Source organism: Tursiops truncatus, chromosome 3, assembly GCF_011762595.2.
Source record: "Tursiops truncatus isolate mTurTru1 chromosome 3, mTurTru1.mat.Y, whole genome shotgun sequence".
In the NCBI taxonomy this organism is placed as follows: domain Eukaryota; kingdom Metazoa; phylum Chordata; class Mammalia; order Artiodactyla; family Delphinidae; genus Tursiops; species Tursiops truncatus.
This window is the reverse complement of record NC_047036.1, coordinates 23,253,766-23,325,854: the sequence shown is the minus strand read 5'-3', so window position 1 is coordinate 23,325,854 and position 72,089 is coordinate 23,253,766. Positions and strand designations below refer to the sequence as shown.

General features: G+C 34.0%; 1 pseudogene; it reads right to left on the bottom strand.

Moving 5' to 3' along the window:
* Positions 1–40,600: 40,600 nt before the first annotated feature.
* Positions 40,601–41,023, bottom strand: LOC101337812 (profilin-1 pseudogene; annotated as a pseudogene).
* Positions 41,024–72,089: the final 31,066 nt, after the last annotated feature.

Below are 72,089 nucleotides of genomic sequence, written 5' to 3'. Positions count from 1 at the left end.
ACTGCTGTGGCCTCTCCCGTTGCGGAGCACGGGCTCCGGACGCGCAGGCTCAGCGGCCATGGCTCACGGGCCCAGCCGCTCCGCGGCATGTGGGATCTTCCCGGACCAGGACACGAACCCATGTCCCCTGCATCGGCAGGCGGACTCTCAACCACTGCGCCACCAGGGAAGCCAGGAGATCCTTTGAGTTTTGACTTACTGCTCTAAATAAACATGTTCTTAGGTAATCAACTTTGCATAATGTGGAAGCATCACTTAAATAATTGATATATTCAATAAGCCGAACAGTAAGTCATCAGGATTGAAGAATATAACAACAAAACAACCAGAACATGTAACTCCACCATTGTGCAACTATCTGTGGGTTAGGACCTTAAAATTTACCTCATTCCTTACTTTCCCATATGTGAATTTATGGCAAAATATTCCTAAGTTCTAAAAAAAAAGTATTTTTTTAATTAGTTTTATAGCATATGTGTACTCCATGACTTCATTCATTAGTCATTTCTCTGTGTCATTTTTTTAATGACACTTTATTATTAGGGATAAAATTTTTGTTCCAGAAATCATTAATATATAAATAGAAACACAGTTTCTATCTTTCTTTTAGACATGATTCATAACTACCAAATATTTGTCCTTCTAATTTTGTATTTATGTCATTATAAATATCAAGGAAATACTTAATAAGGTTAAAAACTATACATATGTATATATATATGAAATATACGTATTTGCAAATTTGAGAGATAATTTGCATAATTCTATGTGGAAATTATATTTAAGACACCTGTTTGTTCAATATGACTGTAACATAAATATCTTCATTAACACAGAAATATAAATGTAAGCAATTATGTAATAGTAAGTTAGAACTCTAAAACATTAAAAGGAACACTGTTCCTATTCATATATATGATTTTATATATAAATATATATGAATATATATCATATATATGTGTGTGTGTATATATATATATATATATATATATATATATATATATATAAATTTTTAATTCAGACACTTCTTTAGAAGAAGATCCTGACCATAACTGATATTTGGTAAGGTTTATCACTTAACTTCCACAGTGTTGGTTAAAACTCCATTTCAGTGTCCAGCTTGAGAGTTCCATCTGGAATTCAGCTTGCTTTTCAGAACTCCTCCAGAATGTAGAGCTGCTATTTATTTGAGATTTGCTAATGTCCTCACAGAGCCAATTAAAAAAAAAATGCTGTGTTTGTGATTTTTGAATCAGAAAACTGCTAACACTGAAAAATGAAGAACAAATCCTTACATTCTGGCCAGCTCCTAACAACACTGAACTATTAACACTAAATCATTTTGAACCAAGCTTACTTTCCTAAGATTTGATCTCTTTCCTGAAATGATGAGGTTTGTCAAAAAAAAGGCAGGTGCATTTTTAAAGGAGGAAAGTAGATGTGAATTTTTTAAATGACCACAAGAATTTTAAGATGACTCAATACATAAAAGTAGTAAATGGTTTTGCTTGCTAGAGTTAGCTTCACTGTTGTAATCTTTTGATTTCTACATTGAAATTCTGATACAGCTGAAATTAGTCTCTATTATGATGTTTTTTGCATCTGGGATGTTCTATTTTGTGCATTAAATAGAAAGAAAGCAATGTGAAGTTTTGTACTTAGTATAAGCAGACACATCCCAATTCCTCAATTAAAAAAAATTGACTAAAATAATCTGAAGAAACTTCTTTATTACGTATGTATGTATATATGTGTGTAAAGGTAACTTTAAACACCATTTTATCAATGCTGTGATACCATTTTCAGTGCCTTATGTTCTGACTAGTCACAGAACAGCAGCCGCGGACCTCAATCAGTTGAATTACAAATCCATTAAATAACTTAATTTTGTGTATCCAACTGTAAGATGTATTTACCACTACACCGACAAGAACTATAGCTAATAAATGCATCCTGTAATACAATTCATCTACTGGTAAGTGTGTTTCCTCTGTTGAATGATCTGTCTAACAATCTGACACTGTTTATGGGCAAAAACTGATAACATATCATAGAGCTTAAAAGAAAACCAAGGCTAACTAAGGTAAATGACTAATATCACTCGTTTAAAAAAAAAGGCAAAATTCAAATTAAGAAAAAAGTTAATCACTACATTAAAATGCAGGTATACCTTGTTTTATTGGACTTTGTTTTATTGCACTTCACATATATTACATTTTTTACAAATTGAGTGTTTGTGGAAACCCTGCATTGAGCAAGACTATTGGCACCGATTTTCCCAAAGCTCTTGCTCTTTTGTGTCTCTGTGTCACATTTTGGTAATTCTCACAATATTTCAAACTTTTTCATTATTATGTTATCTGTTATGGTGATCTGTGATCAGAGATCTTTGATGGAACTATTGCAAAAAGATTACAGGTCACTGAAGGCTCAGATGATGGTTAACATTTTTAAACAATATTTTTTAATTAAGGTATGTACATTGTGATTTTAGACATAGTGCTATTGCACACTTAATAGACTACAGCAGAGTGTAAACATGACTTTTTTTTGGCCATGCTGTGTGGTGTGGCATGTGGGATCTTAGTTCCCCCACCGGGGATCGATCCCACGCCCCCTGCATTGGAAGCACAGAATCTTAACCACTGGATCACCAGAGAAATACCCTGAACATAACTTTTATATGCACTGGGAAACTAAAAAAATTGTGTGACTCACTTTATTGCGATATTTGTTTTATTGTGGTGCTCTGGAAAAAAGCCCTGCAATATCTCCGAGGTGTGCATTTATTCTGATCAATCTAGTACTAAAAACCTATGTTGAATCATTTAAAATCTATGTCTGTTTTAAAATTGGCTAGGTCACAAAAGAGGAGGAGGTGGCCGACCATTAACTTTAAATCAGGCTTACTCAAATTCCTTATGTCTTGGAGATTGGGACATATTAGAAATGTTGTATTTGCCAAAGGATACTTTCCTAAATATACTATACTATAACATATTCTATAACATATAGTATATGTTTCTGTAACATACACTATAATTTGTACTAAAAGCTTCCAGTTGATTATCTTATTTTCTTTTTTAAAACATTACATAGAAAATGAGTTTTTCAATGATAGAACAAATCTGAATGTTCAATAGTTCATAACAGAAAGAAAATCATTCATTCACTCATCCATTTATTCACTGAAAAATATTCATTGAGACATCAGCGTGTGCCAGGGATTTGTAAGAGAGTCATTGTTGAAAGAATCTATGTGAATACCTCAGATGATTTTAAGAAAGTGTTTTAAAAATGACAATGAAAGCTCATTCATTCAACAGAATAAAAAAGTTATGCAAAGGAAATTTAAACTTTAAGAGTGTATTTTTCACAGATATACACAACTCAAGTGGAAATAATATATATAGATGAAAACCCTGCTTAATTTTCATCAGTAATTTTCATCAATAATTTTATATGATGAATGAGTCTTATGCATGAGTTAATTTACTTGTCTGCTTTTCCAATATGCCTGTACTAGAATTTCAGCAATTATCATCAATTTTTACCTCAAAACCTGTAAAAATATAATTTAGTTTAATTTACTTTGGCATTGTAATTGCTGACTGGGAAGCAAAATAAACAGACTGCAGCTAATGCACACATCTTTTACACTAGAAAGCAGCATATGATGATTAATTATTAGAAAAACCTTACAATAAAATGAGCTGTAACCAAAGAGATGATGGAAAATTGATCAGCATAAAGTTTAGGAACAAATCCAAAACAAGTATACAATGCCAGAAGACAAATGGGAAGATATGAATGCTATAGTATAAATATCTAGTTAATGACACTAAATGATTAAGTTGGAACTGCTAAAGAAAAAATAAAACATGACCACTGAAATATTTAGTGGTCTTTCAAATAATTTGTTTAAATAATCAACTTGCATTTTCTATATATTTATAAAAATATGTTTATATATGTATATACACATACATGTATATACATTAAAACTGTATGTGTGTATGTGTTTGATAATGACAACTGATGTTATGTTATGAAAATTTTATCTGTTGATCTTTTTAAAATATGCTTTTCCTTCTGTATGATACGTCTTCCTAGAATGTGATTGAGAATAGTAAATGAATGTTTACATAATATTTATATATTATATTATATATTCATATTTATATAACATTCTCTGAGCATTGTGTTAGGGAGATATCACATGTAGAGTTTTGTACATTTACAAATGACACTAGGAATAGAAGACTAAAAGTATTAAGTTGTCTATATAAAATAGTGTTTGGCCTGGACTTAAATTTGAAATCAAAATATGAATGCAACTATTGCTTTAGCAATAAAAACATAAGTGGAATTCTAAGAAAGAAGAAGCTAAGTTTATTAAGCACCCACGAAGGTTTGAAAGTATTACATAGTTTTACTTTCAAAAACACTTCTTTAGGGAGCTTAATACTATATTTTTATTATCTAATAAAAGAAAGCTGAGCCTTAAAAAAGTTAAATGACTTCCTGAATATGAGGTAGTAACTAACACAACCATAAAAAAAAAAAGATATTATTGAATTCCAGTTCAACAAATCAGTATTCTTTTTTTTTTTTTTTCCTGGCTGTGTTGGGTCTTCGTCTCTGTGCGAGGGCTTTCTCCAGTTTCGGTGAGTGGGGGGCCACTCTTCATCACGGTGCACAGGCCTCTCACTGTCACGGCCTCTTCCGTTCTGGAGCACAGGCTTCAGACGCGCAGGCTCAGTAGCTGTGGCTCATGGGCTTAGTTGCTCCGCGGCATGTGGGATCTTCCCAGACCAGGGCTCGAACCCGTGTTCCCTGCATTGACAGGCAGATTCCCAACCACTGCACCACCAGGGAAGCCCCTCTTTTTTAAAATTATGTGTAGTTGACATATACTCTTATATTAGTTTCAGGTACAAACATAATTTTGCAATATTTGTATATATTTCAAAATTATTACCATAATAAGTCTAGTTAACATCCATTACCATTTATAGCTACAATTTTTTTTCTTGTCATGAGAACTTTTAAGATCTACTCTCTTAGCCTCTTTTATATATGCAATACAGTATTATTAATTATAGTCAGCATGTTGTACATTATATCCTCATGACATTTACTTTATAACTGGAAGTTTGTACCTTTTGATTCCCTTCACCTATGCTTTCTGTGTTTAGCAGGATTGTTGTTCTGACTTCATGCTCTCTATCAAAGTTCTGTCTGTTTTCTGCACTTCATTTCTACTATCTATTGAAGTGCATTGGGAAGCAGAACAATTGAGAAATAAAAATGCAAAAACGGTTGGAGTTTTGAACCCTGTCAGCACCCATGTTCTATTACTCCTTGAAAGATTGCGCTTATTTATATAGCAACACCTCTCTGAGTTCTTTTCCTATGTCCTCCAATGGAAACATGATGTAGAAAATATCCTATGAATAATCCTGTTTACAAAAAGTCTGCATCTACTCTTTCTTTATCTAAATTATGCATTGCCAGTGATTTTTACTCCATTGCCAATGATCTGTTTAGTGCAACCTAATCAGAGAAGACCAAGATAACTCATATGACAATACATGTATATCTTTAAACTTTGATCCTAGTTGGAAAATAGATTTTCTCCCTGATGCTCTAATAATCATTTTTAAAGATTTTGATTTTAATCTTTATATAAGGTATTATCTTTATAATTAAGTTTTGTATGTATTTTTAGCATGTACACTTACATTTTATATATACAATTTAGGAATTTATGGAACTGTACCTAATTCTATTATTTAGTGCATTCTGTAAGTAATAAATAAACTAGTGTACTTTATTGATCACTTAATTAATATTCACAGACATGACTTTTGTAGTGAATTTGTTCCACATATGTTTATATGTAAACAATTGACAGTGTTAAACCATATAAAATGTTATAATTAAAAATACAAATAACACAATTTTATTTAAAATAGTACTGAATTCATAGTTATCTTTAGTTATTATGTACTTTCCCAATACTTGCATACAAACAGGACTATACAGTAGAAGATTTTATATTAAAATAGAATCCTTATTTTAGGTGACATTAAGCACCTCTAACATAGCATAGTTATTTCTCAATATTAAATTAACAGGGAAGACAAAGGATTAACTAAAATATAGCCTTAGGAAAGGATGTCAGGAAGTTACTTCATCTCAGAATTGTACATCCTAAGGAATGATTCCATTTGCTCTTTTACACTTTGACATTCATATCCACTACCACATAACTCATCTAATTAGATAATGCTAGATAAATACTGAGAGATTAGCACTTTCAACCAGTGTCATATATCTTCTAAACCATGAAGAACTACTTATTATATTATTAAATGACATAGCTTTCCTTTATTTCAGTAGGCTTTTATATTTTGCTGTCATTCCAGATAGTTTTGCTGGATTATATTTTAGGTTTACTGCTTCTCCATAATCCATAATGATACAGGTAAATCTCATCAAATATCAAAGCCACATAGACAGCCATCTGTGAAGACACACTATAAATAAATAACCCTATTCAAGTCACTTTCACCTTTTTGTGTCAAAGCAGACTAACACTTTCTTGCCCATGTTTCTAGGGTTTATGTTAGGTTAGGGACTGTTTTCATGTATTTAAACTCTGCAATAATTTATGCATTGCCAATTTGTCTCAAAGATTGGAATTTTCACATATAAGATTTTTAAGTTTTATTTATAATTTTTTCACTATGTGCAGTAATGACAGGAAAGCAAGTTATCTTGTGAATAGAATATTTTAAAGCAGGGATCCCCAAACCCCAGGCTGCAGACTAGTACTTGTCTGCTGACTAGTACTGGTCTGCGGCCTGTTAGGAATGGGGCTGCACTCACGAGGTGAGTGGCGGGTAAGTGAGTGAAACTTCATCTGCCACTCCCCATCGCTCACATTACTGCCTGAACCATCTGCCCCCAACTCCATCCTGACCGTGGAAAATTGTCTTCCACGAGACTGGTCCCTGGTGCCAAAAAGGTCGGGGACCACTGTTTTAAAGAGTTTGTTCAGAGTTTTTGTCTAAGAAAGGGAGACATAAGAGTAATGCAGGACAAAAAAATCACTACGTATAATTTGAGTTCAATATGGAGAAGAGAAAAAAATGCAGTAGAAGCAGTATTTCAACAGACAAGAGCGGATGAAAAAAATCAACCCAAGGATTCAAGAAATTCTGCAAGGACCAGACTAGGAAAATATATAGCACACCACACCTGGATACATTATAATAGAATAAATGAAAACCTAAAGCAGAAAGAAACATATAAAAAGTGGTCAGAAGAGCAAAAACTAGACACCTTATATTATCTTCAAAGCAACAGTACTAAGTGTGAAAGCTGGCTTCTGAACAGACATGATGAAAAGCAGAAGACAAAGAAAGGGCATTTTTAAATGGCTAAAAATAATGTCAACAAGAAATTCTACTCCCAAACTTCCCCCTCAAATTCCTTTGAAAATGAAGTAAAAATAAAAGATCCATTCAGATGAATAAAAAATGAACAGTGTTTATTACTGCATTCAGAGAAATTTTAATCATCTTTCTAGTAGGAAAAACATCTGAGACAGAAGTAGAGAAATACTGTATAAAATAAAAAGTAACACAAAATATGAAAATATAGATAAGTGAAAAATGAAAGTGGACTCCATTGAAAAAATAAAATAATGCAGAGTTAAAATTTGGGAAAACCATAATACCAAAGACAATAATGAGGTAAATAAAATCCAAGTGAACTAAGGCTCTAGCATTATGAATAATAAGATATAATTATTCTGCCAAAATGTAATAAGTTAAATTATTCATGTTGTAATATCTAGGCATCCCCCCTAAAATTATTTTACAAATAAGAAATTACAGGTTAATAGAAAATAAAATAATAGGGAAGGGTTGATGAATCCAAAGGAAAAAAAAGAACAGAATATTCAATACAAAATGACTGATGATTCATAAAACAAATACTAGTGCCATAGTAGATATAAACTAAAGTATGTAAGTAATTATACAAAGTATGATAGAATAAATATTCAAGTAAAGAACTAAAATGATCAGCTAAAATACGAAAACCCTTGTATTTGCTTCACACAAGAGACACATGAAAGAGAAGTTGATATGAAATGATGAAAAAGAACTACACTGTCTAAAACTATAACCAAAGAGAGCTGGTGTAAATATGTTGATATTTGACATAGTAGATTTTAGTGTTAAAAATATCATACCATATTAACTGAGACAGTATGTAATTCAATTCAGCAGAAGTACTTCACAATTTTAAATATGGATACATACAACAACTTATCTTCAAATATTTTAAACTGACAGAGTTAAAGTATATATAGAGAAATCCACTGTCTTTAAGAAATACTCTTTAAAATAACACATGGGCCAAATAATATATCAAAATGGAAACTAGAAAATATTGTTATGTGAATGAAAATAAAAGTATATCATATCAAATGTACTTAAAGCAATGCTTAAAAGTAGGTTTACTGATTTAAGGGTATATATTTGTATTAGTTTGGACTGCCATTACAAATCACCATAGACTGGTGAATTAAACAACAGTAATTTACTTTACACAGTCTGGAAGCTGGGAAGCCCAATATCAAGATGTTGATTCCCCGTGAGAACTCCCTTCATGACTTGTGCAAGGCTGCCTTTTTGCTGGTTCTTCACATGATGTAAAGAAAGAGGAAGCATGCTCTCTGGTTTCTCTTATAAGGGCACCAATCTCATCATGAGGTATGTATATTCATGATCTTATCTAAACCTAATCACCTCCAAAGGTGCCATTCCAAATACCATAACTTGGGCCTAGGGCTTCAACATATGAATTGTGATGGTAGACAACCAGCCATAGCAATATTAAAACAGAGGAAATTCTAAAAATTAGTGAAATAGGTTTCTATTGCATGAGGCTAGAAAAAGCACAGCAAGTCAAGGTCAAATTTTAGAAGGAAATGAATAAAGAGCAAAAATCAGTAAAGAGCAAATATCAATAAAATAGGAAAATAGTACAATAAAGAATAATTTTAAAATAGAAATTTAGTTTATCTTAAAAGCTGATGAAATAATGCAAGACAGACTGGTCAGAAAAAAAGGACAGAAATTAGAGTTACTTATATAAGCATGTAAAAGCTATCACAAGTAATAGTTACAATGGTAACAAAGATAAGTTGTTAAATTATGCAAAATTTTACAGTGATAAATTTGGCACTTTAGATAAAATGGTCAGACAGATTCCTAGAAAAATAGAATTTAACAGTGATATAAAAAAGAAAAAATCCCTGTGTATTCCAATACCTATTAATTAAGAGTTTTTTGAGGAAAATTCCTGGCTCAAAAGAATTTACTCATTTAAACTTGCAGATGTTCTAAGCATTCTTCCAGGAATTTTTCTGAGGACAAATGTTGATTTGGCATCCAGACTCAGAGAGAAATTGAAAAGAGACAAAGGAGACTGAAAAAAGAAGCAGATCACTCCAGATTAGTAGGTGGCAGTTTTAATTGGCAAGGGGACTTACACAGGAGGTTTTTCTTGGGCAGCCACAAGATGAGTTGATCTCTGCACCCACCCACCAGCATCTTAAATGCTTATATAGAGGACTTAACTAGTTTCAGTCACAATTACAGTCTAGATGGTCTCAACAACACATTATTCTCTAAAGGCTACATCCTTGAAATGTCTCTGGCTATGGCAATGGTGGGTGAACCATTCATTCCAAGGACAGTGGTAGGGGTGGGGAGCCTCTGATTGCCTGGATCTAGTTCACAAGTCAACCAGTGGTCACATCCTATCCACAACATCCTCCAATAGCAAAATATACTTCTATTTTCTGTATTCAAGGAAACAGGAAAATGAAACACATCTTACTTCACTCTATGAAGTGATCAAAACTTTCATACCAAAACCTAAGAAGTACATTTAAGAATGGAACATACAAAAATATATCTAATAAAGACATGTGAAAAATGTTAAACAAAATATTAATAAATAATCATATATGAAAAATCTGTGTGTCTCCATCACCCTGCCATGAAGACTGTACTACAGGGACCTGTTATAGCCTCAGGGGCCACGCCTGACACCCTGGACACTCACTGGATGTAGCTGTGTGGCTGTCAGGGTCTTGGTGCTCTGGCCAGGTGTCAGGCCTGACTTTCTGAGTTGGGAGACTGAGTCCAGGACATTGGACCAACAGAGACCTCCCAGTGCCACGTAATATCAACTGGTGAGAGCTCTCCTAGAAATCTCTGTCTCAACACTAAGACTCAGCTCCACCCAACGGCAAGCAAGCTCCAGTGCTGGACACCCCATGCCAAACAACTAGCAAAACAAGAACACAACCCCACGTATTAGCAGACAGGCTGCCTAAAAATCATATTAAGTTCACAGATACCCCAAAACAACAACTGGATGCAACCCTGCACACCAGAAAGACAAGATCCAGCCCAATTCACAAGAACACAGGCACCAGTCCCCTCCACCAGAAGCCTACACAACCCACTGAACCAACCTAACTCACTGGGGGCAGACACCAGAAACAACAGGAAATATGAACCTGCAGCCGGCAAAAAAGAGATGCCAAACACAGTAAGTTAAACAAAATCAGAAGACAGAGAAATATGCAGCAGATGAAGGAGCAAGGTAAAAATCCACCACCAAAGAAATGAAGAGGAAATAGGCAGTATACCTGAAAAATAATTCAGAATAATGATAGCAAAAATGATCCAAAATCTTCGAAATAGAATGGAGAAAATACAAGAAATGTTTAACAAGGACATAGGAGAACTAAAGAATAAACAAACAAGGATAAACACACAATAAATGAAATTAAAAATTTTCTGGAAGGAATCAATAGCAGAATAACTCATGCAAAAGAATGGATAAGTGACCTGGAATATAAAATAGTGGAAATAACTACTGCAGAGTAGAATAAAGAAAAAAGAATGAAAAGAATGAAAACAATTGAGGACAGCTTCAGACACCTCTGTGACAACATTAAACACACCAACATTCAAATTATAAGGGGTCCCAGAAGAAGAAGACAAAAAGAGAGGATCTGAGAAAATATTTGAAGAGATTATAGTTGAAAACTTCCCTAACATGGGAAAGGAAATAGTCAATCAAGCACAGGAAGCGCAGAGTCCCATACAGGATAAATCCAAGGAGAAACACACCAAGACACAGATTACTCAAACTATCAAAAATTAAATACAAAGAAAAACTATTAAAAGAAGCAACTGAAAAGCAACAAATAACATACAAGGGAATCCCCATGAGGTTAACAGCTGATCTTTCAGCAGAAACTCTGCAGGCCAGAAGGAAGTAGCAGGACATATTTAAAGTGATGAAAGGGAAAAACCTACAACAAAGATTATTCTAGCCAGCAAAAATCTCATTCAGACTTGATGGAGAAATTAAAACCTTTACAGACAAGCAAGAGTTGAGAGAATTCAGCACCACCAAACCAGCTTTACAACAAATGTTAAAGGATCTTCTCTAAGCAGGAAACACAAGAGAAGGAAAAGACCTACAAAAACAAGCCCAAAACAAATAAGGAAATGATTAAGAACATACAAATTGATAACTATCTTAAATGGAAATGGATTAAATGCTCCAACCAAAAGACATAAATTGGCTGAATGGATACAAAAACAAGACCCATATATATGCTGTCTACAGAGACTCACTTCAGACCTAGGGAAAAATACAGACTGAAAGTGAGGGGATGGAAAAAGATATTCCATGCAAATGGAAATCAAAAGAAAGCTGGAGTAGCAATTCTCATATCAGACAAAATAGACTTTAAAATAAAGACTATTACAAGAGACAAAGAAAGTTACTACATAATGATCAAGGTATCAATCCAAGAAGAAGATAACAACAATTGTAAATATTTATGACCCAACATAAGAGTACCTCAATACATAAGGCAAATGCTAACAGCCATAAAAGGGAAAATTGACAGTAACACAATAATAGTAGGGGACTTTAACAACTCACTTTAACCAAAGCACAGATCATCCAAAATGAAAATAAATAAGGAAACATAAGCTTTAAATGACACATTAAACCAGACAGACTTAATGCCAAAACAACAGAATACACTTTCTTCTCAAGTTCACATGGAATATTCTCCAGGATAAATCACATCTTGGGTCACAAATCAAGCCTTGGTAAATTTAAGAAAATTGAAATTGAATCAAGTAGCTTTTCCACAATGCTATGAGGCTAGATATCAATTAGAGGAAAAAACTGTAAAAAATACAAACACATGGAGTCTAAACAATATGCTACTAACTAACCAAGAGATCACTGAAGAAATCAAAAAAGAAGTAAAAAAATTCTTATAAATAAATGACAATGAAACACGACAACACAAAACCTATGGGATGCAGCAAAAGCAGTTCTAGGAGAGAAGTTTAAAATACAATCCTAACTTAAGAAGCAAGAAAAATCTCAAATAAACACCGTAACATTACAACTAAAGCAATTAGAGAAAGAAGAACAAAAAAATCCCAAAGTTAACAGAAGGAAAGAAATCATAACACTCAGATCAGAAATAAATGAAAAAAGAAATGAAGGAAACAATAACATAGTTCACTAAAGTCAAAAACTTGTTCTTTGAGAAGATAAACAAAATTGATAAACCATTAGCCAGACTCTTCAAGAAAAAAAGGGAGAAGACTCAAATCATCAGAATTAGAAATTAAAAGGGAGAAGTAACAACTGACACTGCAGAAATACAAAGGATCATGAGAGATCACTACAAACAACTATAGCCAATAAAATGGACAACCTAGAAGAAATGAACAAATTCTTAGAAAAGCACAACCTTCCAAGACTGAACCAGGAAGAAATAGAAAATATGAGCAGGCCAAACACAAGCACTGAAATTGAAACTGTGATTAAAAATCTTCCAACAAACAAAAAGTCCAGGACCAGATGGCTTCACAGGTGAATTCTATCAAACATTTAGAGAAGAGCTAACACCTATCCTTCTCAAACTCTTCCAAAATATAGCAGAGAGAGGAACACTCCCAAACTCATTCTAAGAGGCCACCATCACACCGATACTAAAACCAGACAAAGATGTTACAAAAAAAGAAAACTACAGGCCAATATCACGGATGAACATACACGCGAAAATGCTCCACAAAATTCTAGCAAACAGAATCCAGCAGTACATTAAAAGAATCACACACCATGATCAAGTGGGGTTTTACCCAGGAATACAAGGATTCTTCAATATATGCAAATCAATCAATGTGATACACCATGTTAACAAACTGAAGGATAAAAACCATACGAGAATCTCAATAGATGAAGAAAAAATTTCAAAAAATTCAACACCCATTTATGATAAAAACCTCCAGAAAGTGGGCATAGAGGGAACCTGCCTCAACATAATAAAGGCCATATATGACACACCCACAGCCAACATCGTTCTCATTGGTGAAAAACTGAAATGATTTCCACTAAGATCAGAAACAAGACAAAGTTGCTCACTCTCACCACTATTATTCTACACAGTTTTGGAAGTTTTAGCCACAGCAATCAGAGAAGAAAAAGAAATAAAAGGAATTCAAATTGGAAAAGAAGAAGTAAAGCTGTCACTGTTTGTAGAGACATGATACTATACATAGAGAATCCTAAAAATGCTACCAGAAAACTACTAGAGCTAATCAATGAATTTGGTAAAGTGGCAGCATACAAAATTAATGCACAGAAATCTCTTGCATTCCTATAGACTAATGATGAAAAATATGAAAGAGAAATTAAGGAAATATTCCCATTTACCATTGTAACAAAAAGAATAAAATATCTAGGAATAAACCTACCTAAGGAGACAAAATATCTGTATGCAGAAAACTCTGAGACACTGATGAAAGAAATTAAAGATGATACAAACAGATGGAGAGATATATCATGTTCTTGGATTGGACGAATCAACATTGTGAAAGTGACTCTACTACCCAAAGCAATCTACAGATTCAATGCGATCCCTGTCAAGCTACTAATGGCATTTTTCACAGAACTAGAACAAAATTTTTCACAATTTGTATGGAAACACCAAAGACCCTGAATAGCCAAAGCAATCTTGAGAAAGAAAAACGGAGCTGAAGGAATCATGTTCCCTGACTTCAGACTATACTACAAAGCTACAATAATCAAGACAGTATGGTACTGGCACAAACACAGAAATATAGATCAATGGTAAAGGATAGAAAACCGAGAGATAAACCCACACACATATGGTCACCTTATCTTTGATAAAAGAGACAAGAATATACAATGGAGAAAAGACAACCTTTTCAATATGTGGTACTGGGAAAACTTGACAGCTACATGTAAAAGAATGAAATTAGAACACTCCTTAGTACCATACACAAAAATAAACATGAAATGGATTAAAGACCTAAATGTAAGGCCAGACACTATAAAACTCTTAGAGAAAAACATAGGAAAAACACACTTTGACATAAACCACAGCAAAATCTTTTTTGACCCACCTCCTGGAGTAATTAAAATAAAATAAAAAATAAACAAATGGGACCTTATAAACTTAAAAGCTTTTGCACAGCAAAAGAAACCATAAACAAGCTGAAAAGACAACCCTCAGAATGGGAGAAAATATTTGCAAATAAAGCAACTGACAAAGGATTAATCTCTAAAATATACAGGCAGCTCATGCAGCTCAATATCAAAAAAACAAAAAACCCAATCAAAACATGGTGGAAAACCTAAATATACGTTTCTCCAAATAAGACATACACATCTCAAGGGGCACATGAAAAGGTTCACAAAATCCCTAATTATTAGAGAAATGCAGATCAAAACTGCATGAGGTATCACCTCACACCAGTCAGAATGGCTATCATGAAAACGTCTACAAACAATAAATGCTGGAAAGGGTGTGGAGAAAAGGGAACCCTCTTGCACCATTCATGGGGATGTAAACTGATACAGCCACTATAGAGAACAGTATGGAGGTTCCTTAAAAAACTAAAAATAGAACTACTATATGACCCAGCAATACTACTACTGGGCACATACTCTGCAAAAACCATAATTTAAAAAGACAGGTGCACCCCAATGTTCACTGCAGCACTATTTACAATAGCCAGGACATGGAAGCAACTTAAATGTCCATCAACAGATGAATGGATAAAGAAGATGTGGCACATATATACAATGGAATATTACACAGCCATTAAAACGATTGAAATTGGGTCATTTGTAGAGACTTGGATGGGCCTAAAGAGTATCATACAGAGTGAAGTATGTCAGAAAGAGAAAAACAAATATCGTATATTAACACATATATGTGGAATCTAGAAAAATGTTACAGATGAACCCATTTGCAGGGCAGGAATAGAGACGTATACCTAGAATATGAATGTGTGGACATTGAGGGTGTGAAGAGGGATGGGATGAATTGGGAGACTGGGATTGATATATATACACTACCATGTGTAAAACAGATAGCTAGTGGGAACCTGCTGTATAGCGCAGGGAGATCAGCTTGGTGCTGTATGGTAACCTAGATGGGTGGGATGGGGGTCGAGGGTGAGAGGGAGGTCCAAGAGGGAGGGAATATGTGTATACATATAGCCGATTCACTTCATTATACAGCAGAAACTAACACAACATTGTAAAGCAACTATACCCCAATTAAAAATAATATGTAAAAAAACCCCAAACATCACAAGTCTACAACTGTACCACCCAGAACAAGCCCCATCTTGTCTAATCTTAGAAGCTAGGTAGGGTTGGGCCTGGTTAGTACTTGGATAGAAGACTGTCTGGGAATACCATGTGCTGTAGGCTTTAAAAATAAAATCATAACTATTGTTTGATAGAGCAGACATACTTGATAGAAACAGTGACTTCCTCCATTTTCTACATTATAAATCTCCATTCATTCTTTAAAATTCAGTACTAAAGTCTCTGTCCTTAAAGTGACCACATTTTCTTACTTCACTGGCTCCAAAAACACTTTATAAGTAAATATAAATAATTTTTTTACCTCCTGTTGTAATTAACTGCTTATGAATTTTCATTATATATCTTTTTCCCCAGTATAGTACAAAGAAGATGGGATATAATAAATCCAGATGAATATAACTTTTTATAGGCTTACATTTCTTTATAAAAATAACTTTGAGAGAATACGTGAAATAAAAATAATTCAACTGTGGTGAATTTATAAAAATATATGTGTGCATGTGTTTACTGAGCAATATAATTAAGAATGTTGTTAAATAGTGGATATTTTTGAAAATAACTATAACTAAACTAACCCAATTGAATATCTTCTTCCAGAAATTAAAAAAAAAACTATAAAATAGAATTAGAGACAACTAAACCAAAATCAAGTATATATAATCTATATTTACCTTTGTATACATTCCCACTTAATTATTTATTAACTGCCTGTGTACAAATAATATATTTTAGATATATATAGGTATATATATATATAAACAGATACACACACCCTTATATACATATATAAATAGCATGTGTATGTGTGTGTGTGTAATAAAGACACAAATATTGTGTTCCTGTGTAGTTGGACTCTCCCGCCTCTGATCAAAATTCTTTCCTTATTTCTCAGATGGATAATATCTACAATTGATTAATGCTGACTGTATAATGCTTATCAAATTCTCCCAGTAAGACACGTGTCTTCACTCATTAATAGTTATATTGGGAAGTATAAGTATTCCCTTTTTCTTCTGAGAATTCCAATGGTTATTAAGCTGAGTGGGCCATTACATGAGTCTTGGCCATTTTTGTCCTTTATGATTTTTCACTTTATTACTCTTTCAAAGTTTGATTTTGTGTAAATGGATATTAAAAAAATAACCTTATGTATACACATTTAAAATAGGAGAATGGGAAATTTTGACAGCTGACATAAACCACTGAGACTGTATTTAAATAACCACAAAAATCCTGACTCTTTAATAGGTGGTTAGTCATTCCTGCAAATATGATTTCTTATTTTGATTCAGTACAGCAGTCCTTCCCACAAAAGCCTACATTTCAGAATTTCTGATGGATTTGGCAGATCATAGAGAATTGTATTATATGAATGGAGGAATGTAGTAAATATAGATTATATTTCATTTATTATTTTGTATAAGTAATTTTAAATAGGTGTGTATCTTTTATAGAACATGATTACATTATCAATATATGTAGTTAAATCATAATGCCTTATGAATTATTCAATAATAGAAATTGTATAATAGTTTTCAACAGCCAAAAAGAATTTCCCTGTGGTTACTTAAATCAAAACCGATGGAATACATTTCCTTCAAACTTCCTGAATTATTTCATTCTAGGTTAAGAACCAGCATGATGAAGTTTATCCCCAAAGGTACTCAGTGGAAAAGCTATAAGCCATGGAAAATGGGGCTTAAATTCAAAGTGCCATCTCAGAAAGCATAATAAAAATAGATTTTCAGTCTGCCCCAAACACAAATAGTAATGCCATAAAACATGAAATATTGGGAGTATGGTATTGCCATCTTTAATTTTTATAGTGGAGTTTTTCTCAGATTTTCCTCTATGCTAGAAAATAACCTTATATCCTGTGGAAGTCATCCACTTCTTTTAGCAGACCTAGAAACTTACATGAAATTTCAAAATGTGTGAACGAAAATATGTGGTGATGTTGAAGATTGGAAAACCTTGCTACAAATTATATTACCAAAGCATTTTTAATGGCAAATAATTAGAAATCATCCTTTCCATGTAACATTCATCTGTAGGCCACACTCCCTTATGTAACCAAATTAAATTGTCTGTTAATTCCTTATGAAAGGCATCTCCCTTGTCTCACTGTTTCACTGACACCTATTTTTATAACATATGTCATGGTGCTGTATAATTTTTCTATTAACAAATATCAATAAATATCCATACTGAAAAACTCCCAAAAAGCAATAGTGGAGAGTTTCCAAGGTTTCATTCTATGATAATCACACATGTCAATAGTAACAGCAGCTCTGACACTATTTACTACAACTAAGTTTGTAATAGAACTTATACTTAAGTTTTATTATATAAAATAGGCAAGGGTAAAATGTGGGGGACCCTAAATCACGGGGACAACCATTTTCAATATTTCCAACATGAAGGCTAGTTACTATATGTCAGATATGAGCCCTTGTAAAACAGCTCAGGAATTTAAATCTAGCAGGGATTATAAATGATATAAATGGGAAATACGTGTTAATATAACATAAAGACCTACCCTAGTTTTGGATGGGAAATCTGACAGTCCAAACTGAGGAATTGGTTCTTAAGAATGAGTAAGAATTAGACCAGAAAAAAAATTAAAAAGCAGTGGAACTTAATAGAGATACCGAGAAGAATGTGAGAAAAGTCACATAGGAAATAGAAGTAGGAAGTTGCAGAGACAAAAATGTTTATGTGACTGGTCTGTGAGAAATGTATAGAATAGTATTATATGAATGGCCCACAGAGGTAAGCAAGGCATGATTGGCAAAGTTAAGAATTTTTATCTTAACCCTGATAGTAATTTGGAGTCAATTATAAGTATTTAAAACAGAGAGTGTGACTAGATAACGTACTCATTTTGTTAAGATTACTTTGATTTTAACAGGAAGCAAACAGGTTTGAATAGAACAAGAGTTAACTTGGAAAAACTACTGCTGTATAGATGGGAGGTGATTATAGGTTGAATGACCAAGGCAACAGGGCAAATGTAGATGTGGATTACATACATGAATTACATTAATTAAGACTTAGTCATGATTTACATATGAATGTTGAAGAAAGTAGGTTTTTAGGAAGACAGGTTTCTGAGAAAGGGCTGTCTTGAGATAAAATTTGGGAATGATTTGTATTTCATTGAAGTTGAAAGTGGTATAGTGATTATAATAGCGTAAGGAGAAAGTAGAGTGAGAGGACTGGAAGGACAGGGTGGCAGTTAGGAACCTGCAAAGATGACAGAGGCAGAGGAGAAAGGGCATGAGGAAGAAGAATTAGGTCTAAATTTCAGCTTCTCTGTATGTACCTGATTCATGAAAGGAAATGAGACCCTATGAAAGATGTATGTTCTCAAACTGCAATATAAAACAAAATCCAGCTATACCATATTCAAGTGATATAGATAAGTGTGTGATAGGGAACATAAATAAACATAAAAGGAATGATACATTACACATGAGGAAAAAAGAGTAAAGAAGTGTCAATACTGATGTAAGTTCAATAATACAAAAGGGGGCAAATAGGTATGTTAGAACAGATGAGGATATACAAATATAAAAACTGGGATATAAAAACCATAACTTCTTATTGGGAATTAAAAAAATCAATGGCTACTAAGAGAATAGAACATAAATGTTTTCATTCACATGTTTTATATATATATATAGTGTGATGGATGTGTTAATTAACTAGATGGAAAGAATCCAATAACAATGTATATGTATCAAGTCATTGACATGCGCACTTAAAACATCTTACAATATTATTTGCCTACTATATATCATTAAAGCTGAAAAAGAACTTGAAGAATCTTTATTAACAGAAGTAAACTTGCTAAAGACCTCTGTCTTCAAATTTTAACAAATATGTTACTATAAAGTCTTGTATTATTTAGTAGCTTCTATAAGAAAAAATGAAATCTAGTTCCACATATTAATTACTGAGAAAGTTTCCTATTTCTCCCAAAATGTTTCTTGTATAGGCTCTCCATTCACTGTAATTTTGATTTTTAACCTGGTAATAAATCAGTAGAAATTAAAAAACAAAACAAACAAATAAAATATATCAAATATATAAAACACAAAAGAAAAACATAAGTCAAAAGACTAAAGACAGGAGTTAATTAGATGGAGGGCCTTCAAGATGTCAGAGGAGTAAGATGTGGAGGTCACCTCCCTCCTCACAAATACATCAAAAATACATCTACATGTGGAACATCTCCTACAGAACATCTACTGAACGCTGGCAGAAGACCTCAGACCTCCCAAAAGGCAAGAAACTCCCCACGTACCTGGGTAGGGCAAAAAAAAAAAGAAAAAACAGAGACAAAAGGATAGGGACGGGACCTGCACCAGTGGGAGGGAGCTGTGAAGGAGGAAAGGTTTCCACACACTAGGAAGACCCTTCACTGGCAGAGACGGGGGTGGGCGGGGTGCGGGGGAAGGTTCGGATCCTTGGAGGAGAGCACAGTAACAGGGGTGCAGACGGCAAAGCGGAGAGATTCCCACACAGAGGAAAATGCTGACCAGCACTCACCAGCCCGAGAGGCTTGTCTGCTCACCCGCTGGGCCAGGTAGGGGCTGGGAGCTGAGGCTTGGGCTTCGGAGGTCAGATCCCAGGGAGAGGACTGGAGTTGGCTGCATGAACACAGCCTGAAGGGAGCTAGTGTGCCACAGCTAGCCGAGAGGGAGTCCGGGAAAAAGTCTGGACCTGCCAGAGAGGCAAGACACCATTGTTTCAGGATGCTTGAGGAGGGGAGATTCAGAACACCACCTAAATGAGCTTCAGAGATGGGTGCAAGCCACGGCTATCAGTGCAGACACCAGAGATGGGCATGAAATGCTAACGCTGCTGCTGCAGCCACCAAGAATCCTGTGTGCAAGCACAGGTCACAATCCACACCACCCCTCCCGTGAGACTGTGCAGCCCATCAGTGCAGTCCAACTTCCTTGGGAGAACACACAGCACTCCTCAGGCTGTTGCAACGTCATGCTGACCTCTGCCACTGCAGGCTCACCCCACATTACGTACCCTCCCTCCTTGCAGCCCAAGAGAGCCAGAGCAAACTAATATGCCACTCCTTTAGCCCCCTCCTTTCTGGGCAAAGGACAGATGCTAGAGGGTGACCTACATGCAGAGGCAGGGCCAGATCCAAACCTGAACCCCAGGAGCTGTGTGAACAAAGAAGAGAAAGGGAAATTTCTCCATGCAGCCTCAGGACCAGCAGAAAAATCTCCACAATCAACTTGATGTACCCTACATCTGTGGAATACCTGAATAGACAACGAATCATCCCAAAATTGAGGCGGTGGACTTTGGGAGCAACTATAGACTTGGGGATTGCTGTGTGCGACTGACCAGTTTCTGATTTAAATGTTTATCTTACTACAGTTTTTAGTGCTTGTTATCACTGGTGGATTTGTCTATTGGTTTTGTTGCTCTCTTCTTTTTCTATTATTATTAGTATTTATTTTAACATTAAAATTTTTATTTCAATGACATTATTTTGTTTTATTATATTTCTTTTTTTTCCTCCTTTTTCTTCTGAGCCATGTGTTTGACAGGGTCTTGATGCTCTGGCCAGGTGTCAGGCCGGAGCCTCAGATGTGGGAGAGCCAAGTTTAGGACACTGGGTCACCAGAGACCTCCTGATCCCACGTAATATCAATCGGTGAGAGTTCTCCCAGACATCTCAGCCTCAATGCTAAGACCCAGCTCTACTCAATGACCAGAAAACCCCAGTGCTAGACACCCCAAGGCAAATGACTAGCAAGACAGGAACACAACTCCACCCATTAGCAGAGAGGCTACCTAAAATCATAATAAGGTCACAGACAGCCCAGAACATACCACCAGATGTGGTACTGCCCACCAGGAAGACAAGATCTGGCCTCATCCATCAGAACACAGGCACCAGTCCCCTCCACCAGGAATCCTACACAGCCCACTGAACCAACCTTACCCACTAGGGACAGACACCAAAAACAACAGGAACTACAAACCTGCAGCCTGCAAAAAGGAGACCCCAAACACAGTAAGTTAAGCAAAATGAGAAGACAGAGAAATATGCAGCAGATGAAGGAGCAAGGTAAAAACCCACCAGGTTAAACAAATGAAGAGGAAATAGGCAGTTTACCTGAAAAAGAATTCAAAATAATGGTAGTAAAGATGATCCAAAATCTTGGAAATAGAATGGAGAAAATATAAGAATTGTTTAACAAGGACCTAGAAGAACTAAAGAGCAAACAAACAATGATGAACAACACAATATATGAAATTAAAATTCTCTAGGAGGAATCAATAGCAGAATAACTGAGGCAGAAGAATGGATAAGTGACCTGGAAGATAAAATAGTGGAAATAACTAGCAAAGAGAAGAAAAAAGAAAAAAAGAATGAAAAGAATTGAGGACAGTCTCAGAGAACTCTGGGACAACATTAAACACACCAACATTCGAATTATAGGGGTCCCAGAAGAAGAAGAGAAAAAGATAGAGACTGAGAAATAATTGAAGAGATTATAGTTGAAAACTTCCCTAACATGGGAAAGAAAATATTCAATTAAGTCCAGGAAGCATAGAGAATCCCATAAAGGATAAATCCAAGGAGGAACACGCCAAGAAACGGATTAATCAAACTATCACAAATTAAATACAAAGAAAAAATATTCAAAGCAGCAAAGGAAAAACAACATATAACATACAAGGGAATCCCCATAAGGTTAACAGCTGACTTTTCAGCAGAAACTCTGCACTCCAGAAGGGAGTGACAGGACATATTTAAAGTGATGAAAGGGAAAAACCTACAACCAAGATTACTCTACCCAGCAAGGATCTCATTCAGATTTGACAGAGAAATTAAAACCTTTACAGACAAGCAACAGCTAAGAGGATTCAGCACCACCAAACCAGCTTTACAACAAATGCTAAAGGAACTTTTCTAGGCAGGAAACACAAGAGAGGGAAAATACCTACAAAAACAATCCCAAAACAATTAAGAAAATGGTAGTAGGAACATACATATCAACAATTACCTTAAATGTAAATGGATTAATTGCTCCAACCAAAAGACATAGACTGGCTGAATGGATACAAAAACAAGAACCATATATATGCAGTCTACAAGAGACTCACTTCAGACCTAGGGACACATACAAACTGAAAGTGAAGGGATGGAAAAAGATATTCTATGGAAATGGAAATCAAAAGAAAGCTGAAGTAGCAATTCTCATATCAGACAAAATATATTTTAAATGGAAGACTATCAGAAGAGGCAAAGAGGGACACAAAATAATCAAGGGATCAATCCAAGAAGAAGATGTAACAATTGTAAATATTGATGTACCCAACATAGGAGCACTTCAATACATAAGGCAAATGCTAACAACCATAACAGGGAAAATCAACAGTAGCACAATCATAGTAAAGGACTTTAACACCCCACTTCCATCAATGGACAGATCAACCAAAATAAAAATAAATAAGGAAACACAAGCTTTAAATGATACATTAACACTTAGTTGATATTTATAGGACTTAATTGATATTTATAGGACATTCCATCCAAAAAACAACAGAATACACTTTCTTCCCAAGTGCTCATGGAAAATTCTCCAGGATAGATCATATCTTGGATCACAAATCAAGCCTTGGTAAATTTAAGAATATTGAAATCCTATCAGGTATCTTTTCCAACCACAGCACTATGGAATTAGATAACAATTACAGGAAAAAAAACTGTAAAAATTACAAACACATGAAGGCTAAACAGCACGCTGCTAAATAACTAAGAGATCACTGAAAAATTCAAAGGGGAAATCCAAAAATACCTAGAAACAAATGGCAATGAAAACATGATGACCCAAAACCTATGGGAGACAGCAAAAGCAGTTCTAAGAGGGAAGTTTATAGCAATACAGTCCTACCTTAAGAAACAAGAAAATCTCAAATAAAAAACCCAACCTTACATATAAAGCAATTAGAGAAAGAAGAACAAAAAATCCCCAAAGTTAGCAGAAGGAAAGAAATCATAAAGATCAGAAATAAATGGAAATAAATGATGGAAATGATAGCAAATATCAATAAAACTAAAAGCTGGTTCTTTAAGAAGATAAACAAAATTGGTAAACCATTAGCCAGATTCATTAAGAAAAAAAGGGAGAAGACTTAAATCAACAGAATTAGAAATGAAAACTGAGAAATAACAACTGACACTGCAGAAATACAAAGGATCATGAGATTACTATAAGCAACTATAGCCAATAAAATGGACAAACTGGAAGAAATGGACAAATTCTTAAAAAAGCAAAAACTTCTGAGACTGAACCAGGAAGAAATAGCAAATATGAACAGGCCAAACACAAGCACTGAAATTGAAACTGTGATTAAAAATCTTCCAACAGACAAAACTCAGGACCAGATGGCTTCACAGGTGAATTCTATCAAACATTTAGAGAAGAGCTAACACCTATCTTTCTCAAACTCTTCCAAAATATAGCAGGAGGAACACTCCCAAACTCATTCCACGAGGCCACCATCACCCTGACACCAAAACCAGAAGAATGTGTCACAAAAAAAGAAAACTACAGGCCAATATCACAGATGAACATACATGCAAAATTCCTCCACAAAATACTAGGAAACAGAATCCAGCAGTACATTAAAAGTATCATACACCATAATCAAGTGCAGTTTTTCGCAGGAATGCAAGGATTCTTCAATACATGCAAATCAATCAATGTGATACACATATTAAAAAACTGAAGGAAAAAAACCATACAAGAATCTCAATAGATGCAGGAAAAGCTTTCCACAAATTTCAACTCCCATTTTTGAAGAAAAACCCTCTAGAAATTAGGCATAGAGGGAACTTACCTCAACATAATGAAGGCCATACATGACACACCCACAGCCAACATCGTTCTCTATCATGGAAAAATTGTAACCATTTCCACTAAGATCAGAAACAAGACAAGGTTGCCCACTCTCGCCACTATTATTCAACATAGTTTTGGAAGGTTTAGCCACAGAAATCAGAGAAAAAAAGGGAATAAAAGGGGGCTTCCCTGGTGGCACATTGGTTGAGAGTCTGCCTGCCGATGCAGGGGACAGAGGTTCGTGCCCCGGTCTGGGAAGATCCCACATGCCACAGAGCGGCTGGGCCTGTGAGCCATGGCTGCTGAGCCTGCGTGTCCGGAGCCTGTGCTCCGCAACGGGAGAGGCCACAGCAGTGAGAGGCCCACGTACCGCAAAAAAAAAAAAAAAAAAAAAAATGGAATAAAAGGAATACAAATTGGAAAAGAAGAAGTAAAGCTGTCACTGTTTGCAGATGACATGATACTATACATAGAGAATCCTAAAGATGCTACCAGAAAACTACTAGAGCTAATCAATGAATTTGGTAAAGTAGCAGGATACAAAATTAATGCACAGAAATCTCTGGCATTCTTATACACTAATGATGAAAAATCTGAAAGTGAAATGAAGGAGACACCCTCATTTACCATTGCAACAAAAAGAATAAAATATCTAGGAATAAACCTACCTAAGGAGACAAAAGATCTGTATGCATAAAACTATAAGACACTGATCAAAGAAATGAAAGATGTTACAAACAGATGGAGAGATATACCGTGTTCTTGGACTGGAAGAATCAACATTGTGAAAATGACTATACTACCCAAAGCAATCTACAGATTCAGTGCAATCCTTATTAAACTACCAATGGCATTTTTTCACAGAACTAGAACAAAAATTTCACAATTTGTATGGAAACAAAAAAGACCCTGAATAGCCAAAGCAATCTTGAGAAAGAAAATTGGAGCTGGAGGAATTAGGCTCTCTGACTTCAGACAATACTCCAAGCTACAGTAATCAGGACAGTATGGTACTGGCACAAACACAGAAACATAGATTAATGGGACAGGATAGAAAGCCCAGAGATAAACCCACGCACATATCGTCACCTTATCTTTGATAAAGGAGGCAAGAATATACAATGGAGAAAAGACAGCCTCTTCAATAAGTGGTGCTGGGAAAACTGGCCAGCTATATGTAAAAGAATGGAATTAGAACACTCCTTAACACCATACACAAAAATAGACTCAAAATGGATTAAAGACCTAAATGTAAGGCCAGACACTCTAAAATTCTTAGAGGAAAACGTAGGCAGCACACTCTATCACATAAATCACAGCAAGATCCTTTTTGACCCACCTCCTAGAGAAATGGAAATAAAAACAAAAATAAACAAATGGGACCTAATGAAACTTAAAAGCTTTTGCACAGGAAAGGAAACCATAAATAAGATGAAAATACAGCCCTTAGAACGGGAGAATATATTTGCAAACAGACAACTGACAAAGGATTAATCTCCAAAATATACCAACAGCTCATGCAGCTCAATATCAAAAAACAAGCAGCCCAATGCAAAAATGGGCAGAAGACCTAAACAGACATTTCTCCAAAGAAGATATACAGATTGCCAACAAACACATGAAAGGTTACTCAACATCACTAATCATTAGAGAAATGCAAATCAAAACTACAGTGAGGTATCACCTCACACAGTCAGAATGGCCATTATCAAAAAATCTACAAACAATAAATGCTGGAGATGGAGTGGAGAAAAGGGAACCCTCTTGCACTGTTGATGGGAATGTAAATTGATACAGCCACTGTGGAGAACAGTATGGAGGCTCCTTAAAATCTAAAAACAGAACTACCATATGACCCAGCAATCCCAGTACTGGGCCTATACCCTGAGAAAGCCATCATTCAAAAAGAGTCATGTACCACAATATTTATTGCAGCACTATTTACAATAGCCAGAACATGGAAGCATCCTAATTGTCCATCAACAGATGAATGGATAAAGAAGATGTGGCACATACATACAATGGAATATTACTCAGCCTTAAAAAGAAACAAAATTGAATTATTTGTAGTGTGGTGAATGGACCTAGGGTCTGTCATACGGAGTGAAGTAAGTCAGAAGGAGGAAAATAAATACTGTATGCTAACACACACATATGGAATCTAAAAAAAAAAAAAAGGTTCTGAAGAACCTAGGGGCAGGACAGGAATTAAGGCGCAGATGTAGAGAATGCACCTGAGGCCATGGGGAGTGGGAAGGGTAAGATGAGAGGAAGTGAAAGTGTGGCGCTGACATATATACACTACCAACTGTAAAATAGATAGCTAGTGGGAAGCAGCCGCATAGCACAGGGAGATCAGCTCGGTGCTTTGTGACCACCTTGAGGGTCAGGATAATGAGGGTGGGAGGAAGATGCAAGAGGGATGGGATATGGGGATATATGTATACATATAGCTGATTCACTCTGTTATACAGCAGCAGCTAACACAACAATGTAAAGCAATTATACTCAAATAAAGTTGTTAAAAAAAGACAGTAAAATAATAAAATAAGGTATATATAATTTCTAGAATAAAGAATAAATAATAACAAGTAACAACCAGGGTATAACTAATAGCTTATTTTACAATATTGGTTCATCTAATAAGGTCTACTCATCAGTTTAAAGTGGATATATAAAGCATTAGTTTCATGGATTCAGCAATGTGTGCAATTAAAATTTTACTGATTTTTCATGAGTGTTGGTTAGTATTCTTTCATCTTTGTCAACATGATAGAAATATATTCATTGTTTTAATTTTTATTTCTATGATTATTTACAAAGGAAATAAGTTTCATGTGTTAATAAATTATTTCTTATTACATGAATTATATGTTTTATATTTTGTTCACTTTAATCTTCATAATTAATCTGAAAGGGAATTTTTATAGTAATGTTATTAAACTTCTATTCATAACTGGTTTAGAATTATTTTCCCATGTTGATATTTTGATGGTGTTTGTAATACAAAAGCTATGAAATGTATTCATTTATAAATCTTCAATTAAATACACAGGCATTTTTAAAACATTCTCTTATTAACATATGTTCACCCATATTTTCTAATATTTTCCTTTTTGCTCTCTAAATTTAATATTTCAAATTTAATATGGATATATAACAACTCACTGAAAAGTCCATCATTTCTTCATTCAACACAATATGTTTCTTTTCTTTTGCTCAAATTACTAGTCAATCTGCCTATTTTAAGGGAAGAAGATATCCTTTAGAATTGTAAATGTAAAGAACATTTAATGTCATTAATTTTTGCCTTTGCTATTTTCATATATTTATCTTACACTGGGATTTTAGAAAATCTCTGCTTATAGAGATTATGCAGGAAGACAAAATAATTTAAAATTTCATTGTAAATATAGGAAAAATTGATAACAGTTGTTTTTCATGATCAATTAATTGTAAACATCTGTAGTATAGTCTGTATAGAAATTAAAATCATAATGCTGATATTTACCAGTTCCAATGAGAGCTTAATATTTGTGTTATGATTTTCCTTTAAAAAACTTTTAATTTCTCTTAAGAGGTTCCATTTTGTTCTTTTTTCTTTACATTTCAAATTTTTATGGAAAATATTGATAAAATAAAGCAAAATACAATTGCTTTCCAAAGTTTCTCCCTCCATTTATTTTGAGTTATTATGTACCTTATTTTTATATCATCCATTTCAAATTCCTTCTGGGATACATTATACCTCATTTCTTCTGAGAAATGGGCTTGGCTTACAGCATTTGTTTTATTATGTGATACTCACTGCCCTGACCATAATTTCATTGGTTTGTTTTAGTTTCTGGTTTGTTCTGTTTTTAACAATGTTTTATAATCGAACAATAGGTATTGAACCAAAAGGGAATCCACTTTCCTAGAGCAGGAAACACCTTCAAGATAATTTAGAAGAAATAAAATGAATTTTTAGTAAATCTGTGGGGCAAGTTTACATGTCATTGAAAACTTATGGCCAAGCAGACGAATTTAAAGAACCAAATGTTCTTTAAACCAAACAGAATGTTTGAATTTTTACCAACAGTTGGTGAGTCTAAAACATGTTTGAGAACTTGGAGCAGGTTATCTAAAACAGAACTGGATATACCACACGTCCAGTTTCCTCAGCTATTGAACTGCTTCCTTTTAATGATAATGGTATAATTTTAAAGCTTTATGCAAATTTAGTTTGTAACCATCTATTTTCTAAGTACTTCCTCCTAAGGGCAAATCTGAGTAGGAGATTTAATTGGAATTTCACAGCAAATGCTGAGATCTGCAGGAAATAATTTGGGTTAGGTACAAAGAAGTTAACTTGTATCTGTCTGCTCTGGAAGTTCCAGGGATTGTAGCCTAGTTGCATTATGAAGAACTGTAATTATAGTCATTGTATACAATAAGTTAAATTTTTGGATTTACACTGCCACAACCACTAGGTCTTTTGCTCTGGCTGGGTGGAAAGGAAAGTCAGTAGGGACAGATTGATATCAACTTATACATGGGCTCATTTATCATGCACCTCAGTGTGCAAAACGGGACGTTTAGGAAATAGCATCAAGAGTTTCAGAGCCTCACATGGATTTTCTGGGTGTTTTTGTCCCTATTTCTATATATGGTCATTTACTGAGATATAGTAAAAAAAAAAAAAAAAAAAAAAAAAAGACTTGTTTGCTTGCTTAAATAGATGTCATTTTAGGGCAGTTTTAGGTTCACAGCAAAGTTCAGCAGTAAGTATAGAGACTTCCCATAAGCCCCCTGCCACCACACACATGCAAAGTCTCCCCACTTTCAACATCCCACACAAGAGTGGTAAATTTATTACAATTGATGAACCTACATTGACAAATAAATATCACTCAATGTCCTTAGTTTACATTACAGTTTATTTTGAGTTTGTAAATGCTATGGGTTTTGACAAATGTATAATGATATGTATTCATCATTGTGGCATCATACAGAATAGTTTCACTGCCCTAAAAAATCTTTGTGCCCAAATTATTTATCTTTTCTTTCCCCGCAGCCCCTGGCAATCACTAAACTTTTTCTGTCTCCATAGTTTTGCCTTTTCCAGAATGTTACATAGTTGAAATAATACAGAAAATATTATTTCCAGATTAACTTCTCTGACTTAGAATTATGCATTCAAGGTCTCCCATGTCTTTTAATGGCATGATAGTATATATTTTTTAGTGCCAAATAATATTCCATTGTCTGGATGTACCACAGTTAATTCATCCATTCACCTACTGAAAGACATATTTGCTTCCAAGTTTTGGCAATTATGGATAAAACCACTATAAACATCCTTGTACAGGTTTTTGTGTGGACATAAGTTTTCAGCTCATTTGAGTAAATACCAAAAAGTGTGATGGCTGGATTGTATGGTAAGAGTGTGTTTAGTTTTGTAAGAAACTGCCAACCTGTCTTCAAATTAACTGTATCATCTTGCATTCCCACCAGCAGCAAATGAGAGTTCTGTTGCTACCCATCCTTATCAACATTATTCTGGAATATCCAGGTTTGTTCAAGGTAATCACAAGCGTTCTTATAAGAAAGAGGCAAAGGTCAGAAGTGTAGAAAAATATGTCATGATGGAGGCAGAGGTCGGAATGATGAAGACACAATCTGAGGAATGCAGGCAGCTGCTAGAGCCAGGCAAGGCACAGAACAGATTCTCCTCTGGAGCCTCCAAAAGGAACACAGCTCTGCTGACAGCTTGGTTTTATCCCTGTTAAACCTCTTTCAGACTTCTGACTACTAGACTATAAGACAGTCCATTTGTTTTGTCTTAAGACCCAGTATTTGTGGTAATTTTTTGCAGCAGCAGTAGGAAAGCAATACACTAGCATATTCCACAGTCCAGTGAGATCTGTGATTTGTGTGAGTCCATTTCACAGTACAGTCCTCATTTATCAGTCATTGTATTTCCACAAAATGCCATAGAGATTAGTTACAAAAAGGAATTATTTGGTATCTTATGAAGTCTTGAAATTATATCACTTTTTAATATATTTCTTAATATGCAGAATCAAGTATATTCTGCTAGTGAGAACATGTGCCTTTTTTTTGTATGTGTTTACCTTCATTTTGAAAAATAACCAGTGTCTCACTATGGTGGGGACACAATTTAAGTAATTTTATCACCATTTATTCCAGTGTGACTTTATTTTCACAGATATTTTTCTCTTTATGGCTAACTTAAATTTCTTAGGTTACTATTTGACAAGCAGGTACGGTTCTCTGTTCTGAACCTAATATATGCTGGTCAAAGATTGAAAAGTAAGAAGACACAAAAATTCCATGTTTATAAAACAGATTAAGTTAACTACATATACAGAGTGTTCTGTATAAAGAGTAAATTAATTTTCTCTGTTTATTATATTTTCACATAAATATTGGTTTAAAACTACCTTTTGGAGACAGACTTTGTATTTTGACATGTGGCTCTTCAAATTATTTTTATATCCAAATCCTCTATAATGTGTAAGTTGGTACTTATAGAATTATATTTATTGAAGAGAAAATTGTTGCTGGACATTTTAAATCTAAATAAATGTTTTTGAATGCTATTATATAATATGAGAGACTGTAGGAAATTTTGTAGCCTATGTAATTTAGAATTTTTCCTGTAGTGGACTTTATTGGACAACAATGTAGCAAGCTCATGTTTATATACAAAATGTAGTTCGTGGTTGATTATAGACACTAAGTACACAGTCATACCATTCTTACTTTATTTGAAGCAAATGAAATTGCTTTAAAATTTTAAATTTCTGAAATACTTGCATTTTGTAAAGAGATGTGCACCCTTCTCAGGCCTTGAGAAAAAGAGTAAATCCTATTTTTACTTTATTCCATATCTGGACATCTGAGGTAATTTTGCTTCAATGCTGCTTTGAAAGTAAGAGGTCTTTTCATTTCCTTCCATCAGCTGAAAGCAATGAAGCATTACAATTCTCTGCCCATCCTATTAATAGATTTGCAACAGAAGCAAAAGAAATTCAAGGCCTTTTTTAGATCTTGGAGAATTTTACAACAGTATCACCAGCAAAAGTCCATAGAAAATAACACACAAAGCAAAGCACACAAAGCAAAACATACTTTTTGATGTGATAGGAGATTTAGTGTGCTTATCAAACTGTTTATACAGATGTAGCATTTTTTCTCAAGCTAACAACATAATGCATAAATTCTCTTTTACTCATATTTTTAAATTAAGAGAAAAAAATTTTAATGTCAATATTAAGGGAACAAATGAACACTTTAATAATTCAAAAACATATAATTTTAAATGAATATAAATTTCCATTGGATTTCTATCCCATTGAAAATGAGCAGGACCCTATGTACCTTCCCCCTAATATCCTCTGCTGCCTTTTGTCTGTGAAAAAACTTCAGCCAAAGAATAAGTTTAATCAGAGAAGTGAGGAAATGCAGAAACAAAGGAAAACAGTCCAACAGGACTAAATAATAATAGTCTAGTCATTAAGCAAAGTCAAGGATGTTTAATTACTCCACAAGGGCTATAGATAATATTCTGAGCCATATCCTGTGAGCTGTCTTGTAGATACTGAGACCCCCACCAGGTGGAAGAAGTTAACTATATGATGAGCAGACTGTAGCCATGACATAAGCTGCTACAGTTATGAGAATTGGCCTCAAGGAAATGCGAAAAAACTGACCCTGGAACTGAAGATTAACTGTACTTAAAACAATCAAGGTGATGCTGGTCAGACCACCACATGACCAATTTCAAGATGACTTTTAGAGCTGACTGTGTGGGTTTTACATGTAGCCCCCTCCCTCCATGTATAAAAGCTCTTGCCCACTGACTGTCAGTGGCAAGGAGTCAGCCTTTGGACAGTCACCCTCACCCTGCTCCCCAGGTTGCTGGCATCCAAAATAAAGCAAACTTTCCTTTCCACCAACCTTGCCTCTTTATTGGCTTTTGAGGTGCAAGCAGCCAGATCCCACTTTCGGTTACACCATAAATGCAGCATAATTTATTATTGTCAAAATAAAATCTTATTGGGGGGAAAATTGATTGTAAACAATTAGTTATTTTTACTGTAATTTCCCAAATTTACATTCAAACAAATCAACCAATTCTGTGATGCTTTAACTTAATGTAATTATGGAAAGTATCTCAATATTGCATCTTGGATTGGCTCTGCAAAGATTCCAAAACTAAATCAACTATACACTATACACTACTGAAGATGGAATAGTGACAAAAAAGAATAAATTATGTTGCCCTACTTGAACTAAGGTATTTACAAGTTGATTTTTCCCTCCTCAGTAATTTTCTCTCCTACTACTGAGAAAAGTAGAGAAAGCTCTACTTTCTCACTAGCCAAACTTTAGTGTCCAGTGGGATGGGATTAAATCTGATCCAAAGTTATAAGTGTGATCTCTAAAGGACTAAATCTAAACCTAAGGGGCTATCAGTCTATGCTATACAACAGAGTATTTGAAAAGATTTTTTGAAAATATTCAGGTTTGGAGATTGATTGAATAGATCTAAGACATGATTCCTAGCATCAATATATTTTGTTCACACATGTTTCTAATATAAAAACCAGTATTGAAAACCACTGAACTATTCAACATAATCATATCTTGTCTAGGTGATTTGTTCAGTATACACCCTCATAAACCAGTCAATGGGATGAGATGTATTATTCAGTCTGCAAATTTTGATACAAGAGTAAAAATCAGCGTGGATATCAGAACACTATGTGGTAAGTCTGGGCCACAAATAGTCTTCCCCTTAAAAGTTTGGTGTATAAATACGGTACATGAAATTGCTTCAGTCACTCAGATGAAGCCAGCACAATGAGTGATGAAATTCCAAGAGGATCACAGAAATGCTAATTTAGTCTTGATTCTGCATCACTTGCAATATGTCCAACCTTAATTATTTGCAGTTAAGCCAATAACTACAAAAACCTTTTTTACTTTTTAATTGAATTTAAGTTAATATTCTCTTACATAAAACTTAAATTACCTGACTGATATAAAAATCAAGGACTTTTAGGCCTTACTGTGTCATTTAATATTGCTTTAAAATATTTTTTGGTCTTAAGCATTATGCTCATTCTTAATTCTAAACTGCATCATATTCCTTCAAAAGGACTGCTATATTTAATCTAGTCAGGACAGGAAACTATGGGAACATAGTGAAAAATAACACTCTGTGATAGTCTCATAATATCTAAACAGTAACACAGAAAAATCCCCTCCATAGTCAGAAGAGAAAAACATAGATGAAGTACTGGATTGCAAATTATTGCTACTATTACTCACCAGAATATTTGATATTTGATCTGCATCATCAAGAAAAAACATAGATGTAAATATTGGAAATTAAATTACATAGAATCTAGAAAGATATTGATAAATGTCAGAGTCAAAGGAAAGGAAGAATTTATTTTTATAGCTTATTTGGAATACAAGTTAAAGATATGGCACTGTAGATAATTTCAAAAATAGGGATCAGTCATAAAAAAATCGATCATGTATAATCTAAGGCCAAGGAGAAATCTCGTGTGTCTGGGTGCATGCATGACTGTGTAGCAATTAAAAGTGGTTTCATTGAAAAACATGAGTAATAGAGATATGCTTTTAATGAATGTCATCAAGGAAAGGGAAAGAGAAGGTGCAACTTCGAATACAAAAATAAGACATATACAAGAGCAGTGTGAGTAGCTGTGCTGTAGAGAGCAGGACGGTTCCTCTGTGTGTGTATGACTGGGGAGCAGGGATAGGAGGTACAACAGCATAAAGTTTGCAGTGAAAACTTAGCAGTCTCAGCTCTACTGGAATAGAAACTATCATCTGAGATTGGCCTCATGAGACTTACAGACACCAGCTATCAGACCTGATCTGGGAAGATGACAAAGATGACTTCACTGCCTCTGCCCAGAAGCCCTATAAGGGAGGTACTTCAACCCTAATTGTAGCCGTGTGGCTGAGAGGGTCTCGGTGCTCCAGCTGGGTGTCTGGCCTTGCCTCTGAGGTGGGAGAGCCAAGTTCAGGACATTGGACCATCGAGACATCCCAGCTCCACGTAATATCAAATGGTGAAAACTCTCCCAGAGATCTCCATCTCAACGCGAAGACGCAGCTCCACGCAACAAGCAGCAAGCTGCAATGCTGGACACCCTATGCCAAACAACTAGAAAGACAGGAACACAACCCCACCCATTAACAGAGAGGCTGCCGAAAATCATAATGAAGTCACAGACACAGCAAAACACACAACTGGATGTGGTCCTGCCAACCAGAAAAACAAGATCCAGCCTCATCCACCAGAATACACAGGCACCAGTTCCCTCCACCAGAAGGCCTACACAACACATTGAACCAACCTCAGCCACTGGGGGAAGACACCAAAAACAACAGGAACTACAAACTTGCAGCCTGCAAAAAGATCCCAAACACAGTCAGTTAAGCAAAATGAGAAGACAGAGAAACACACAGCAGATGAAGGAGCAAGGCAAAAACCCACCAGATCAAACAAATGAAGAGGAAATAGGCAGTCTACCTGAAAAAGAATTCAGAGTAATGATAGTAAAGATGATCCAAAATCGTGGAAATAGAATGGAGAAAAAACAAGAAATGTTTAACAAGGACCTAGAAGAGCTAAAGAGCAACAAACAATGATGAACAACAAAATAAATGAAATTAAAAATTCTCTAGAAGGAATCAATAGCAGAATACCAGGCAGAAGAACGGATAAGTGACCTGGAAGATAAAATAGTGGAAATAACTACTTCAGAGCAGAATAAAGAAAAAAGAATGAAAAGAACTGAGGACAGTCTCAGAAACCTCTGGGACAACATTACATGCACCAACATTCTAATTATAGGGATCCCAGAAGAAGAAGAGAAAAAGATAGGGACTGAGAAAATAATTGAAGAGATTATAGTTGAAAACTTCCCTAATATGGGAAAGGAAATACTCAGTCAAGTCCAGGAAGCACAGAGAGCCCCATACAGGATAAATCCAAGGAGAAACACACCAAGACATATATTAATCAAACTATCAAAAATTAAATACAAAGAAGAAATATTAAAAGCAGCAAGGGAAAAACAACAAATAATATACAAGGGAATCCCCATTAGGTTAACAGCTGATCTTTCAGCAGAAACTCTGCAAGCCAGAAGGGTGTGGCAGGACATATTTAAAGTGATGAGAGAGAAAAACCTACAAGCAAGATTATTCTAGCCAGCAAGGATCCCATTCAGATTCGACAGAGGAATTAAAAAATTTACAGGCAAGCACAAGCTAAGAGAATTCAGCATGACCAAACCAGCTTTACAAAAAATGCTAAAAGAACTTCTCTAGGCAGAAAACACAAGAGAAGGAAAAGACCTACAATAACAAACCCAAAACTATTAAGAAAATGGTAATAGGAACATACATATCTATAACTACCTTAAATGTAAATGGAGTAAAGGCTGCAACCAAAAGACATAAACTGGCTGAATGGATACAAAAACAAGACCCATATATATGCCTTCCACAAGAGACTCCTGACTGAGGGACACATACACACTGAAAGTGAGAGGATGGAAAAAGTTATTCCATGCAAATGGAAATCAAAAGAAAGCTGGAGTAGCAATTCTCATATCAGACAAAATAGACTTTAAAATAAAGACTATTGCAAGAGACAAAGAAGGACACTACATAATGATCAAGGGATCAATCAAAGAAGATATAACAATGGTAAATATTTATGTACCCAACATAGGAACACCTCAATACATAAATCAAATGCTAACAGTCATAAAAGGGGAAATCAACAGTAACACAATCATAGTAGGGAACTTTAACACCCCACTTTCACCAATGGACAGATCATCCAAAATGAAAATAAATAAGGAAACACAAGCTTTAAATGATACATTAAACAAGATGAACTTAATTGATATTTATAGGACATTCCATCCAAAAATATCAGAATACACAATCTTCTCAAGTGCTAATGGAACATTCTCCAGGATAGATCATATCTTGGGTCAAAAATCAAGTCTTGGCAAATTTAAGAGAATTGAAATTGTATCAGGTATTTTTTCCAACCACAACGCTATGAGACTAAATATCAATTACAGGAAAAAATTTGTAAAAAATACAAACACATGGAGTCTAAAAATTACGCTACTAAATAACCAAGAGATTACTGAAGAAATCAAAGAGGAAATCAAAAAATACCTAGAAACAAATGGCAATGAAAACATGATAACCAAAATCCTATGGGATGCAGCAAAATCACTTCAAAGAAGGAAGTTTATGGCAATACAATCCTACCTCAGGAAACAAGAAAAATCTCAAATAAACTACCTAACTGTACAGCTAGAGCAATTAGAAAAAGAAGAAGAAAGAAAAAAAAAAAAGCCCAAAGCTAGCAGAAGGAAAGAAATCATAAAGATCAGATCAGAAATAAAGTAAAAAGAAATGATGGCAAAGATTAATAAAACTAAAAGCTGGTTCCTTGAGAAGATAAACAAAATTGATAAACCATTAACCAGGCTCATCAAGAAAAAACGGGAGAAGAGTCAATTAATCAGAATTAGAAACGAAAAAGGAGAAGTAACAACTGACACTGCAGAAATACAAAGGACCATGAGAGATTACTACAGACAACTATACGCCAATAAAATGGACAACCTGGAAGAAATGGACACATTCTTAGAAAAGCAGAAACTTCTGAGATTGAACCCAGAAGAAATATAAAATATAAACAGACAAATCACAAGCACTGAAATTGAAACTGTGATTAAAAATCTTCCAACAAACAAAAGCCCAGGACCAGATGGCTTCACAGGTGAATTCTATCAAACATTTAGAGAAGAGCTAACATCTATCCTTCTCAAACTCTTCTACAATACAGCAGAAGGAGGAACTCTCCCAATCTCACTGTAAGAGGCCACTATCACCCTGATACCAAAACCAGACAAAGATGTCACAAAGAAAGAAAACTACAGGCCAAATTCACTGATGAACATAGATGCAAAAATCCTCAACAAAATACTAGCAAACAGAATCCAACAGCACATTAAAAGGATCATACACCAAGATCAAGTGGGGTTTATCCCAGGAATGCAAGGATTCTTCAATATATGCAAATCAATCAATGTGATGCACCATATTAACAAACTGAAGGATAAAAACCTTATGATCATCTCAGTAGATGCAGAGAAAGCTTTCGACAAAATTCAACATCCATTTATGATAAAAACCCTCCAGAAAGTAGGGACAGAGGGAACTTACATCAACATATTAAAGACCATATACGACAAACCCAGAGCCAACATCATTCTCAATGGTAAAAAACTGAAACCATTTCCACTAAGATCAAGAACAAGACAAGTTTGTCCACTCTCACCACTATTATTCAACATAGTTTTGGAAGTTTTAGCCACAGCAATCAGAGAAGAAAAAGAAATAAAAGGAATCCAAATCAGAAAAGAAGAAGTACAACTGTCACTGTTTGCAGATAACATGATACTATACATAGAGAATCCTAAAGATGCTACCAGAAAACGACTAGAGCTAATCAATGAATTTGGTAAAGTAGCAGGATAGAAAATTAATGCACAGAAATCTCTTGCATTCCTATACACTAATGATGCAAAAACTGAAAGAGGAATTAAGGAAACACTCCCATTTACCATTGGAACAAAAGGAATACAGTACCTAAGAATAAACCTATGTAAAGAGACAAAAGACCTGTATGCAGAAAAGTATAAGACACTGATGAAAAAATCAAAGATGATACAAACAGATGGAGAGATATATACCATGTTCTTGGATTGGAAGAATCAATAATGTGAAAATGACTCTACTACTACCCAAAGCAATCTACAGATTCAATACAATCTCTATCAAACTATTAGTGGCATTTTTCACAGAACTAGAACAAAGAATTTCACAATTTGTATGGAAACAAAAAAGACCCTGAATAGCCAAAGCAATCTTGAGAAAGAAAAATGGAGCTGGAGGAATCAGGCTCTCTGACTTCAGACTATACTGCAAAATTACAGTAATAAAGACAGCATGGTACCAGCACCAAAACAGAAATATAGATCAATGGAACAGGATAGAAAGCCCAGAGATAAACCCACGCACATATCGTCACCTAATTTACAACAAAGGAGGCAAGAACATAAAATGGAGAAAAGACAGCCTCTTCAATAAGTGGCGCTGGGAAAACTGGACAGCTACGTGTAAAAGAATGAAATTTGAACACTCCCTAACACCATACACAAAAACAAACTCAAAATCGATTAAAGACCTAAATGTAAGGCCAGACACTATAGAACTCTTAGATGAAAACATAGGCAGAACACTCTATGACGTAAATCACAGCAAGATCCTTTTTGACCCACCTCCTAAAGAAATGGAAATAAAAACAAAAATAAACAAATGGGACCTAATGAAATTTAAAAGCTTTTGCATAGCAAAGGAAAACATAAACAAGACAAAAAGACAACCCTCAGAATGGGAGAAAATATTTGCAAATGAAGCAACTGACAAAGGATTAATCTTCAAAATTTACAAGCAGCTCATGCAGCTCAATATCAAATAAACAAGTAACCCAATCCAAAAATGGGCAGAAGACCTAAACAGACATTTCTCCAAAGAAGATATACAGATTGCCATCAAACACATGCAAGGATGCTCAACATCACTAATCATTAGAGAAATGCAAATCAAAACTACAGTGAGGTATCACCTCACACCAGTCAGAATGGCCATCATCAAAAAATCTACAAACAATAAATGCTGGAGAGGGTGTGGAGAAAAGGGAACCCTCATACACTGTTGGTGGGAATGTATTTGATACAGCCACTGTGGAGAACAGTATGGAGGTTCCTTAAAAACCTAAAAATAAAACTACCATATGATCCAGCAATCCCACTACTGGGCATATACCCAGAGAAAACCATAATTCAAAAAGAGTCATGTACCACAATGTTCATTGCAGCTGTATTTACAATAGCCAGGACATGGAAGCAACCGAAGTGTCCATCGACAGATGAATGGATAAAGAAGATGTGGCACATAGATACAATGGAATATTACTCAGCCATAAAAAAGAAACAAAATTGAGTTATTTGTATTGAGGTGGGTGGACAAAGAGTCTGTCATACAGAGTGAAGTAAGTCAGGAAGAGAAAAACAAATACCGTATGCTAACACATATATATGGAATCTAAAAAAAAAAACAAAAAAACAAAAAAACAGTGGTTCTGAAGAACCTTGGGGTAGGACAGGAATAAAGATGCAGCCTTAGAGAGTGGACTTGCGCACACGGGGAGGGGGAAGGGTAAGCTGGGACGAAGTGAGAGAGTGGCATGGACATATATACACTACCAAATGTAAAATAGATAGCTAGTGGGAAGAAGCCACATAACACAGGGACATCAGCTCCATGCTTTGTGACCACCTAGAGAGGTGGGATAAGGAGGGTGGGAGTGAGATGCAAGACAGTGTTGATATGGTGATATATGTGTATGTATAGGTGATTCACTTTGTTATAAAGCAGAAACTAACACACCATTGTAAGGCAATTATACTCCAATAAAGATGTTAAAATAAAAGAGACATATACAGGTACAGTTGGTTTTTTATTTTTATTTTTTTAGTATAACCTTTTTTATTGGGAAAAAAAACCCCAAAACAGAAAAATTTTCAAACCACACACAGGAGGGGCATGGGTTGGGGAAGCGTGTCTGTCCTTCCTGCCCAGGTCCCCAGCCCATGTGGTTTTGGCAGCATAAGGGGTGTGGGGTAATGGCCTCCAAAATAAAAATGGCGTACGTGTGTGTGGGATGTAGAGGTGTGCAAAAGCAGTGGGGAGTGGGGGACGGGGAGGGACAGACGAGGTCAGTATTGAGAACGCCGCAGGTGGGAGGCCATTTCATAACATTTCTTGTTGATCATACCATCCTGTACACCTTCTTTGCCCATCAGCAGGGCTAGCGTCTTGGCATTCAGGGTAACAATGATATCGAAGGTGGCGGCTCTGCAGGTGCTCTTGGTACGAAGATCCATGGTAAATTCCCCGTCCTGCAGCAGTGAGTCCTGGATCACAGACCATTTCTGGCCCCCAAGCGTTAGCCCATTCACGTAAAAACTTGACCCGTCTTTGCCAACCAGGGTACCAACCTCAGCTGGCATGATGTTGATGAAGTTTTTTCCAGGGACGGCTGCCCAGACGGAGGGCAAGTTCTTATAGCCCACGATGGCCGCGTCCTGACAGGTCCCTTCCGCCATGAGCTTGTCTTTGTAGACGTTCCACCCGGCCATGGCGCTGCTACTGGGGTGCTCTCGGGGCTGCTGCTGGGGCCAGGGGCTGGGCTCGGGCTGCCTCGGGCTGGCGGGTGGGGGAAGGCGGAGAGCTTCAGGCACACGCTGTGGTCCGGACCACGGCTCTGCTAGCTGTGCCGCAGCCCTCGCACAGCCACTTCCTCTGCATTACTTTTGAATTGAAGGATAGTAACATCTTCGTACCAATAAATTTAAAAACAACATTTTGCATGAATACTGTGTAAAATTATGGGTGTCGGCGCAGTATAAAAGTAATTATATTTTTCTTCTTCCTTAACGTGTTCAAAATTGAAGGGCATTTAAAAATTTTCTTAAGCATCCATTAAATATAAGACAAATATCTGAAATAAAATACAATACTCTATACTTGGCTATTTACTCAAATCATTGGTTTTTAAGGAAAATTTTCAACTTTTTATTGACAACTTGGAGTTGCATGCACTCTGGTAGGTTGGTTTTATAAGAGAATAATTTGAATAAATGTAATTTTAATAAAGCAATAAAAATGTGGTTATATAAATTGTATATTAGTTTATTGCTTCATTATTGTTTTAAAAATTATTTAGTTGTTTGATTTTTTCAAGATATTTTGAACTCAGTCATTTAGTGTATCTTCTTCCTGATATTTTGATAAAATACCCCACAGACATGTAATATGAAAAAAAATTCAAATCTAAGACCTAGAATTGAAACAAAAACAAATCATAATATTAGGAGGTATTTTAAAGTGAAGAATGTGTAAAGAATTGAGAGAAATGTCAACTAGTGTAAACTGGCCTTGGTCTTAACACAAACTATAGAAACCTGTACAGAGTACATGGATATTTGCTTTGATGTGGGAAAATGTAGACATTACTGTCAAAGAAAAATACAATAGGAAAAAAAATAAACTATCAGCTTTTAGAAACCATCAAATAATATGTGAAATAGTAATCATTAACTCACCTCTGTAGGCCAGTTGTCGTGAAAGTTAAAACTCTTGGTTTAAAGCACCTGACCATTTAGATTATCTAAATGTATAATTATCAATAGTCATAGAGGTATAAACAGTGATGTATCCATCCAGTGATGTATAGTATACTACACACTGTTAAAATCAGTAAAATCTACATTAATGTTTGTATTCATTTGCTAGGACTGCCATAGCAAAGTACCCCAGACTGGGTGGCTTAACAGAAATTTACTTTCTCAGAGTTCTGGAGGCTAAAAGTCTTAGATCAAGGTATTAGCAGATTAATTTTCTTCTGAGACCTCTCTCCTTGGCTTGTAGATGGCCATCTTCTTTCTTTATCTTTTCATGGTCTTCTGTATGTGTCTGGATCCAAATTTCCTCTTTTTATAAGAGCCCAACTCAATGACAACATTTTAACTTAATTACCCCTTTTTAAGATTCTAAATACAGTCACATTCTGAGGTACATGGGGTTAGGACTTCAACGTACAAAGTTTGGTGAAATACAACTCAGACAATGACAATATTTTAACATGGAATAATCACTATCAAATACTGTGTGTGGGAAAATCAAGTTAGTAAAACTGCACAGAATTATTCTGCATATATTAAATACACTCATTTTGAGTGATAATCAAAGGGATTTAGTGATTATTTTAACATTTTAATTTTATGACAGGTATGTATTTTATGTATAATTAAAAATTATAAGACTATAAATCATAGCTTCTGAAATTATTAAAAAGGAAAATACACTAAATAAAAAATTGATAATAGAAATAAAAGCAGAAATAAACTCCAAACTCTAGTGAAAGTACTGTTACCATCAAGTATAGGTTATTCAAAGGCAAATTATTAATAATTAAACTTGGTAGCACTTTTAAATATAAACAGAAATATAGACTGGCCTGTAACTATAAATGATATGAAGGCGAATTTAGTTTATAAACAAATGGGTGTCAGGAAAGTTCACTTTTAAGAAATAATTTATTCAAATTAAATACCCTTCTCGATTTTTCTCCTGTGAAAATAGTAATAAGTTTAATATCCTTGGTGTGATAGACTGAATAAAATCCCCAAAGACATCAATGACCTAATCCTTGGAACCTGTGACTATGTTAATTTACATGGCATAAGAGTTTGCAGATGTGCATAGATTAAGGATTATGAAATAGGAAGATTATTTTGGATTTTCTGGATGGGCCCCAAATAATACAAAGGGTCTTTTAAGACGGAGACACAGGGGCAATGTGATTAAGAAGCAAAGAGAAAACGGTGATGTGATGACAGAAGCAGAGAGAGATTTGAAGATGCTACATTGCTGCTGGCTTTCAATATGTGGGAAGGAGTCACAAGTCATGAAATAAGGGCAGCCTCTGGAAGCTGGGAAAAGTAAAGAAACAGGCTTTCCCCTGCACCCTTCAGAATGAACTAGCTCTTCTAACAGCTTAGTTTTGGACAGTGAGACTGATTTTGTACTTCTGATTTCCAGCACTATACTTTAATAAATTTGTGCTGTATTAAGACGCTAGGTTTGTGGTAATTTGTTACAGCTGCAATAGTAAATTAATGCACCTGGGAATTGGAACATACGCTTTTCTCAAGGCCACATGGAAATGTGGGAGTCCTGACCCCGGGCTTAGAGACAACAGGGAGTCTCATTTCTAGTCTATCATGAAATCTTCTGAGTCCCTTTGCCAAATCTGAAAACCAGTGGTTCTTTACCCTGTCATTCCTTGATTGAACAAAAAAATCTTCAAAATGGTTGTATTTCAATACCTAGGATCTAACTATCCTAGGTAAACTGTGGGCTATTCTTTCAGAGGTTATGCTGCTGACCTTGAGTGTGGGTACAAAACCTGGCTCTGTTCTTGGCCCTGGATCCTGACAAATACTCAGTCTCTGGGTATTTTTTGCATTACCTTTTTTTTCCCTCATCATCAGTACATTTCTCCAGTCTTTCTCCTCTAGGATACATAGTCTACTCCCTTGAATTAGTGAATAGGAACCATCCCAGTGCAATCTCTTATTGGCTTGGGCAAGAACATTAAAGCAAAAAATAATAATAATTTGGGCTAGCCTAATAGGAACAACTAAGACATATTCTTAATCCCAGAGATATTGAATTTGTTACCATCCTTATAGCACTAGGGAAGTTTTCTTCCTTCCTCTTTTGCCAAGGAACATGCTGTAATTATACAACATGGTTGAAGTTTATGTGCATCAGTAATTATGAGTCTGAGAATTGATGTAAACATTCTCTTACCTCCTTTATTATCAAGCAAAGGGGGATGGCTTTGCCTGAATAGGCTTTGTCTATTTTCTTCCTAATTGACTTAAGTAAAATGTATATTAACCTGTTTCCAGACTTTAGTTTTACTTAGAGCATTCCATGGAAACAAATCTATAGGAAGAATATAGGAGCTAGATATCACCTCATCCTGAATTCTTCACTCTTCATATTTGTATGTTAGAGTCATGGCCTGGACAATGCCTGAGACCCAAAGCTTTGGAGTGCTTTAAATAAAATAAATTGTCTTAAGTTTCAAACTGCTAAAGCTCCCTGCTCTTGTGATCTCATATACTTATTGCCCCAGTACTCATAACATAATACATATGTAGAGTGGATTGGGGGGGACAGCGAGTCAGTGAAGATTAATCTTATTGGTATCCAGGATTTATAGGTTTGGGATTCTTCAATTTTAAATTATGTAACCAAGCACGGTATAGGCATGACATTCCAATGATATTTAAGAAATGAATTTATTGCATTATAGTCGTTGCTTATTTGGTAAAACATTTCAGCAACTTCTTTAAATAATAATTTGAAAATTTCTATCTAATAAATCAATCTAAAATATATCACCATTTTGTGAAATTTTATATATTTTTCATCAAAGTGGCATTTTTAATGAGATGAATGATGGACTGAACAACTAATTATATTGTTAATCTTTGACCCTGGCATCCCATTCTATTTATTTCAATTACAATACTTCGTGGGTATTATGAATTCTTTATATGATATATTAGCTTATGCATTTTTTTTAATTTTTTAATTTTTTTTTTTTTTTTGCGGTATGCGGGCCTCTCACTGTTGTGGCCTCTCCCGTTGCAAAGCACAGGCTCCGGACGCGCAGGCTCAGCGGCCATGGCTCATGGGCCCAGCCACTCCGCGGCATGTGGGACCTTCCCGGACTGGGGCATGAACCCGTGTCCCCTGCACTGGCAGGCGGACTCTCAACCACTGCGCCACCAGGGAAGCCCAGCTTATGCATTTTTAACAAGACAAATTGTGCTGTAAAGAGGACACTATTATAATGAAACTTCCTTAAGCTAAGAGCAGAAATTCTGACACAAACATATATTTTTCAAAGAATATTAAGAAATACTTTATTTTTATTGGTCATTCTTAACACAATATATTTACTAGCTTTTAAGAGAGTAAAAAATAATTTAAGGATTGCCCAATGTAATTAAATAAAACAGTTCAATATTTATGGAATGCATATATCTTTCACAGTGACATGTTATTTAGCAACAACTGAGAAAAAAATGAAACATAAGCTATTTATTAAAATTATAAGCATTTAAATGAGACAGTACAAAAAGTAAAGTGATTGCATTTGCCCATATGAGTGTCTTTTCTGGCTTGTAGAAATTTCCTTTTCACTCAATGATTTCATCTTTTTGTGCATGGAAAATATGAATACAAAATGAATCAATTCTGATGAAATGAAAATATTTCCAGTAAAATAGCTTGATTATTCCAAATATGATATATATGTGTGTGTGTAGTTAATGAAGTCATTCATTTCTGCCATCACTGCTATTACTTAACACTGTCTTATTAAGATAAATGGATTAAGAGAATAAAAATAAGTATGAGGTCATACCAGTAGAGAGAAGAATATATAAGCATTAGTTTTTATATAGGCAGTTACTACTTATACAAGAACAAAAAAAGGACAGAAGAAATTATCACAAATTATTTTAATTTGTATTAAAATCACAAAGCAAGGAATCTACTACATATCTATCAAACGACAAAGCAAGCTTGCAATTGTGGTAAATGGAGAAAATGACCACAATTCTTCACATCTCTGTCTGTGTGCCCTTTACAATGTGACTTTGCAGCTCCTCCTATGAATAGGTTGGGCATATTTTTTTGCCTCTTGAGTGATGACTCTGTCAGATAACCAGATTTGACCAATGACTCAAGAGCAAATATGATACATGCAGAGACTTGAAAAGCATTTGCACATTCGAGTAGTTCTCTCTTCCTGTTCTTGGGCTAGCCTGCTGGATGACACATATCGCCCCAACACATATCAAGCCAACAAATGGAAATATAAGTAAGGTCATCCTAAAAAAATTCAGCCCCATCAGCTGAGCTTGGAGACCAGAGAAGTTGGACTATACCAGCATTTTTTGTTGTCAGTATTCTGGATTTTGGCCATTCTAAGTAGGCTAGTTGTGATATCTCATTATTTTAATTTGCATTTCGTTAATGACATGTGATGTGGAACATCTTTTCGTATGCTTTTTTGTCACCTGTATATCTTTTTTGATGAAATGTCTGGTCTGTTCATTTCTTTTGACCATCCCACAAATTTGATAAGTTTTCATTTTCATTTAGTTCAAAATATATTTAGTCTCCCTTGAAAAGTTTTATTTGACTCGTGTTATTTAGAAGTGTGTTGTTTAATATCCAAGTATTTAGGGATTTTCCAGTTTTCTTTCTGTTAACGATTTTTAGCTTAATTTCATTGTGATCAGAAAGCTTACGTTGTCTAATTTCCATATTTTAAAATTCATTAAGGTGTATTTTGTGGACCATAATGTGATCTACCTTGGTGTTTATTCTACGTGAGCCTGAGAAAATGTGCATTCTGCTGTTGTTGGAAAACATAGTCCTAGATGACGATTATACCCAGTTGCTTGATGATACTCATGAGTTCCTCTGTATCCTTACTGATTTTCTGCCTTCTGGATCTGTCCATTTCTGATAAAGTGGTGTTGAGTCTTTAACTATAAGAATGGATTAATTTATTTCTTCTTGTAATTCTATCAACTTTTACATACTATATTTTGATGCTCTATTTTTAGGTACATACAGATTAAGGATTCTTGTGGCTTCTTGGAGAATCAACCCCTTTATCATTATATAATACCCCTCTTTGTCACTGGTAAATTTCCTTGCTCTTATGTCTTCTCTGTCTCTAATATACCTACTTCCAGCTTACTTTTGATTAGTGTTAGCATGGTATATCTTTCTCCATCCCTGTATTTTTAAAATATGTGTCTTTAAATTTAAGGCTAATTTTCATAGACATCATATAATGGGGTATTGTTTTTTTATTCACTCAGAATATCTGCCTTTCAGTTGCTATGTTTAGACCATTGACATATAAAATGATTATTGATATGGTTGGATTAATATCTACTATATTTGTTATTTTCTATTTTTTCCCTTGTTCTTTGCTTCTATTTTTATCTTCCACTACGTTTTTTCTATTTATACTTTTAATTGAGGGTTTTATGTGTTTTGATTTTCTCTTGTTTTTTAGCATATCAGTTACACTTTTTTAAACTTTATTTGTTGCCAGAGATTTTGTGAAATATGTTTAAATTAATTCAAGACCTCTTTCAAATAACAATATACCATTTTGTGCGTAGTGTGAGTACTGTATAATAACAAAATATTTCTAATCCCTTCCTTCTATCTCTTGTATCATGGGGTATTATATATACCCATAAAGATATATAATTATATAGATTGTTACTATTATTATTTTGAACTGTTATCTGATCAATTATAATTGATCAATTAAAAATAAGAAAAATGAAAGTTTTTATTTATCCTCACTTTTCCTTCTCCAATGCTTTTCCTTTTTTGAAAGTAGATCCAAATTTTTGATCTATATCAATGCCCTTCTCTCCAAAGCACTTCTTTTAACATTTCTTCCAAGGCAGGTCTACTGGCAACAAATCTGTGCAATTATTTTTTTTTGTCTGAGAAAGTCTTATTTGTCCTGTACTTTTGAAGGATAATTTCTCAAGATACAGAATACCATACAATGGTTTTATTATTCTCTCAATAATTTAAATATTTTATTCCACTCTCTTATTGCTTGAATGGTTTCTGATGAGAAGTCCAATGTAATTCTTATCTTTGCTCCTCCATAGATAAGGTGTTTATTTCTTCTGTCTTCTTACAAGATTTTTTGTTTATCTTTGATTTTCTGCAGTTTAATTATGATATGTCTAGGAGTAAATATTTTTGCCATTTTTCTTCCTGGTGTTCTTTGAGATTCCTGGATCTATGGTTTGGTGCTTGACATTAATTTGGGAAATTTTCAGTCATTTTTTTCAAATAAATCTTTTCTTAGAATGTCCTTCTCTATGCTTACATTGCCCATATACTCTTGCATGCTGCCTACTTTATCCATTAGACCCCTTAGCATAATAATTATAGTTGTTTTAAATTCACTCTGATAATTCCAACAACCTTTCCATATCTGAGTCTGGTTCTGGTGCTTTTTCTGTATCTTCAAAATGCTCTTTTGCCTTTTAGTGTATTTGAATCAGTAGACTGAGTAAAGAAGCTCATCCTCATCAACGCATGGACATCATCCAACCTACTAAAGGCCTGAATAGAACAAAAAGGGGAAAGAGGGGTGAATCTGTCCTTCTACTTGAGCTAAGACATCCATTTTCTCCTGCAGTTAGATATTGGCACACCTGGTTCTTGGGCTTTGGACACAGACTGGGATATACACCATCCACCCTCATTTTCAAATTGATATAGACATGTTTAGGCAAGACAGTCATGCTTACCTTGCCAAACCTCTTTCATAAATTCATCTAACTCTAACAGAGAAGTTTCACAAAGAAATTGCTCTTTGTATTATTTTATTAATGATAGTTTCTGATAAAATATAAATGAGTAATTTTGATTTGCTTAGATGGCTCCTAGTAGGGACACATAAAATATATTTGATAAATTGCTCTCCATGTACCATTATTATCTGTTTATTAATTTTTATGGAACTAATTAGCTTACATAAAATAACATTTTGAGTTCACAATTCTCTTTTAAGTTTTACATGTGATTAATTAATGATACAATGGTTTTATTAGTAGTCCCTGTGTTTAGCCTGAATGAGGAGGGCTAAGTCAGTGAGAGTTAAATCAGCTCTCATCTTTACTGTCTCCCTTGGAAACTGATCAACATCTGGCTAGAAATTTGGAGATTATCAGTCACTGAAGAATCAAAGTAGGCTTTGGATCACTCTCCATTCCATTCAGCATCCTGAATGATTCTCTCATAGGTAGCAGGATCATACTTTCATTTTGTTTATTTTAACATTATAAGATCTATTCCAGTTGTCTTCCCATTGGAAAGCCTTAGGCATTGCTGCTGCTTTTAAGCATGCCAGAATTAAACACTGGATGATACCTAGAAGTGACCACGGAGTGACCAATTTGGACCCACTGGAGTTTACCCTCTTAATTAAGCAGAAAAAGAAGCACAGTAAGTATACTCCACTGAAATAATTTGCTACTATTCTCAGAGGCAAATTTTTCCTGTTCACATGAAAGGATAGTTCAGTCAAATTTATAGGTCTCAACTTTCTTGATTCCCAGAAATCTTACTCCAAGCTTGATTTGAAGACATACATAGAATCCTGCCATCAATATTTAGAGAATGCACATGTGGTAAAATACTGCTGCCACCAAAGATTTTCATATCCCAACTTCAGAACTTATAATAAAATGGATTACCTTACATGGAAAGGACTTTGCAGATATGATTAAATTAAGGTCTTGAAATGTGAAGATTATTTTGGATTATCAGGTGAACTCAATAAAATAAGAGAAAGAATCAGGAGAGTCTCCATTTGAGAAGAAGATAGCATGACAGCAGCAGAGGTCAAAGAGTCTGAGAGAGATTTAAAGATGCTAGGCTGCTAGACTTGAAGATGGAAAAAGGGACAATGAGCCAAGGAATTCAGGTGATATCTAGAAGGTGGAGAGGGGAAAGAAATGGATTCTTACCTAAAGCCTCCAGAAAGGACCATCCTCTCCAACACCTTTATATTAGCCCAGAGAGACTGATTTCATACTTTTGACTTCCAAAACTGTAAGATATTATGACCCACATAATAAGTCATAGAACAAGTATTACATTTCAAGGAAATTGCATGTAAAGATAGATAATTAACTTGAAATCAATGGTGAAAAGGATAAATAAATATAATGCTTTAGGAAATTTGAAAGCAGTCTACTGAATAATTCATAGATCAAAGGAGAACTCAACATTAATATGTAAAATAATTAAAACAGAATGTAGTGAAAAAAAGAAGGAAATACATAGCCTTAAATCATATATTAACAAAATAAGAAAACTTGAAAAATATTGATCTGTCTTCAAATTAAGGACTTATAGAAATATAAAAAACTTTAAAAAAATTAAGTGGAGGAAATGCTGAAGATAGGTGAAAAAATTAATGAAATAAGAAAGAAAAATACAGTAGCGAAGGATTTGTTTCCTGGTCAGCAAGAAGCCCTGTGGAAACAGTTGACAGGTAGTCAGAAGGCAAGTGAGAAAGAAAGAATAAAAATGTATATAAAACTTTATTTTTTCTACTTAAATATTACTTTTCCTTGGCCATTGTCCCTTCTGTTTTCCCTTTACCCAGTTCATGTTCTTTGCATGGTCCTCAATTTATGAAGATGAATTTAGCTAAACATGTTCTAGAGTCATGATGGATCATGCTTAAGTGTAACTATATTTTGGGGAGACACACCTTCCTCTTTTTCCTCTTTAGATTCTTCCTTTTTTCCTCTCTGGGCTACTTCCTATAAGGAAAATCTTGGTCCTGGGACATTCAACACAGTGTTAAAAAGGTTATCAACTGACCAACTTTCTTCCTTAGCTTAGATTGTCCTGCTCCTATTTTAGGGTGCTTATTTGGCTCAGTCTGGTCTCCTGATATCAATGAAGATGGCTTTGGCTTTTTGTAGTTTGTGCACAGGTCACTGACACTGAACTCTTTCCAAATTTTTTTTTAAAAATGAAGAAGAAAGGAAAGGGTGGAAGGAAAGAAAGCAAAGCGACAAAACAATGTCCAAAGTGTTCATTAATAGAGAAAATAGGGAGAAAGTACACATAAACAATGTTGTAGATGAAAAATATGTCAAATAACCAGATATTTATTTAATGTAATAGATTTTGTATTAAGAGAAAGATCAAGGTGTTGGGGTGTGTGTTTAGTTTGAAAAACATTCTAAAGTATTATATGATTTAGTAAAGTACTTAATATACTGTGAAACGTTACAGGGCTCTTAGAAAAAAATGTAAGCTCTTGTTTATGATTTCTTTAGGATTCTTCTTCTAAGATGGTATGCACGCAAATGTTGGGTAATAGACTTTTGATATTGCAGACAAATATTTGCCATATATATGTATACATATATAATAACACATGAATTCATAATAACATATCATTTTTCATGTAACATATAGATATAGCTGAATGGTACTCAAAAAGCAAATAATTATTTTAAAAAACCTTTAATGAATCGGTTCTACATATAAATATAATATCAAATTTGATACATAAACCTATGCTATAAGCCTACATGGATTGTGCAATCCCTCCCTTTTCTTTCTAAGTTAAAATAAAATTAGATATTATATAACTTATGATAAAATAATAAACAAATATCTGCTTTAAATATTTACTTTCTCTAAAACTCACCACTCATTTTATTTGTTTTCTATATGGCATAGGATTAAAAGAAGAGTTCTAAATAAAGAATTTAATATTAATTCTATGAAATTTCACTACCACTACTGGTGTGATTATTTATACATTTCTTATACTTTTTCCATTTTTTTCTAATTTTGAGATATATTTGCTCACCAGAATAATTTATCTCCTTGTATTGGAAAAATTAATCATACACTATTTATTTCTCTAAGAAAAATGCAAAATGCATTTATTCATCTGAAATCTATTTACTTCTTATTGGTTGTATAAAATCCTATTGATGCAGAACTGTGGTTTAGAACAACATTATTTCATGAATTTTATTTCAGATAGCTCTTAAGTTTGAAGAAAGTGCACATGTATGTTTGTCCTTTGCAGTCACACTCAAATCCCCAGAAATGCGGTGAAACAAACAGCATGATTCATGTCTTATTTATCTTGAAATAAATGTTTGTTGATAATATAAATTTCCACTTACATCATATTCAAAAATGTTGAAAATCACAAACTACTCTTTAAGAAACTTTTTAACCACAAAGCCAGTAATTTTTAAATTAATTTATTTACTCAAAAATAAATTATTACATAATTCTTAAAGAATTACACATTATTTCTGAATGTACCAACACCAAAATGACCTCTGCAATTTGTTCATATCATTATATGAGGGGAATAAAGACGGACTTTTACCTAAAAGAACAGAGAAAGGGAGAAAGAAGGAGAAAGAGGGAGGGAGAGAATGAGGTATCTTTCCTCATCTCAGTTGCCTCCTCTTCAGCTTTTCCCAAACATGTTTTGAGCCCACATACCTAAACTTTCTCCTTTGCACATTTAGAAAATGGAAAGATTTCTATTTCTCTGTTACTTCACTTACAAAAAAATAATAAAGTTTTCTGGCTTCTATTATTCACTTTTAGTAGTTTAACTTATTCCAGGAGAAATTGCTCATGGTGCAACTATACAATCTCTATATATTTTTTCAGCTATGTCTATCCTTCAACAGACAATTGACTAGCAGTTTTAAATGGACTGTGGATTTATCATCCACCAATAGCCACCATCTATTCATTTTAAATAAGAGAAGCATTTCTTTGGTCTGAACTGTGTTTCTTCTTCTACAGAGATGGAATTTTTCAAAATACTAGATAGATTGCTCAAGTTGTTTCAAAGAGAAGCAATTCATCTGTGACAACCCAAGATCCATAACAGAGTTAAGACTCACACTACCTGCCCCTAATCCAATAAGATAGTTTGGGCTTATCCTTCATGGATAGGAACAAAGAAAGTAACTGACCCATGAAATGAGAAACGTAACTGAATAACTTCTGGTTGTGAAAGGAGAAAATTTGTTGACCAAGTATTGCACAACTTTGAAGCACATAATAATAAGGTTCAGTAAGGGTGGTAGGACATCCAGAATGCCTGAATTGGTCAGGAAAGTGTGGTATAATTTTATATAAAGTGAATATAATTAAAATATCACTAAGCTTCTGAAATAAATAACATCTTTCACTGATATATTTTAATTTTTCTTACACACATGCATGTACCTACTATCTTTCTTTATCTCTATATATATACCTGAACAAATGTATATGTCTGTGTAGCATTATGAATATGAAAAAATCATCCTTCAGTGTTTTAAATATCTAAATTTGTACTTTTATACTTATCTGAATTAAAATAACATTAAAAAATAACACTTACAGTGTAAAGACATCTGATGCTTTCCAAGTAGCCAGGCATACATACTTTATAAAATTTGCTTAATCTTCAGAAAAGTTTTATGCAGTGGAAACCATTTTATCCACACTTTACTGCCGAGGAAACTGAGGAATAAAAGGTTGAAATAAATTTACATACATCACTGAGCCAGGAAACTGTGGAAAGAGTCTTCAAACCCTGGAAGTCTGAATTCACAGCACAGGATTTAACCAGTGTGATATACCACACTTTAGTTTGACTACCATCGATTCTTGAGTTAAAATGAAAAATGAAAGTATTATTTAATCTACATCTTTGCTAAAGAAAAAGATCCAGTCTACAGGATACTCCTAGAAAAATATATTGTACCAACAAATTCTCAGTGAGTAATTGTTAAGGTAAAACAAAACAAAACAAAAGACTGGATAAATAACCCTTAAAAATGAAAATTGATCCTATTTCAATAAATTTGATGATTGTGGGACTCATGAATCCAAGTAACATTCCAGTCAGTTTCTAGACAGCTCTGATAGAATGCCATTGCTTATTTGGAATAGATCTGGCTTCTACAATAACTCAGTGGTCATAATTCTATCCTCTATTTTTTATGCAAAGTTTTCTAAAATTTGAAGAAGTACCTTAAATCTTCATTTCCAATCTGAATTTATGTAGATGCCTCATTCTACTCTATAAGTATTATAAAATATTTCTAGGATATTCATTTACTTTCACAGTATCTTTTATCAAAAGATACTAATCTTCTGATGTATAGTCATGCATCTATGTGGCTATCAAATTTGATTACATCTTATATGTAATGTTTAATTATATGATATATCGAAATTTTCCACATTAAGAAATAGATATTTCTAGCACACAAGAAACCGCAAGTAACATTGTAGTTATTAACCTATCCCCCAAATAACCACTATTTCAATTCTAACACCATAGATTTGTTTTGCTTTTTGTCTATTTGTAAACTCTATATATGTGTGTGTTTGTGTCTCTGTGTCTATACATATAGTGATATATATTGCTAGGTTGTGTATGATTTCATTAGCTAAATATTATTTTATGATTCATCTATGTTGTGTGTTTGACAGCAATAATTTTTTCATTGCTACAGTATTCTATTTTATAAATTCTCCAACGTTTTTAACAATTTTGGTGTTTGTGGGCATTTGAGTTATTTCTAAATTGGGAGTAATAAAATGGTTCTGTGAATATTTCAGTCATTTCTTTTGCTGAATATATGAACATATTGTTTTAAATATTTCTCTTGAAGTATATATACTAGTTAAATTTCTAGTATACACTGACTTGCAGTGTTGTATATGTTCAGCTAATGTTAATTACTGACAAAAAGATTTCTGCACTGGTTATAAAAATGTATACTCTGAACAGCAGAGTATTAGATTTATAGCTGTTACTCATTCTCACCAGCACTTAGTATTATTGTCTTATTTTTTATTAACAGAGCAGGTACCACATTGAAGGTTTAGCTTACTTTTCTCAGGTAACTAATGAAGTTAGTTTTCATGTGTCTACTGATCATTCTGAAATACTCTTCTCCAAAATGTCATTCTGAGTCTTTTGCCAACTTTTTAAAGGTTTTCTGCATTTTGCTATTTGATTTGTAAAGTTCTTTGTATATATTATCTATGGGATGCTTTATCAAAGGTATGTGCAATCACCTTTTTATGGTGTCATTTAATAAAAAGCAATTCTGTTTTTTTATTGTATATATTTAAGCTGTATAACTTGGTGATTTGATATACATACACATCGTGAAATTATCAGCACAATCAAGCTAATTAACATCAAATTACCTTACATAGTTAGCTTTTGCTTATTTTTTAATTTTGTGCTAAGAGCACTTAGGATCTGCCCTCTTAGCAAATTCCAAGTATACAACATGGTATTGTTACCTAGAGTCACCATTATATACATTATATAATGTGAAATTTTTCATCTTGCATAACTGAAACATTTGTGTCTTATTAAAAGTATTTGCCTACTTCACTTTAATTTATTAAAGGCAATAATCGTGTTCCCATGCAACTATAAATATTATTATGCTTCATATGATTTTAATAGTAGAAAGCAATTTGTCAGTGATATCAAAATTCACTAAAAAAATTCATTCATTCGAAATTAATCCTTTCCCACTTACTAATTCCCATTTTGGAACTAGGCACTGTGACACACACTTTATCTTTAAAAAGTCTGAGGGACTTCCCTGGCCATCCAGAGGTTAAGACTGTGTGCTCCCACTGCAGGGGGCACGGGTTCGACCCGTGGTTGAGGAACTAAGTATTCTGCATGCCGTGTGGCACTGCCAAAAAAAAAAAAAAAACTCTGAGAAAATATTTCTTCCTTTTGGTACAGTATTTCAGATTTGCTAACTTTAAGTTTTATTAATATTAATTAACGTTTAGTGAGAGACTATATTTATTCTTCAAAAAGTGTCCATAAATAGCATGCAATCTTGAGAGTGTGTGATTCATCCCATAGAGATTAAGAGCAAGTGTCAAAAAAAAAAAAAAAAAGAGCAAGTGTCCTTGAATAATCTTTCTTGTTAAAATGTAAAAAATCATACTGAGTAAATAAGGCATGCTGTTATTGCCTGCCTATTTATGACCACTGTCTTGATGGTGTTATTTTATATCTCTACATTTACATTCTCAGAGTGAATCATTTTTGAAGAGTGATAAATAATCAGAGATACAGAATAGCACTTAATTAAATCTTCCACATTTTAACATTTCAAGTTTGTAAGTTTCTTGTAAAAGTCACTGTCATTTCCCAACAGTAACTATTATTAAACCCTTTGTTATACATTAGTTTAAAACAAATTAGTAAAATGGAAAATACTATATAGCCTCTGATGTTGATCAAAAAAATATCATTCTATTTCTTTTAGGTATCAGTTTACAATGAGTAATTATGCAGTATAGCAAATGAAAGAAGTGAAAGGAGAGACTAACTTTATTCATATTCCAGACCTATGTAATTAGTTTTCAAATATTAAAATTAAGCATGTGTACCATAGTAAAGTAAAACGTTGACAATCAAAGAAGCAGAATGCAGGATTTATGGGCATATTTGCAATTTTTACATAATTTTAAAAGTATACTAAATGTTTTTAAATACGAAAAATGAAACCCTGTCATTAAAGACAAGATTTTGTAAAAACAATTCTACAAAATTAAGATTCTATTGCTGAAAATGTGCAAGGGTTTAAGAAGGCGAAAGGTTAGCAGTTTTATCAGAACACATTTTAAAAATTATCTCTAAGCAACTTGTATGATGACCCTTTTCAACTTTCAAGATAGAATATTCTATAAATGAAAGAAATGTTAAGAGAAAAACATAGCGATTTTTTTCCCATGCATGCTGATCATTTGCTTTCTAATAAAACTTAGTATACTCATGATTTTTTTCATAGACAATGTGAGTTGATCCCTGCTAAGTATTTTGTGCAAGAGAGTCAATAGTAAAATAAACCAAACCCATCCCTGCCCTAAGGAAACTTAGACTAGTGAGAAAACTTGTTATCCATAAAATGAGCATGTAATTAAATGTAAATTTGCATCAATGATAGGTGCTAGAAGGAAAATGTATTCAGCGATATAAAATATACATAAGTGGTTTAGAAGAGATAGAGTTTTTCCTGTTATGTAAAATCATAAACTTTCTTTCTTTTTTTTTTTTTTGTGGTACGCCGGCCTCTCACTGCTGTGGCCTCTCTCGTTGCAGAGCACAGGTTCCGGACGCGCAGGCTCAGCGGCCATGGCTCACGGGCCCAGCCGCTCCGCGGCATGTGGGATCTTCCTGGAGCGGGGCACGAACCCGTGTCCCCTGCATCGGCAGGAGTACTCTCAACCACTGTGCCACCAGGGAAGCCTTAAATTCTCTTTGGAAGAAAGTTAATAGGGAGCTAAGCGTATTACAGGCAGCTTGCCCAATAAGGTTTATGTAAGCTGGAAGTGGACTTTCAAGGTATCTTAGTTCACTAAGGGCTGGCCCAGAAAGAAAGTAAAGAAAGGAAATATTCCTAGCAGGTGGGACATTAAACAGTTTATTTCATTTCCCTCCTCTTTTAAATCGAGAATAAATGATCTGAATATAGACTATAAAATGGTAATATTTTGCAGTTATTTACAGAAATAGTCTGGGACTAAATAAAAACATGAAAGTGGGTTTTAAGAAGTTATATGTGGATGGTCTTCTTGAAATCTTCAGTAGTGGGTGCTGGTCCCCCATGGCCATTGTGTCATCCTGTGGCGAAGGCAAGGCCATAGTCTACATGTACCCCACCATGCTGTAAACAAAGGACGCTATTCCCTCCCTACCAGGAACAGATATAGCCTGGGGTTGACCAGGTGCCATATGATGCACATGCTTAAGCAGAACAAAGGAGTACACATTGAGTCTGAAGAAGGAAAAGATATTCCCACATCAGGGGATAAACCCAGGATGGGCTGTCAGGGCTTTAGGTCTATGTAAGGAATAGTTACGAGTTCAAGGCCCATTCTTCTGTGCTTGAGTAGGCGTAGAAAACCTGTGAACATGAGACTACCTTTTCCATCACCCATGTAAATGCTTTCCAAAGGCCCTACTGCAGAAGAGATTCTTCACAATCTGTCCTGTGGATGTCAATCAGCTTCTACCTTTCATGATTCAAGGATTTGATCAATGGGCTCATGAACAGTGTGGAGAGAATTGCTGAAAGATTGATTCTATATGTACTAAATATCATGTACTTCCCTCTATAAAATCTGACCTGGGAATTGCCTATTCTGAGTGTCCAATGTGGAACCCACTCTATCATCCCATCACCTGAAGGGACTAGTCAGTTTCTTTATAGCAAGTTGATGGCATTGGGTAGATTCCAGCATACAAGTAGGAGATGAGAGGATGAACAATGATCTGTTCTGCTGGATAGCATATGTATTCCAGATTTAAATTTTTCTTACTTTCATGATTGCTACTTGTAGTCTCACCTTCTGTGGTATTTCACATATGAACAAAAAATGGAATTCATAAGGTAAATGTAAAGCAACATGTTAATTCCCATGGGTTAAATGGTTATTATTTTAACTTATACATCAGAGGCACCTGGATCTATAGAATGAAAAATGGCCTCTTGAAGAATCAACGATAGCGCCACTTGCGGGGGAAAGCACCTTTTGAAGTCGGGGTACTGTAGTAAAGAATATTTTATATACTCTAAATCAATATATTCCATTCCTTTCATCACTAAAATAATTAAACTTAATGACCCACACATGAATTTTGGCATCTTCCTCATGACTGTGAGCCTTGCTGATTTAGTTGCTTTTTTTGGGGTTTTTTTTTGTTTGTTTTTTGCGGTATGCGAGCCTCTCACCGTTGTGGCCTCTCCCATTGCGGAGCACAGGTTCCAGACACGCAGGCTCAGCGACCATGGCTCAGAGGCCCAGCCTCTCCGCGGCATGTGGGATCCTCCCGGACTGGGGCACGAATCCGTGTCCCCTGCATCGGAAGGCGGACTCTCAACCACTGCACCACCAGGGAAGCCCTGATTTAGTATTTTTAGCACCCAAACTAGAATCTATCCATCAGGTGTACCGGAAATTGCTACTTGTACTTGCCATTCTTTTATTGTTTAGTTTTATTTTTTTGGTAAACTCCTCAATCAAGGGAAAATCATTCAAAAATAGGACATAAAAAATTATTTCTCTCTACCTTATAAATCTGGAAACTTCACTAGATTTACATCAATAAAATTAAATGAAAGGAGTTCATAATAGGAAATCTCTATTTTGCATACAAAAGGTGTCATGATGTTACTCAAAAGTTTTTAAAACTCAGTGACCTAAAATAATCTAAGGAAAGTTAAACTAGCCTGAACTGGATTTCTATAGGGATGCCTATATTTATCAGGCAGAATAACAAAACGATCATATTCTTCATAATTTTAAGATATTTCACTAAAACTAGGCAAAATATGACTCCATAAAAATCCAAAATTCTAGGCAAAAAAAAAATGTTGTTTATAAGCTAGTAAATCTAGAAGTCTTATTAATCTAACAACAGTTCTTTTATAGAAAAACAAATTAGTGGTGTGATAGGTTATAGCCAGATCTGCTGTACAGAAACCTCAAGAAACCCTAATGATATAGCAGTGAATATTGTGGACAATGGATAGATGGACTGCAACACATATTGCGAATTTGCACACTTGTTTAAACAATGCCATTTAAGTGGCACATATAATATAGTGTATTGAAAAATTATGAAGCCAGAAGCCAGACAGTATGTGTGGGTAAATAAGTTTTAGAGGACTCTTTTTCAGTGATAATATACACCCTCATGCAGTCCCATTGCAGCTCAATGGGCTTCGATATTTCCCCAGTTGAGGCATTTCCAAACTTTGGTGTTCTGGAGATAAATTTGGTGTTGTGGGCAATCTTGTTGCAGTTCTAAATGGTGGTGTGAGAGACTGAATCTTCAGCCAAGAGAAGAAAAGTTTCTATGATGGGTGATAAAAAAGTGACAATGACAATGAGTGGGAGGAAACAGAGATAGTGTGGTTTGGGTACATTTTCTCTGCAAAGATCTTCATGAAGGTGTGCATGTCAACACACTGTTCTGCATATAGGGCACTAGGGCCCAGCGTGCCTCTGACAGCAACAAGGGGAAGGCCACGTTACTCTATATATAAGAGAGTAGCATAATGGATAATGAGGTCCATGCTTAATGGAGAGTGAGGTCCATGCGTAATGGCATAAAGTGTTAAGAGGATTTCAGGATAGTAGGAATTTAATTTCTCTTTCTGATCTTTTTTTGTTAGTGTATAGGAATACAAGAGATTTCTGTGTATTAATTTTGTATCCTGCAGTTTTACTGAATTCACTGATGAGCTCTAGTAGTTTTATGGTAGCATCTTTAGGATTCTCTATGCATAGTATCATGTCATCTGCAAACAGTGACAATTTTACTCCTTCTTTCCCAATTTGGATTCCTTTTATTTATTTTTCTTCTCTGATCGCTGCAGGTAGGACTTCCAAAACTATGTTAAATAAAAGTGGTTACAGTGGACATCCTTGTCTTGTTCCTGATCTCAGAGGGAATGCTTTCAGCTTTTCACCGTTGAGAATGTTGTTATCTGTGGGTTTGTCATATATGGGCTTTATTATGTTGAGGTAATTTCCCTCTATGCCCGCTTTCTAAATCACTGGAGCTTCTAATACTTGGGTGGTGTGAATTTGCACTGATGCAGATGAATGGGTAGACATCTCTGGGGAGGAGTTAGGATGACTTGATTTAAAGTCATGTAGATATAATTATGGTTTATTTAGAAATATAGGGAGAGTAAAGGAGAGACATTCTGACTCATTGTGCTTAGTTATAGGTAGTGTTCTTTAAGCTTCATGTTTGGTTATCTTTTCCAGTTTCTCTGTTTCAGGACTATTTCATGATGTTAAAAAAGTTATGATTTTGGTATTTTTAAGTTTCATTATTTTAATTTATTATATACACACTAAATACTATGTGTGTTTGTGTGTGTGGGGGGGTGTGTGTGTGAACCCACTTGTTACTGGAGAGCTTACTTCTAAAAAGGATGTCCACTGTTTCTGGAAAGCTGTTTGAAAATATATAATAAGAGCCTGAAAAAAATAACTAGCATCTCTTGATTTAATTTATATTCCAAGAATTTTGCATGAATTAGTTTCATCCTTGTAACAAGTCTGTGAGGTAGGAACTATTTCTATTCCGATTTTACAGATAAAGAAATGAAGATAGAGAGAGATTGAGTGATTTGTTTACTCAGCTGGTTGAGACAGAAACTGGATTCACATGCCTGCTGACTGTCTCCTCAGCTCCATGCTACACAGCCTCGTGAATTTAACACTATACATTCACCTCTAGATATCTATCTTACATCAAAGTGCATTATGAATATCAGCTACATATGGGACATAGCTATGACTGATATTCACAAAAATCCCATATATTAAAATGAACAGGGAAAAGAAAAACTTTGGAAACATATTAACTATGGCTGCTGCTGGATGACAGGAGTACGGTGGATTTTATTCTTTATACGTTTGTGCACTTCCTGTGTTTTCTCCTCCAATAAACATATTTTATAAGGAGCAAAGCAAAAATAAAAACGCTTTTATCCATTACTTTATGACTTAGTTCAGTCTAGCTAAAATATTGCTTAGTTCAGTCTAGCTAAAAGTGGCTTAGTTCAGTCTAGCTAAAATATTAATTACATTCAATGGCTGCACAGGGGAAAACAGCAGCATTTGAAACCTTCTATTATTTTCATTAAGCAGTTTTGTAACACCAAGTACAAAATGTCACATGTAAATGGGTTCTTAATAAATGCTAGTGAAAGGGACAATTTTCCTGCAATAGATAACTGTGGACAGCTGTACACTAAATGATGATTTTTATGGAGAACTACATTGCATAAGCCACATTTGTCTGGTAGATGGAACTAATATAAATATAGAGATATCCTGTTTGGATTTGATTGTCATAAACCAATTAAGATATTGTTCTCTTAAAAGTTATTTTTGTATTATGATAATTTAAGATTTTATCAAGTAACAAATGCAGTGTTTTTTGCTTCCATGATTTAATTTCTTGGTAGTCTTGCTATTTTGCATGCAGAAACATAGAATTTGCAAGCACATTATATTTTTTGTAATTTTCAAGATGTGCAACTTCATGAATAAAACACACTTGAAGGTAACTTAAAAGGATTCATTGTAGTCAAATTTAATTTGACATGTTCAAAATTAGATGCATGATATTCATCAAACTTCAGTCAGATAATTCTATTCAGAATGTGCGTTATTAATAATCTAAAGATTCTTTTAATCCTTTCTGGGAAACGTACCACTAGAAATTTTACTGAAAATTGCATCACTATATTTAGTAGTAATAAATCTGTCCTAATTTTAATTGAGTTCTAAATATTTTATATATTGTAACAAAGTATACAGACGATTATAGTGAAATAAGATATATAGCTTTCAAATTACAATTATGAAAATTTCCCAAATGATAATTAAACTGTAAACTAAACTCAGCCTAATTATTCTTTTGTCTGGAAAGTAAACAATGACAATGCATCCCAAAAATACCCTCTGCCTTGAAAAACAGAGAGTTTTGCTAAGTGTCTGACATATGTAAAGAATCTTGCTTGAGTCATTAGAATATCTTTATATTTTGATGTTTAATTTTTTGAGTCTATGTTCTATTTTATGCCTTCCTAGAAACATACCAAGATTCCTTATGCATCAAGGGTCTTTGTCCACAGCCTCACTTTCATGGGATATTTTGTTGTTTGAATTCTCCCTATCGCACTAGTCATCAAAGCCCCAGTTGATGTTTTCCTAGACTCCTCATGAAAGCACATTTTGAACTTTGAAAAAAAATTGACAAATTGCTTAACAATGGTATTTGAAAATGTTGTCTTTTTCTTACATTCTTGAAAATACTAGGTAGAATTCAATGTCCATCTTTAACCATCTCCCCAGAAAAAAAGAAGTCAGTACTTCAGTTTTGTTTTGTTTTGAATTTCTTGTAATTTAGTCATTCATTCAACTGAAAAGTCAGCTACTGTGTGTCAGGCAGAATTTTAAGTATTAAAGAGAAAGCAGTATCCAGAATATACATACCTTTTATATTAATTATTTGTTTGGAAACATGTTTTCTGTTTCTTCATTTTATATATAGGTTTATTAAACATAATGAACTCTTTATTTATGTTTAATAATAAAAAATAGTTTCTAGCTTGCATATCCATGTGAAGATTTTCGTTTCAATTATATATTAAAAATGCATAGAAAAGGCCTGGAAAGAAATATGTCAGTATGTTAACTGCAATAATATTATGTAATTAAATTATATATCTATCGCTATTTTATTAAGAATTGGATTTGACCTTTCATCAAAATTCTGTTTAACATTTAAGCATCTGGTAAAATGTTTTTTCTATAGTTTATATAAGATATTGAATATTAAACTATGCTTTTATTTTCTTGCCCTAAACTACTCTCAGTACTACTGATTGGCCAACACATTCACCAACTTAATATTCATTACAGGCCTCCTCTGCTTTTTTGCATTATACTATAGCCTATAATTTCAGGGACTTTTTTTTTTTTTTTTTTTTTTTGCGGTACGCGGGCCTCTCACTGCTGTGGCCTCTCCCGTTGCGGAGCACAGGCTCCGGACACGCAGGCTCAGCAGCCATGGCTCACGGGCCCAGCCGCTCCGCGGCATGTGGGATCTTCCCGGACCGGGGCCCGAACCCGTGTCCCCTGCATTGGCAGGCGGACTCTCAACCACTGCACCACCAGGGAAGCCCAAGGGACTTTTTTAAGAAGAAAAATCCTTCCAAAATATTTCAATGTGAAGGGATAAATTATTTAGGTATTGCTGCATTAAGAAACTATCTTAAATGTCAGTAGTTTAAAATAATAACCTCTAACAATTGCTAACAAGTCTACAGGAGTTCTCCTCCAAGTTGGCAGTTAACTCCGGGTCAGGTAAGTGGCTCCGCTCATCTGATAGGGGTTCTCTGTTGGCAGGCTGACTGGCCTAGAATGGTCTCTATTCAGACTGCGAGAATCCCCTCCACATAATCTCAGATGGAAAACTTTCCAATTTACCTACAATTTAGTGCAAAATAAAAGTCATCATTTTTTAAAATTGAGGTTTAGGCAAGTTTGTTATACAGCAACAGCTACATGATTCAGAAATTGTTCAAGTTTGGGATGCTGCCATATCGGAATGCTATAAGATAGGGCACTGACCATGACCTTCGGTGGACAGAGGCTGAACAAAATGGAAAGTCTATCACTAGTGAAGGCTGCAACAAAGTGAGGAAGATGTAATTGGGTGATGGTAAGCTGGTAACCTGTGTTATGCAGTAGCCAAGCAGTTGGTAAAACTATTACCAGGAAACTTGAAAAATGGATATTGTACATAATGAATATTTCAGTTTGACTAGGGAATCTGCAGGTAGAATATGACAACTGCAACAAAGAGAAGGACTAGAGAAAGTGGTTGTTTTATATTTATAATACGAAAGAAATGTAAAGAGCCCAGGTCTTCTTAGGTTAGAAAATAGTTTTTCATTTGCAGCCTCTCAATTCTGCCTTAAGGGCAGAAGAGATTTCTCAACATTTAATTAGAAAAGCACTTAACATAATACCTTATGTATATAGTGATAAGACCTCCGTTAGTAATTCTTAAGGAAATTAGTGTGATGAGTTGAGATTTCCATTTTTTTAACTACAAAAGATTAAGGTAAGATGGTTGGATGAAAAACTTTTTGAAGTTTCTTCAAACATATAAGACAGGGATTCCCTGGTGGTGCAGTGGTTGAGAGTCCTCCTGCCTGATGCAGGGGACACGGGCTCGGGCCCTGGTCCGGGAAGATCCCACATGCCGCGGAGCGGCTGGGCCCGTGAGCCATGGCCGCTGAGCCTGCGCGTCCAGACCCTGTGCTCTGCAACGGGAGAGGCCACAACAGTGAGAGGCCTGCATACTGCAAAAACAAAACAAAACAAAAGAAACAAATAAAAAACATGGGACATAATTCTGGCCAGCAACTGCGAAGATGTCTTGGTTTTTCATTTTGACTTTATCGCTTTTAAAGCTTAATTCATTCATTAATTCATACACTCTTTCAATAGACATTTATTAGGATATGTTGGTATAAAGTGAACAGGATAGAAAAACATGTAAAATTAATGACTTCATTCAGCATACGGTATTCTAAAAAGGGGAGAAAATCATGCTATAAATGCTAAGATAGAAAACTGAATAAGGTGTAGCTATGTTTCTGAGTGACAGAGCAGAGTTAAATCACACATTTATTACAGTAGTTAATACTCCCCAAAAGCCAAAGGCAACTTAGAATACTGTGTGAATTTTATCTTAAATTTTCATTTAACTTTGCCTTGTAATCCACAGACATACAGGTTGACTTTGCTATAAATAGAATGTTTTAACTCCATGAATATTGAGACCTTTAAGTAACAACAGTGTAGAAAAGTACCCAGAAAATAATTTTACTTTGGAAATAAAATTTCATGTAAGACATATTATCTATATTCAATATTGTATATGTAGTAGTATGCAGAAAACAGAAGCCGGAGCATAATAAAAATAACAATAAAATGTATTATTACATGCTAACCAGAGTTTTTAATATGTTTATGTATGTTAAGTGATGGTCCCCCAACAAATACATTAATTATTTACTATTTTTACCATTTTATAGAAGAGTAAACTAAAGGAGAGAGTAGATAAGAATATGGTAGAGGAAAATAGAGTAAATAGAGCCTGAATCTAAACACAGTAAGATTCCCGTCTTCCCTGAAGATACAAAAATAAACATTTTTTATTGATCAAGATAGTATACTTGTCCTGTATGGAATAAAAACCCAATAAAGGTTATTATTTTTTCTTTATTTTTAAAATTTTCTCTTTTGACTAGTCATCAATTTCTCTGGACTTTTCTCCTACTATGTCCATTTTGTTGTTATATTGGCTAATTCTTTATTAATTTCTTTTTGTTGTGTTTATATATATTTTACTTCTTTTTCGATACACCCCATCTTATGCTTTTTGCTCATCTTTCCTTCTTTTAAAGTCCTTTTTTGCTAATTCCAATGTCTAGATTATCACTGGCTCTATGTATGTTAATTACTTTATCTTTTTATATCACTTTTATCTGATTTTTCAGAATATTGTAAAAATGATTTCAACAATTCAAAATTGTTGAAAATATATTGTAAAGGTTTTCCTAAAAAGTGTTTTGGTTTCTTTTTTCTGGTAGATAGTTTAGTTACTGGCAATTCTAATTAATCTTCCCAATGCCTGGTTATAGTTCTTGTTATCAAGGAACTACAGAAGGCTTTCTTGGTTTGTTTGGTTTGTTTTGATTTTTTTAATCACTCATGGGAAATATGTTTTGCTTTAGGGTGTGACCTGGTTGCACTCTCAAATAAGTGTGTGGGGTGTTTGAGGAGTCTTTATTCTGGCTGGGTCCAAACTCTATCCCACACCATGTGTAATTGTTGAAATCTCCACTCAGCTGTGTGCCTCCCAGCAACAGTTACCTACCAGATCTCTTCAAGTCCATGTGCACATACAATCCAAAAAACCAGGAAAAAAATCCAAAGTCCAAGGAAATTTTTCACACTGTTTTCTGGGGTTTCCTTTTAATGACTTCCCCTGTCTGGTATCTGATTTCCAATTTCAAACCACTTTAGTTGTCCTGGAATCTGATCTTTGCCTCCTTTGCATGGAAAGACTGACTATTTCTATTTGGGCTTCATCTATTTTCAAGGATACTGCTTTGCACTGATTTTTGCTCAACACTTTCAGATTTTTTTAAATGTATACTTAATTTAGACTTTATATTTTTCTGGAGAAAAACAAGTTTAATCCAGCCAGTCTGCCATTTCCAGAATAAAAATTTGTTGAGCCTTCTTTTGATCAATTTCTAGATTGGATATATTTAATGTAACCCATACACTTTTAATATCCTTTGAAATATATAGTCATGCTGCTTTAAATATCTTCATCAATGAATCTTTTTGTTCTTCTTTCCTTTACTTATATGTCCAGTAAATTTCTGGCATACAAATTTGACATAATAAGTCAATTCAACACAGCTATGTGTTCAAGTGGCTCAAAACCTAGGCTTGTGTCTCACAAGTCTTTTTGTTTGATTGTTTGGTGTTATCTGTGTTTTGTTGTGTTAGCATCTGCAAGCTAAATATTTTTCATTTTTCTCCCCAACCTTCCCTTTTTCCCAGGTCACATTTTAATTTTCTATGTGTAACAAATTTTTATGTGTAAGAATGTTTTTTTAAGTGATTAACTTACTCTCTTTGAGCCTTGATGGAACCTGGTTTTGGCTGTGCATTCATTCTAAGTATAGTGTCAGTGGATGAATCCTCCAGGACACCTTCATTTATTTCATTTATTTTTCATAAGAATCCAGATCTTCTTGGGATTTTAATGTTTCTGTTCTGTTTGAATCCAAATTTATTTATATTTATTTTTGCCAGAAAGACTTCACAATAGTTCTAAGTATTTCATTTTTTAAAATGAAATATTTTCTCTTTTCCTATTTTTAAAAATTTTGTATTGTTATTTTTGTCATCCAGGAATAAAACTTCACTAGACTTTACTACATTGAAAGGTCTCTTTTATTGAAAAAAATCATTGTTAGTAGATTTAAATATTTTTTATATGTATGGTCAATTAAACTCTGCATTTTATTTTTAGTTAAATAGTATTCTTATTTCTCTTAACTTTTCTGACTTTTATCAGAATATTTGAATTTTATTTGATACTTTGTTTTCCTTATAATAATTTTAAGTTGCATAACAAATGCTTTTTGCAATGCTATTCTTATTTGTTTGTTTTTAACTTGCAACAACTTATTATTCACATTTAGGGCATAATAAGCAGTAGTATAATTAACATTAGAAAACAATTTTTCTCATAAAACAGGATTGGCCATATCCAATACATTTTTATATGCAATATTCTCATGGTTACAGAACAGATTTTCTAGTCCAATAGCTAGTTTAAGCAGGGTTTTACTTAATACTCTGTTAACTGCCTAATTCCCTGGAAATTTTAAAAGATAAGGCCAACAATATACCCTAAATCTCAGAATGCATTGTCACTAGGCTTTTTTCTATTTTCAACTGTGATTATAAGTTTTGCTTATGCTGATGCCTGGAATTATAAAAATGGAATTCCCACTACCAATGTCAGTCTCCCAGTTTTTCCAGAATTTGCAATATTTTCCTGAGATTTTTTTAAAACCACCATAAATTTTTGTAAATATCAGAGTCTCAATGAAGAATATATATAGATTTTTCCATTACTACAGGCCCATAGTATCTGAGTACCAAAGGTAAAAACAATATTTTTTTTTTGAAAGTCTATATTCTAAGGTCCAGGTATGCCATGATTTTAAGACCCTATTTGTGTTGTTGTTGTTATTATTTCTCATTTATTTGTTTTTTCATGTGTTTTGTTTTGTTTTTGTCCATTTAACGCTTATGTTCCAACATTCTAGACTTGATTTTTCTCTTTAAATAATTTGAGGAGGGATTTCTTTGAACTTTGATTTTTTCTGTTCACACATGTAAGTATACAATTTAGAGTGTCTTCTATATGCATGCCTTTTATCAAGCTAAAAGTAAAAATTAATACACATTTTTGTATTAATTATCATGTCTAATATTTTGAAATTATACATATCTTTAATCTGCTTTATAAATGCCTTATATTAATTCATACTCCTTCTTGTATTTGTTTATATTTATTAGCCACATGTATTAAGCCACTAAGTGTTTACATAGGTTAATTTTCAGTTTTCCCAAAGCAAAATATATATTAAATATATGTTAACCATTACTCCATTTTCTATTATTAAATCTCTTTTGATAAAAATTGAATTATAAAATGTTTTAATTCTAAAATATATATCTAAATCTTAAAGAAATGATGACCCTGAATAGAAATAAAAAATAGTGCATTTACCACTAAAACAAAGGGGATAATAAGAAAAGTAGTGCTCAGATAAAAATATAAATGAATCATTATATCACCAAAATATTTAGAAGCATTATTCATTTTAATCAGTAATAGCTGAAGACAAAATAAAATATGTTGTATATGTTATTATCATGCTGTTAGATCATCTAAAATGTGGGACTTTAATTTAAATGTAGCCAAATTAGAAATTAACCTTAGAAATTGTATTCTTAACATAAAACTTAGATAAATAGTTTTCATTAAAATTTCCTAGAAAATCTATAACACAGATTAAAATAAAATGAGAGTTGTTCTGTAGATATGCAATTAAAATTGATATGTAATTAAAATTAGATCAGGTTTTGATAAAAAGTAGTATCAAATTATCAAAATGCCAAAATATTATTTTAAAAATTCTAGTTGAAATCACGATGTAATTAAATTAATACCATAATAATTTTCAGGTATTTGTTTTGTATTTGTTAAGTTTCAATGAGCATGGAATTGCCAAATATCAATTCGTGTGTAATATGAATACATTAAGTGTTTCTCCTCTATAAATTAAAAGGACAGTAATGTAGAAAAATGTTACTGATTGTGTTAAATTAGTACACTAGTTGAACTTTTAAGGATATAATGAGGTACTTAATATATAAAATGAGATAAAATATGTTAACATGAAAAGAATAGATGCAATGCATTCATAGTATAGAATATTTATATACAGTAAGAACAAGTGAGAAAAAAAGTAAATTATTTATAACAATACTATAAAGCTATAATGGGTTCAAAAATAGAATGGAATGTAACACTGTAATCAGTTATTGTGGAATTAAATGTCAGTGAAAACCATTAGATTGTAGCTTAATTTTCCTAGGTGATAATTCAAAACACAAATTACCAATTTGCATATTAAACCTACATAAATAATGTGGTAGTTATTGCTGTGAAAAATCATATGTTACTTCTGGATAGATTTAATAGTAAATTACCTACTTATTACTGCACAAAAGTAATCTTCTACCATACAATATACTTAATTCTTTGATTAGTAGAATTTGAAAGCCAAAAGTTACTTTTAAAGTCATTCTTTAGCACATTTTACAAATAAGGAATATAAGATGCACAAAACATACATGATTTTAACATATGCCATCACTTATTTATTTACCGGCAGAACCTAATTTCTACTTTTGTCTCTGAATGGAACAAAGAGAAAAATACACTCACCACCCAGATAATCTCCACTGAGACTTTTCCCAGTCTTGTGTTTTATAACTCTTGGCCCTGATTTCCTCTCAATTTCTTTTTCAAGAACAGAAAACAATGGAAAGCAAGCAAAGCCAATGCTAACCAAGAAAAATTGTGCAAATGGTATCATATCCAGTTGTTTGAACCCAGCAGTTGACTGAAAGAAGAAAAGTCCAAATGACTAGCAAATATGAAAAATGTTTAATCAGTAGTAATTGGGATTTCATATATAAATAAAATCTTAATTTATGTAATAATTAATATTTATTAATATATCTGTATATGTTATAAATATATACATAAATGAATATGTATCAAATTTAATAATTAAACTAGTAGAGTTTTAAAAAGAAACAAAACCTTGGCAAATAGACATATCATATATTATTATAAACATTTTAGAAATGTTTAGAAATGCCTATTAAAATTAAATATTATATATATATATATATATATATATATATATACACATTCTGACCTAATAACTTCACTATTGAAGTTCAAAGAAGTCAGATAAATGAATTGAATTGTTAAAAATTGGTTCTTCATTACATAAATATCAATATATTAAAATAATTAATTAGCTCCTAAAAATTTTATACATTTGTATTTGTTTTCTAGGGCTGCCATAACTAAGTACCACAGACTGGTGGCTTGAACAACTTCAATTTATTTTCTCAAAATTTTGGAGCTAGATGTCAGAGATCAAAGTGTAAGCAGGGTTGGTTTCTTCCGAGGCCTTGCTCCTTGGCTTGTAGATGGCCTTTTCCCTATTTCTTTTCATGGTCTTCCCTGTGCACACATCTGTGTCCTAATCTTCTCATATAGGGGTACCAGTCATATTGGATTAAGACCTACCCATTTTAACTTACTACTCTTTTAAGGAACCACCTCCAAATACAGCCCAATTCTGAGTTACTGTGGTTTAGAACGTCAACATATGCAGTTTTGGGGAGACACAGTTCAGCCCATAGCAACATGAAGGCTTATTATGTTGTTATTTTCAGTAGCAAAAGTGTTGAAATATTACAAATTGCCATCGGGAGAGAAATTGTTGGGTAAAATTATAACATCCATACTAGAGTATATTATGCAATATGAAAAATATGTTTATTTTTATTCATATTAATCTGTGTGGATATTCACAATATGTTGTCAGGAGTAAAATATAATGATATAATATCCCTAGAGGTAGACACTTCTCTATTCATCTGTTAGAAGAAGCATGCCTTTTTTAAGCTAATAAAGACATTTAAATGACAGAAACCATACATCTCTTTCCATTAGTTTATCTGTTACTAAATTCCCATAAACAAGAAAAAGAACCAATTTTTAACAATTCATTTCATTTATCTTACTTCTTTGAATAACTAAAATGCTCCAGAGGGCAGGTCAGACATTAAAACAAGACTATTATTTTGACTATATAAATGGTTTGACATTTTAATCATGGAAGTTAAGCAAAAAATGCTTTAAAATTTCTTAGAAAACTATTACTTTTAGGTTACTATTAAATCTCAAATTTAGTATGTAAGGTTTATCATGTTTTCTGACTATTGTTTCAGTTTATATTAACTTTATAAGCAAATTTACAAGTTGTTCTAGTAAATATTCTAAGCAAATGCACAATTGCAATGAGAAAAATAGACATCAAAGTCCTCAAAAAATTAGTATATAGAAAGAAAATATTAAAAGTATGAAACTTAGCTGTAAAAATTAAAATTGATGTATATTTTAAATTAAAATTTTAGAAGACAAATAACTGAGAGTTACTTTAT